The sequence below is a fragment of the Bubalus kerabau genome, chromosome 2 (genome assembly GCF_029407905.1).
Source record: "Bubalus kerabau isolate K-KA32 ecotype Philippines breed swamp buffalo chromosome 2, PCC_UOA_SB_1v2, whole genome shotgun sequence".
NCBI classification, from domain to species: Eukaryota; Metazoa; Chordata; class Mammalia; order Artiodactyla; family Bovidae; genus Bubalus; species Bubalus kerabau.
The window spans coordinates 123,411,189-123,483,277 of NC_073625.1; the positions used below are offsets into that span (position 1 = coordinate 123,411,189).

The 72,089-nt window shown below is 38.7% G+C and overlaps 1 protein-coding gene and 1 non-coding gene across 2 annotated transcripts; one reads left to right on the forward strand and one right to left on the reverse strand.

The window, feature by feature from the left end:
- Nucleotides 1-27,509: 27,509 nt before the first annotated feature.
- On the forward strand, nucleotides 27,510-43,173 carry CLDN1 (claudin 1). Its single transcript, XM_055568707.1, has 4 exons — nucleotides 27,510-27,943; nucleotides 37,797-37,961; nucleotides 40,751-40,835; nucleotides 42,543-43,173. Exons 1-4 carry the CDS (start codon nucleotides 27,721-27,723, stop codon nucleotides 42,703-42,705), a joined length of 636 nt encoding a protein of 211 aa, XP_055424682.1. The 5' UTR covers nucleotides 27,510-27,720; the 3' UTR covers nucleotides 42,706-43,173.
- TRNAG-CCC (transfer RNA glycine (anticodon CCC)) lies at nucleotides 30,121-30,193 on the reverse strand. Its single transcript has one exon. It is a non-coding gene; the product is annotated as a tRNA-Gly (tRNA).
- Nucleotides 43,174-72,089: the final 28,916 nt, after the last annotated feature.

Here is a 72,089-nt window from a genome sequence, read left to right on the forward strand (position 1 = left end):
GACATATCCAGACAGAAAATTAATAAGGAAATAGCAGTCTTAAATGAAAATAAAAGCACAACTTTCCAAAATCTATGGAATGCAGCAGAAACAATTCTAAGAGGGAAGTTAATGCAAAACAGGCCTGTCTCAAGAAATAAGAAAAACTTCAACAAAACCCTAACCTACCATCATTAAGAATTAGAAAAAGAACAAACACAGCCCAAAGAAGCAGAAATAAGAAAACAATAACGATTAGAGAGAAAAATAAATGAAATAGAGATTTTTTTTTAAAAAGCAATAAAAAGATCAGTGAAATCAAAATCTAGTGTTTTGAAAAGATAAGATAAATATACCTGTGGCATATTCATGTTGATATATGGCAAAACCAATACAATATTGTAAAGTTAAAAAATAAAATAAAATTTAAAAAATAAAAAAAAGAAAAGATAAGCAAAATTAATAAGCTTTTAGCCAGGTTCATCAGGAAATAAAGAGTAAGGGTGCAAATAAACAGAATAAGAAATGAAAGAGTAGAAATAAACACCAATATTAAAAAGATGTATAAAGTCATAAGAGACTAAGAAAAGCTACATGCTTATAAACTGGACAACTTGGAAGAAACAAATAAATTTTTAGAAATATACAATCTTCCAAGACTGAACCAGGAAGAAACAGACAATCAGAACAGACTGATAGCTAGTAGTGAAATTGAATTTAGAATAAAAAAACTTCTGGTAAATCAAAGGTCAGAACCCTATGGTTTCACAGGTGAATTATATGAAACATATAAAGAAAAGCTAATATGTCAAACTATTCCAAAAAATCAAAGAGGACAGAACACTCTAAAACTCATTCTATGAGGTCAACATTACCCTGATATGAAAACCAAAGACACTACAAAAGACCAAATTACAGACCAATATCTCCAATAAATATAGATGCAAAAATCCTTAACAAAAATTAGCAAATATAATTCAAATGTATATAAAAAAGATCATACATCAAGATCAAATGGGCTTTATTCCACAGACACAAGGATGGTTCAATATCAACAAATCAATCAATGCCATAAACCATGTCATCAAAAAGGATAAAACAGTACCATCTCAACAGATACAAACAAAATCATTTAATAAAACTCTGATCAAAATGGGTATAGACAGAATATATCTCAACATAATAAAGACCATTTATGAGAAATCCACAGCTAATAACATACTGCTAGTGAAAAGCTGCAGAGAAGGCAATGGCAACCCACTCCAGTATTCTTGCCTGGAAAATCCCATGGACAGAGGAGCCTGGTAGGCTGCAGTCCATGGGGTTGCTAAGAGTCGGACATGACTGAGTGACTTCACTTTCATTTTTCACTTTCATGCATTGGAGAAGGAAATGGCAACCCACTCCAGTGTTCTTGCCTGGAGAATCCCAGGGACCGGGGAGCCTGATGGGCTGCCATCTATGGGGTTGCAGAGTCGGACACGACTGAAGCAACTTAGCAGCAGCAAATGTCCTGGCCACAGCAATCAAACAAGAAAAAGAAATGAAAAGTATCCAAAATGGAAGGAAAGAAGTAAAACTGTCACTATTTATAGATAACACAATACTATATATAGAAAATCCTAAAGTTTCCACCAAAAAAACCTATTAAAACTAATAAATGAATTCAGTAAAGTTGTAGGATACAAAACTAATACACATAAATCTGTTGTTTTTCTATACACTAATAATGAACTATCAGAAAGAGAAGGAATAAAACTATTTTGCTTAAAATTACATCAAAAAGAATAAAATAACTATAAAGAAACTTAACCAAGGAGATGAAAGACTATATGCCCCAAACTATAAAACACTGATGAAGGAAATTAAAGATGATACAAATGGAAAAGTATCCTGTGCTTTTGGATTAGAAGAATTAATATTGGTAAAATGTCCATACTACCCCAAAACAAACAACATATTGAATGTGATTACTATCAAAATACTCATGACATTTTTCACAGAGCTAGAACAAACGATTTATATGGAACTGCAAAAGACCCCAAATTACCAAAGCTATCTTAAAAAAAAAAAAGCTGGAAATATCACACACCCTGAATTCAAAAAATAGTGCAAAGCTACAGTAATTGAATCATTATAAGGCTGGCACTAAAACAATCACATAGATCAATGGAACAGAACAGAGAGCCCAGAAACAAACACATGCAACCATGGTCAATTAATCTATGACAAAGGAGGCAAGAATACACAACGGGACAATCTCTTCAATAAGCAGTTCTGGGAAACCTGGACAAGTCCATGTAAAATAATTCAACTAGAATATTTTCTCACACCACATACAAAAGTAAAATCAAAATGGATTAAAGATCTAAGTGTAAGACTGCAAATCATAAAACTCCTAGAAGAAAACATAGGCAGAACACTGTGACAAAAATCATAGCAATATTTCTTTTGTATCTGTTTCTAGGGCAAAAGAAAGAAAAGGAAAAATAAACAAGTGGGACCTAATTAAACTTAACATTTTTGTGTAGCAAGGAAAATCATCAGCAAAATGAAAAAACAAAATACTAGGGAAAATATTTGCAAATGATATAACTGATTAAGGATTAGTATCCAAAATATATAAGGAGCTCATACAACTTAAAATGGAAAAAAAATTCAATTTTAAAATGGGGAAAGAAACCTGAATAGACAATGGAATATTACTTACCCTCACGAATTAATGAAATGTTTCCAGTTTCAACAACATGGATGGACCTGGAAGGTATTATGATTAATGAAATCAGTTAGCTAGAGAATGACATATACTGTATGTTATCATTTATATGTAAAATCTAAAAAAAAATAAAGCAAATGAATGAATATAAAAAAACAGAAAACGACTCACAGATATAGAAAACAATATAGTGGTTACCAATTGGAAGAGGGAATGAGGGAGGGGCAAGATAGGTGTAGCAGATTTCGAGGCACAAACCATCATGTATAAAATAAATAAGCTATAAAATATATTGCTCAGAACAGAGAATATAGCCAATATTTTATAATAACTTTAGATAGAGTATAATTTAAAAAATATTAGATCACCATGCTATATACTGAAACTAATATGACATTTAAATCAACTGTACTTCAATAAAAATATAAAATAAAATTGAAATTAAACACATGTACAGACGCCACGTTGTCAGAGGTGGGCTTGTGATGGTTAATTTTGTGTGTCAATTTGACTGGGCTAAGGGATGCCCAATATCTGTAAAACATTATTTATGGGTGTGTCTATGAGGGTACCTCTAAAGAAATTAGCATTCGAAACAGTAAACTGAGTAAAGAAGATGTTCCTCAACAATGCAGGTTGGCATCATCCAATATACTTAGGACCCAAATAGAATCCAAAGGTAAAGAAAGAGTTAATTTGCTTTCTGCCTGAGCTAAGATATCTATCTTCTTCTGCCCTCAAACACTGGTGCTCCCATTTTTCTGGGCTTTGGACTTTGACTGAATTATACCACCAAGTCTTCTGGGTCTCCAGCTTGCAGATGGCAGATTGTAGGACTTCTTGGCTTCCACAATCACACAGGCCAAATCCTATTATAAATACACACACACACACATATATATATATATATATAATTTCATTTATATTTGTAAATATAAATATATTTTGTATACTATTGGTTCTGTTTCACCAAAGAACACAAACTAATACACCATGTCCAGCAGCATTCCAGCAATTGCATTTTGAAAAATGTTCCCTGCTGCAGCTGGCATGCTCTTTCTCCAAAAATGTCAGTTGCCTGTTTGAAACTATTTTGTTGGGGCTTGCCACAGACTCCATGCACCTCTTATCTGCCAGAGACTCCATGCTCAAATAATGCATGCACCATTGTAAGATCTTCTGGGTCACATGACCCAAGTGGTATGACTACTCATACTATAGCCTCCACAGGTCCTGTCTTGCCCAGGGCCCCTACTGAAACCTGGCAGCTTTCCACATCACTTGCTCAATCATTCAGTAGAGTTCGCTGATGCACAGTTTGCACCAAACAGTGATGTTTGCTGCTCATTGCTTCTTATTTAAGGCTAGGACGCACAAGGTATACTAATTTCCCCTTTACCTTAGACTAGTGCCCCAGATTATTGGCTTGCTAAAAGAGTCACAGATGTGACAAGCCACCAGATTGTCATATAACATATCTTTCCTACTCTCTGAAGCACGTGTGTCTTATCATGGCATCCAGTCACCTAGGCTGTGTATTCCCTTTTCTCTGAAATTCTGCTTCTCTCACTATCAAGACATTTGCTTATTCACCAGTTCAGTATGCTCTCCAGCTACAGGTGACAAGGATCTCTTTAAAGGCTGCCAAGGAGGACCTTTCACTTTCACACTTATCTTTAAATAGATGATTAATTATTTTCTCTCCTTACTGTACCAGCAGACATTCACCAGTAGCCACCCAATTACATATTCCTTAATATTACTATTTTTCCTGTATGTTTTGAATGCCAATGACCCTGTAAAAGCTAGCACATCTCCATCATCTTAGCAACTGTACTGCTACAATATCCAAGGAACTATCAAGTCACCATTTATCATTAGGGACAGGGTCTTCATTGCCATCCAGCTGGTATATGATCCAGCTCCAAAATTACATCTTTAGAATTTGCTTGACAGGACCATTTCTGACATAAGTTATCTTAAAACGGGTTCCCTAGAATCAGAGTCTTAGGCAGAGAATCTTCAGCAAGTGATTTATTTAGAGTGCTCTCAAGGTCAACATTTAAAGAGGGGAGGGAAAGAGGATAGGGCAAGATAAGAAGCGAGACAAAGATGTGGCTTCAGGAGAAATTAATCCTCAACCTGAACTCATGAAGAGCTCTGTAGTCTCAACTGTTTACAGAGGTTTCACTGCTTATATCCAAGGGTGTTGAGCTGTTATACCCTTATATTAGTCAACCACTGATTACTGAACACTGCTAAAGTGGAGGGTTGCATAACTTTCTAGGCAGTGCTTACTAGCTAAAGGCTCTCCTTTCCTTGCTCATGCTCATATATGCATCCTCAGTAGTGGCTGACGCTTTGCAATCCCATGGACTGTAGCCCACCATGGTCCTCTTTCCATGAATTTTTCCAAATAATAGAGTGGGATGCCATTTCCTACTCTAGGAGATCTTCCTGACCAAGGGATCAAACCCACATCTCCTGCATTGGCAGGCAGATTCTTTACCACCGCACCACCTGGGAAGCCCAAAGGCCCTCCCCATTACAGCTAAAACATCGGTTGTCAGAAACCAACACCTGCAGCATCTGGGTGATGACTATGACTGTACCATTCTGACAAACAAGATGAGTTTGGGTACCAGCAAGAGCCGGCTCATTAGAGAGGATCCTGATGCTGGAAAGGATTGAAGGCAGGAGAAGGGGATGACAGAGGACAAGATGATAGGATGGCATCACTGACCCAATGGACATGAGTCTGAGCAAGCACTGGGCAATGGTGAAGGACAGGGAGGCCTGGCATGCTTCAGTCCATGGGAGATGCATCAATTCTTCAGCAATCAGCTATCTTCATAGTCCAACTCTCACATCCATACATGACTACTGGAAAATACGTAGCTTTGACTAGATGGACCTTTGTTGGCAAAGTAATGTCTCTGCTTTTTAATATGCTGTCTAGGTTGGTCCTAACTTTTCTTCCAAGTAGCAAGTGTCTTTTAATTTCATGGCTGTAGTAACCATCTGAGGTGATTTTGGAGCCTCCAAAAATAAAGTCTCACACTGTTTCCATTGCTTCCCCATCTATTTGCTATGAAGTGGTGGGACCAGATGCCATGATCACATGGACCACAGCCTTGTCTAACTCAATGAAACTATGAGCCATGCCATGTAGGGCCACTCAAGACGGACGGGTCATGGTGGAGAGTTCTGACAAAACGTGGTCCACTGGAGAAGGGAATGGCAAACCACTTCAGTATTCTTGCCTTGAGAACCTCATGGACAGTATGAAAAGGCAAAAAGATATGACACTGAAAGATGAACTCCCCAGGTCAGTAGGTGCCTAATATGTTACTGGAGATCAGTGGAGAAATAACTCCAGAAAGAATGAAGAGATGGAGCCAAAGCAACAACAATATCCAGTTGTGGTTGTGACTAGTAATGGAAGTAAAGTCCAATGCTGTAAAGAGTAATATTGCATAGGAACCTGGAATGTTAGGTCCATGAATCAAGGCAAATTGGAAGTGGTCAAACAGGAGATGGCAAGAGTGAACATTGACATTTTAGGAATCAGTGAACTAAAATGGACTGGAATGGGTGAGTTTAACTCAGATGACCATTATACCTACTACTATATATGGGCAAGAATCCCTTAGAAAAAATGGACTAGCCATTATAGTCAACAAAAGAGTCTGAAATGCAGTACTTGGATGCTATCTCAAAAATGACAGAATGATCTCTGTTCGTTTCCAAGGCAAACCATTCAATATCACAGTAATCCAAGTCTGTGCCCTGACCAGTAATGCTGAAGAAGCTGAAGTTGAACGGTTCTATGAAGACCTACAAGACCTTCTAGAACTAACACCCAAAAAAGATGTCCTGTTCATTATAGGGGACTGGAATGCAAAAATAGGGAGTCAAGAAATGCCTGGAGTAACAGGCAAACTTGGCCTTGGAGTACAGAATGAAGCAGCGCAAAGGCAAATAGAGTTTTGCCAAGAGAATGCACTGGTCATAGAAAACACCCTCTTTCAACACACAAGAGAGGATTCTACACATGGACATCACCAGATGGTCAACACCAAAATCAGATTTATTATATTCTTTGCAGCCAAAGATGGAGAGGCTCTATACAGTCAGCAAAAATAAGACCGGGAGCTGACTGCAGCTCAGATCATGAACTCCTTATCACCAAATTCAGACTTAAATAGAAGAAAGTAGGGAAAACCACTAGACCATTCAGATATGACCTAAATCAAATTCTTATGGTTATACAGTAGAAGTAACAAATAGATTCAAAGGATTAGATCTGATAGACAGAGTGCCTTAAGAACTATGGGCAGAGGTTCATGACATTGTACAGGAGGAAGTGATGAAGACCATCCCCAAGAAAAAGTAATGCAAAAAGGCAAAACAGTTGTCTGAGGATGCCTTACAAATAGCTGTGAAAAGAAGAGACACAAAAGGCAAAGGAGAAAAAGAGATAGACTTGGGATAGTTTTATCTGATAGGTTTCAATGCCGATCAGAGAACTTTCCCAATTTACAGTATATGTAATATCAACTATAGTTTTGGAGTAAGGATACATTTAAGTTAGAAGGCAGAAGAAGTAGAAGGTGACAGGATGAGATGGTTGGATGGCATTACTGATTCAATGGACATAAATTGGGGAAAACTCGAGGAGATGGTGAGGGACTGGGAGGCCTGGCGTGCTACAGTCCATGGGATGGCAAAAAGTCAGACACAACTTGGCCACGAAACATTTAAGTTAATGTGTTTAATGCCCTCAATACTGCTACTTTGTTAATATATTTAGAGTATTATTGGCACCAAGATTTCTCAGTATCTGATTAATCTCTAGAATAACAGCCTTTAGACACAATAGCTTTTAAACAGCTTGATCTGAAAGTTGTGGCTTTACAAATTCAAGGTTTATTTAATTCAAAAATCTTCTCTTACAGAAATAGCCTTTATGTTACTCTTTGGGGTCATCTTTCAGTGTGCTGCTGCATACCACATGTGTGAATGCTGCAGCACAGTCTCAGTTGTTTATGAACTTTGTTGAGAGCAAAGGTTTATTTGCATAAAGTCTAATAGCCTTTGACAAGATTGTAGCTCTTCTAATGGCAAAACAGTCATCTGTTTCTCTAAGCACCTGATTAAAATAAAGCAAGAAGATGAAAAGGTATTTAAACACGTTTCAGACTAATTAATAATGCCAGTCTAAAATAACCGGAAAGACAAGAGTGTTCTCTTGGTGTTCCTCCTTCTTATCTTGATCCTTAGTAAAGCAATGTGTATGCACCCGCAGTTCCCAGGCTCAGTTTGATTATTTTTATCCAATTTCTTTACCTCTTCAATCATTCTATATCTTATCAGAAACAAAAATAAAAACATGCTGTATTTCTATAATTAAATCACCTCTGTTTAGTTTTCCTGTACTTACTCTTTTATTTTGAAGTTACGTGGGGCAGTTCTGCATTGCTCAATATTGTCCATTTTTTTCCCCAATGTTATGACTTCTTCTACCTTAAAATATAAAGGAAAATTTTAAGAGTTGGAAAGAACCATAGGATAGATTTATCTGGTTTTCTACTTTTATCTGTGTCAACAATTTAAATCTACAGAAATTGCACAAATGAGTAGGTGACTATGCTAGGAAGAGAATTCTGTTTTCCTGATTAATATTCTCTGAGTCTCCATTTATCCCACGCTACTATTAAGACACTATTAATGTCTCTATTCACCCATCCTTTTATGAGTTCATATATGTAAGCTCTTAGAATCTTACTGCCTGCTGCACGTAATATTTATTAATGTTTTATTTTTCTTATAATTAACTATCATTTAATTATTTCATTATAGGTAATTAGAATTTTTGTTAAATCAGAACCACATGAATAATTGCCTATAATAGATTTACATTGCCCCTCCCTTCAAGGAGAATCACTGTACTTTATAAAAACTCATTAAAGTGGGTAGAATAAGAGCCCTTCCCAAAGATGTCTGAACCTTAATTCCTCAAACCTGAATATGTCATGCTGCTACTGCTGCTAAATCGCTTCAGTCGTGTCCGACTCTGTGCGACCCCATAGACAGCAGCCCACCAGGCTCCCCCATCCCTGGGATTCTCCTGCCAAGAATACTGGAGTGGGTTGTCATTTCCTTCTCCAATGCATGAAAGTGAAACGTGAAAGTGAAGTCGCTCAGTCGTGTCCGACTCTTAGTGACCTCATGGACTGCAGCCTACCAGGCTCCTCCATCCACAGGATTTTCCATGCAAGAGTACTGGAGTGGGATGCCATTGCCTTCTCCGAATATGTCATATTTCATGGCAAAGTGAGAAGAATTAAGGTTGTAGAGGGAATCAAGGTTGCTAATCAACTCACCTTGAGTTGAGGAGATTATTTTGGATTATCCCAATGAGACCAATGTTATCTCAAAGGTCTTTATAAGTGCAAGAGAGAGGCAAAAAAAAAAAAAAAAAAAAAGGGAGAAAAAGAGAGTTGGCAGTGAGAAAAGGACTAGCTCAGAGTTGCTCACTCTGAAGATGGAGGAAAAGAGCCAAAGCCGAGGAATGCAGGTTGCATGGAGAATCAGCAAAAAGGAACAGAGCCTCTAGAGTGGTAGGAAGCCCTGGAGACATTTTCATTTTAGCCCAGTGAGACCCATTGCAGTCTCCCGAACCATAGGACTGAAAGACAATAAACGTATGATTACATTAGTGGTAATTTGTTACAGTATCCATAGGAAATGAATATACTAATTTTTAAGAGAAATATAAAAAGAACATTCTTAAATGTAGAAGTTGCGCATTTGGTCAAATCAATTGTAGAAGAGTGACCAGCACTCTAGTACAGTGTTAAATGGTAGAAGAATCTGAGATAATGGGATATTCCACATTTGTACTGTCCAGTATGTAACCCTTCACTATACTGAGATCTTGAAACATACACCAGAGAAACAAAATTTTTAAATTTAATTTAAATTATAATTTAAATAGCCAGGTATGGCTAATAAATTGAACATTATGGTTAGTGTCTGGTTTATAATTAATGTTTCTCCTCTTTTCTGCCAAGGGACTCAAAGACAATTCTCACAAAATAATAAGGTAGCAAGTCAGAAACAAGTCTTTACCTGCTCTAAGTACGAAAGTCATGTTTAGTAGATTATGTACTCGGTAAATATTTAATGAAGTTCGTGGGAATGTGGTGGCAACCACCATTAAAATCAAGGAGGGTTAGTGTAGAGGAAGACAGTTACTACAGGGAAGATAACTTTTTCCAGCCAAATTCCAGCAGGCTTGGCCTTTGCCAACAACAAGGTCAAGGGTATCCAACCAGCAATCTGCACACATCCAGTGTGGCCTTGACCCCACACAGCTGTCTGATAGTACAGGGCAAAGTAACAGAAAATCAGTTAAAATTCACTCCCAACTGTCAGACTTTTGCAATGTCCTGTTCTTTGTCCTCTTTGTATTTCTCCTGTTTACTCACTGAGTTTGGTTCCACCTGGTTTAACCTCTACCCTGTGCAACTTTCATAGAATAAGTAGTCTTTTCTAAGGCTTTCACAGGTGAAAGGAAAAAAGGGATGGGAGGGGGGACTGAAACAGCAGCAGATTTTATTTTGAGAGTTAAGTTTTTAATTTGAAGGCAAAATTATATACACACATTTCTTTGGAATATTAATTTCAGTTAGTTTTGATTATTTTTCAGTGGGTTATAGAATTTCAAGTATGCACTTAAACTTCATTTCATAGCACAATAAGGCAGCTTCTTCCATTGCAGAATTTCTCACCTCCCCTCTCTATTCTCACTGTTTAGTGCTGATTCAGATTCCCACCATCTTCCTCTAATACCAACTATTATAAAAGAAAAGACTTATAAGCAGTCAATACGTGCCAGACCCTTTTCTAACACCCTTCTCTTTACTCAATGATGATGGCAATACTAATATTTGTATTTTGAAGATGAAGACATGAGGCATCCAAAGGATAATAGCTAACTTGCCTATGTTATACAGATAGCAACCAGCAAAGCCAGGACTGGAATGAAGGAAATCTGGAGATACAACCACTGCCCTCAGCCACTGTGGTCAAACTGACTTCAACCACTTCACAGGACACAGCATCAGTGAGCTGTGTTAGAAGACAAATCATAATTAGTGTGCTAGTATTATAAAATAGAGCAGTTAATCTAATAATTTAATAGCTAGTTAGTTTATACCTTGAAAAAACAGTGGATAATGAGATAATATTTTTTCAATAGAATGGAGATAATTCAAATTTACTCTTCTAAAAGCCCCAGGCAGGGACTTCCCTGGTGATCTAGTAGCTAAGATTTATCACTCCCAAGGCAGGGGGCCCTAGTTTAATCCCTAGTCAGGGAATAAGATCCCACATGCTGCAATTAAAGATACCACATGCCCCAACAAAAATTGAAGACCCACACAGTCAAATAAATTAATTAATTTTTTAAAAGTCTCAAGTAGAGGACACACACTTAGGACTCAGTAAATGTTAGGCATCTTATTTTTGAATTGGAAAATATGTACAGCTAGTGGATATGATTATGCACTATATTATATGTATATTATATATACATATATGTATATCATGTATCTGATATGTTGGTACATCTGATATGTTAGTGCAAAGACACAGAGTTTTGCCAAGAGAACACACTGGTCATAGAAAATGCCCTCTTAACACAAGAGAAGACTCTACACATGGACATCACCAGATGGCCAATACTGAAATCAGATTGATTATATTATTTGCAGCCAAAGATGGAGACGCTCTATACAGTCATCAAAAACAAGACTGGGAGCTGACTGCAGCTCAAATCATAAACTCCACATTGCAAAATTCAGACTTAGATTGCAGAAAGTAGTGAAAACCACTAGACCTAATTTAGGTATGACCTAAATCAAATTCCTTACGATTATACAGTGGAAGTGAGAAATAGATTCAAAGGATTAGATCTGATAGACAGAGTGCCTGAAGAACTATGGATGCAGGTTCGTGACATTGCACAGGAGAAAGTGATCAAGATCATCCCCAAGAAAAAGAAATCCAGAAAGGCAAAATGGTTGTCTAAGGAGGCCTTACAAATAGCTGAGCAAAGAATAGAAGCAAAAGGAAAAGGAGAAAAGGAAAGATATACCCATTTGAATGAAGAGTTCCAAAGAATAGCAAGGAGAGCTTCCTCAGTGATCAACGCAAAGAAACAGAGGAAAACAACAGAATGGGAAAGACTAGAGATATCTTCAAGAAAATTAGAGATACCAAGGGAACATTTCATGCAAAGATGGGCTCGATAAAGGACAGAAATGGTATGGACCTAACAGAAGCAGAAGATATTAAGAAGAGGTGGCAAGAATACACAGAAAAACTATAAAAAAAAAGATCTTCATGACCCAGATAGCCATGATGGTGTGATCACTCACCAAGAGCCAGACATCCCGGGATGCAAAGTCAAGTGGGCCTTAGGAAGTATCACTACGTAAAAAGCTAGTGGAGGTGATGGAATTCCAGCTGAGCTATTTAAAATCTAAAAGATGATTCTGTGAAAGTGCTGCACTCAATATATCAGCAAACTTGGAAAACTCAGTAATGGCCAAAGGATGGGAAAAGATCTGTTTACATTCCAATCCCAAAGAAAGGCAATGCCAAAGAATATTCAAACTACTGCACAGTTGCAATCATCTCACACACTAGCAAAGTAACGCTCAAAATTCTATAAGCCAGGCTTCAACAGTATGTGAACCGTGAACTATCAGATGTTCAAGCTGGATTTAGAAAAGGCGGAAGAACCAGAGATTAAATTGCCAATATCCGTTGGATTATTGAAAAAGCAAGAGAGTTCCAGAAAAGCATCTACTTCTGCTTTATTGACTATGCCAAAGCCTTTGTCTGTGTGGATGACAAGAAACTGTGGAAAATTCTTCAAGAAATGGGAATACCAGACCACCTGATCTGCCTCCTAAGAAATCTGTATGCAGGTCAAGAAACAACAGTTAGAACTGGACATGGAACAACAGACTGGTTCCAAATCGGGAAAGGGGTACGTCAAGGCTATATATTGTCACCCTACTTATTTAACTTATATGCAGAGTACATCATGAGAAATGCTGGGCTGGAGGAAGCACAAGCTGGAATCAAGACTGCCAAGAGAAATATCAATAACCTCAGATATGTAGATGACACCATCCTTATGGCAGAAAGCAAAGAAGAACTAAATAGCCTCCTGATGAAAGTGAAAGAGGAGAGTGAAAAAGTTGGCTTAAAGTTCAATATTCAGAAAATGAAGATCATGGCATCCGGTCCCATCACTTCATGGCAAACAGATGGAGAAACAATGGAAACAGTGAGAGACTTTATTTTTAGGGGCTCCAAAGTCACTGTAGATGGTGACTGCAGCCATGAAGTTAAAAGATGGTTGCTCCTTGGAAGAAAAGCTATGACCAACCTAGACAGCATATTAAAAAGCAGAGACATTACTCTGCCAACAAAGATCCAGCTAGTCAAAGCTATGGTTTTTCCAGTAGTCATATGTGGATGTGAGAGTTGGACTATAAAGAAACCTGAATGCCGAAGAACTGATGCTTTTGAACTGTGGTGTTGGAGAAGACTCGAGAGTCCCTTGGACTGCAAGGAGATCCACACAGTCAATCCTAAAAGAAGTCAGTCCTGAGTATTCATTGGAAGGACTGATGCTGAAGCTGAAACTCCAATACTTTGGTCACCTGATGTGAAGAACTGACATTTGAAAAGACCCTGATGCTGGAAAAGATTGAGGGCAGGAGGAGAAGGGGATGACAGAGTATGAGATGGTTAGTTGGCATCACATACTTGATGGACATGAGTTTGACCAAGTTCCAGGATTTGATGATGGACAGGGAAGCCTGGCATGCTGCAGTCCATGGAGTCACCAAGAGTCAGACAGGACTGAGCGGCTGAACTGAACTGAACTGAGTGCATATGATTAAGAGGGTGGCAGGGGGGAGTTGAAATTTCTTCACTACAATATTTCAATTTTTCCCTTAATTTGATAGCTAACTGGTGTAAGCATACCAATGAACTAATCCCATCATACTTTTTTCAACCAGTTATTCCCATTTAATTTGGATCCTCAAAGTCCTGGTCTCCAGCATTTACCCACATCACAGTCACATTCTTTGAACTGGAATGTACTGCAGTATCCTACCAGCAATTCCCCTCCATCATCCATCCCTTATTCTTCAGAGTAACATTGTTAAAAACATTATCAAACAAACTTGACCAGGTCTTGCTCCTACTTTAAACCTTGTCATGTCTTTCTATCATCCTCAAGAAAAAAACCCAAATAATCCCAAGTAAAATTAATCATTCACATCTATATATTCATTGGAAGTAATCATTAATACCCATTCTTCCTCATCAATTCTCCCTTTCCCAAATCCTATTCCTCTACAACAAGCAGAGTTGCAATTTACAGTTTACAGTCATGCATAATACAATTGTCCTTGACAATTTCTTAGGAAGGAGCCATAGTAAAGACTTATTCTGTGTCAATCCAAAATGTCCAGCTTCTCCTCCATCTTTGAAATGATTAAAACTTAGGAAATCAGAGTTCTGTTTCCCATTGAATGCAAGGACATATATAATATTTCTGTCCTGTGTTGATGGACAAAACCATCCAGCATTTTCAAAAATTATCACTCTTGGCTCAGCATAAACATTTTAAATCACATAAAGGCATACAAGATTCATTTCAACTCACACTGGCAGGTACACACTACTTTCTGCCTCCCAAGTTGCTGTTTTGACACTGACCAAACTCTCTCACCAACCTATTCTTGCACTATTTCCACAGCCTTTCATTAACTGATTTCTATCTCTGGCTCCTGCAGCCCAGAAAAATCTTTCTAAAATACAAATCTGCTCAAGTCCATGCTTAAAATTCTGTGACTGCTTCTGATTGCCTAGGATATGATAAACCCCACATTCCTTAGCATAACATACAGGTCCTGTCAATTCAGCTACTTACTACGTGTACTTCCTATGTGCACACTGGCATCAAGAGCCTACAGTATCCAGAGAAGTAACATAAATGAATGAAGAAAGAATAGCAGACATTGTGGAGAAATAGGAAACCAGAGAGCCTATCTAAAGCTATGCAGTATGGCCATCTCTTTTTGATCAGACTCTAGACTTTTTAAAGAGGAATCTTCTAATTTCTCAAAGGTAAAACAAGTTTAATTTTTGGAAAACTCCTGGGCACTTCAAACAAAAAATCTGAAACTTTTGTTTCAGGCCAAATCTGAAATGCTGCTCACCAGTCTGTAACTCTGCTCTACATTTTGGTATAAATTCTTGGGAATTTAGTTCAAATATTTAGTTCAGCCTGATAAAATCAGCCTAACACTCTCTATTCTTTGGCCTTGGGACGCTCACCAAGGTTCTTACGATATAGCTGTCATTGATTAAATGTTGTCCACGTTCTGGGTGCAGGGCTCAGCATACAATAGACACAATCTCAATCAATGTGTTTCCTTTCCACAACTCTCTGCTTTACCTCTATTTATTTTATTTTACATATGGCAAAGAATAAGCATGGAGAGACAAACTAACTTATCTAGTATTATGTCTAATGAAGAAAGAAAGCAATCTCACATCAATTTAGTCTTATCCCAAAGACCAAGGTATTAAAAATTACAATCTTTATCACATTGCAATTTCTTTTTGTTTTGATCTCCCACCAACACCACAAAAAATCTGGATCTCTTCGAGAGTCAAAACTGATTTTACTCACCATTGCATGGTAATGCTTCAGATCCCTAATCATCAAGATTACAGATCCTTCCTCCTTCAGTCTATTCATCTGTTCATTCATTTACTTAATTATCCAACACTTTCTGAGCTATTCACTCTGCTGAATACCTGCTATTCACTCTGATATGACTTTGACTTGGAGACTTGTTGAGGGCTCAGTCTGTGGATGTCCCTGTATGGGTGGTTGGAAGAGTCACAAAGGAGATAAATATAAACATGTGCTTCAGGTTAGAGCAGGCCACCGCCTAAGCCCTCTGCCTCAGAAGCCAGATCTATTGAGTTTGGATGCCAATTCTGCCCTTACAAGCTGTGTAACTTGGGGCAAACTATTAATACTTTGCTTATCTGGGCCTCAGTTTCCTTATCTGTTGTGACTAAAACTTAACTTACTGGCTTTTTTGAGTACTAAGTGAGTTCATACAAATAAAGCTCTTAGGATCCAAATAAATTAGTAAGTATTATTTAGTGTGATGATTAATCTTATGTCTCTACATGGCTAGGCTGTAGTAGCCAGTTGTTTGGTCAAGCACCAGTATAGATGTTGATGTTAAGGTATTTTTTTAAAGATGTGAAAGTCATTCAGTCATGTTCTGACTCTGAGAACCCATGGGCTGTAGCGTGCCAGGCTCCTCTGTCCATGGAATTCTCCAGGCCACAATATTGGAGTGGGTAGTCATTCCCATCTCCAGGGGATCTTCCCAACTCAGGGACTGAACCCAGGTCCCCACATTACAGGCAGATTCTTTACTGTCTGAGCCACCAGGGAAACCAAAGAATACTGGAGTGGGTAGCCTATCCCTTCTACAGGGGATCTTCCCAACCCAGGGATTGAACTGGGATCTCCTGCATTGCAGGCAGATTCTTTACCAGCTGAGCTACCAGGGGAGCTCCTTTTTAGAAACAACTGAGCGACTGAATTGAACTGAACATTTAAATCACTAAACTTCGAGTAAAGCAGATTGCTCTCCATAATGTGGGCAGGCCTCATCTAATCAGTTGAAGGCCTTCAGAACAGAACTGATGTTTCAGGGGATAAAAAAGGAATCCTCAAGACTGCAGAACTCAAGAATTCAACATCAACTTTTATCTGAGTCTGCAGTTTTCTGGCCTAACTCTACAAATTTTGGTCTTGGCAGCTTTCACAGTTTCATGAGTCAACTCTAAAATAAAGAATAATTAGAATGAATAAAGGATAAATAAATAATTATTTGAAATATATCTATCCTTCTCTCGCAAAGAGTCGGACACAACCGAGCGACTGATCTGATATGATCTGATCCTTCTCTCTATATATACATATAATATTATAATATATATAAGATATTATTAATATCTTGCTGCTTCCAAGTTAGAACAGTTGGTAAAGAATCCACCTGCCAATGCAGGAGACACAAGAGACACAGCTTCAATCCTTGGATCGGGAAGATCCATCCCCTGGAGAAGGAAAAGGCAACCCACTCCAGTATTCTTGCCTGAAAAATTCCATAGACACAAGAGCCTGATGGGCCATAGTCCATGGGGTCACAAAGAGTCAGATGCAAGTCAACACACACATGAGCATGTTATAACTTGTCAAACATTATGTTCAATATAAGGATGATCTATCTACCTATATCTATATTTCCTATTGATTCTGTTTCTCTGGAGAATGTTGCCTTATACAGTTTGTGTTACATTAAGGAGATTTAAAGTAAAATATCACAAATTGACCTTGATTATTGATGATCAAACTAGGGGGTTATTTCTAACATGCTTAATGTTTAAAAGGAAATCTTCCCCTAAACAGAACACAAACAAAATAAAGTAGTGAACAGTCCTTCACCAACTTGCTTCAAAGTAAGTTTTTATGATTCAAAGAGTCAATTTTATAGCAGAATTCCATCTTTTTTTCTCTCTCCCTCTTTTTTTCTCTGAGGAGATAGATCTTTGAGGCTGGGAGCTTATGCGGGGACCTAAGAAAGAAATTTAAGTCCGCATAACAAGACAAAGACTTGTTACAACTCACAAACTAAGGATTTTCCCACATAATGCTTGAAGAACTATGCTGATATGCAGTCATTTGGTACCATGACTCCATCCTCCCTCTGCTCCTGGCTCACCCCATTGTAGAAAAAACCCCTTGGCCTTTATTACTTGCCAAGGACACTTGCCAAGGACTCGGAGGTGAAAACTGTCCAGGGCCACGAGACGGAGCTTACACATCTCATCTAAAATCCCCACCCCTCTCATTGTTGCCTTTTCAACTTCTGAACATAAAATTATATCTGCCTGCTAGAAACAGTTCATATCCTGTCACCATGATTCAACTATGAATGACATTAAGTGAGATTCTAATAGAATGAAGGCAAGAAAAAGAGTCTTTCTGAACAAATGTATCATTTACAAGTGGCTAGGTTAATAAATATATCTGTTCTACTTGATATAATAGCCATCATTCCATGTGCATCAGTTCAGTTCAGTTCAGTCGCTCAGTCGTGTCCGACTCTTTGCAACCCCATGAAATTGCAGCACGCCAGGCGTCCCTATCTATCACCAACTCCCGGAGTTGACCTACTATGTACTAACTACTGTCAGAAGTAATGTACACATATTAGCTTACTTAACATCACAACACAATAAAGTTTTACTTCTTCATTTGAAAGAGGAAAAATCTAATGCTCAAACATGTTGCATAAATTTTCTGAAGTTATTCTGCTCCTAAGTGATAGAACTAGGATTCAAATGTTTGTGTTTTAAACCATACACCTTGCTACCTCCTCTAAAACCCCAAGGGGATTCAAAGGACTGTTTTAAGTAGTGGTTATGACAGGAAAGCACCAACGTTCTTAGTATTGGTAATCTTCATGTTCTAATACTAGAATGCATGTTAAACTTTCACACTTGTGCTCTGATTTTTCTCATGAGTGCTAAATAATTCTACAGTCAATTGTTTACTTAGAAATATGTTCATCCACTTTGCTTTTATGATCTGAGAAGCCCTGAAAAGTCAATAGTAACACACATTGTCCCTAAGTGAAACAATTACCTTGCAACAACTTTTGCATTTCTCATCATTCACCATTTCTGGGATGCTACCTCTTGGGATTGTGTTCCTTTGTCTCTTCCATCACCCATAGTCTCAGCTTTACTTTCATCTCTCTGTGTATGTCTTGTACTAATTCCTGTTCTCAGGATCATGGTCGAGCTCAAGTATTAGTCACATATGGAGTAAACCAGTGGACTACTGGCTGTTTCCACTCATATCTCCCTCCTTGACAGCAACACTCTACCCACATGCTTCCAGATCCCCAAAGTGTAGACTCTTAGTGGGCAGCAGCAGAGATTAAGAAGAGACAGGAAGAAGCAGGAAGTCAGTCATAGTGTGGAGAAAAAACACATGATAAGGATGCCTAATCCCTAAAACCCAAGGACCCTTATTTGATTTGATTCACAAGGGAACTCCTGTAGGACAGTGTTTAAAGGTGCGAGCTTTAGAGTCAAAGTGTACAGTCTGGAACCCCAGCATTTACTGAATCCAGTCCTGGGAAAGTGATCTGACATCCCTATGTCTCTGTCACCACACATCAGTTCAGTTCACTTGCTCAGTCGTGTCCAACTCTTTCTGACCCCATGAACTGTAGCACGCCAGGCCTCCCTGTCCATCACCAACTCCTGGACTCCACCCAAACCAATGTCCATCAAGTTGATGATGCCATCCAACCATCTCATCCTCTGTCGTCCCCTTCTCCTCCTGCCCTCAATCTTTCCCGGTATCAGGGTTTTTTCAAATGAGTCAGTTCTTCACATCAGGGAGCAGAGTATTGGAGTTTCAGCTTCAACATCAGTCCTTCCAATGAGCACCCAGGACTGATCTCCTTTAGGATGGACTGGTTGGATCTCCTTGCAGTCCAAGGGACTCTCAAGAGTATTCTCCAACACCATGATTCAAAAACATCAATTCTTCTGCACTCAGCTTTCTTTATAGCCCAACTCTCACATCCATACATGACCACTGGAAAAACCAGAGCCTTGACTAGACGGACCTTTGTTGGCAAAGTAATGTCTCTGCTTTATAATGTGCTGTCTAGGTTGGTCATAACTTTCCTTCCAAGGAGTAAGCGTCTTTTAATTACATGGCTGCAATCACAATCTGCAGTGATTTTGGAGCCCCCAAAAATAAAATCTGACACTGTTTCCACGGTTTCCCTATCTATTTCCCATGAAGTGATGGGACCAGATGCCATGATCTTCGTTTTCTGAATGTTGAACTTTAAGCCAACTTCTTCACTCTCCTCTTTCACTTTCATCAAGAGACTCTTTAGTTCTTCTTCACTTTCTGCCATAAGGGTGGTGTCATCTGCATATCTGAGGTTACTGATATTTCTCCCAGCAATCTTGATTCCAGCCTGTGCTTCCTCCAGCCCAGCATTTCTCATGATGTACTCTGCATATAAGTTAAATAAGCAGGGTGACAATATACAGCCTTGATGTACTCCTTTTCCTATTGGGAACCAGTCTGTTGTTCTATATCCAGTGCTAACTAAGGCTTCCTGACCTGCATATAGGTTTCTCAAGAGGCAGGTCAAGTGATCTGGTATTTCCATCTCTTTCAGAATTTTCCACAGTTCATTGTGAGCCACACAGTCAAAGGCTTTGGCATAGTCAATAGAGCAGAAATAGATCCTTTTCTGGAACTCTCTTGCTTTTTCGATGAACCCTCGAATGTTGGCAATTTGATCTCTGGTTCCTCTGCCTTTTCTAAAACCAGCTTCAACATCAGGGAGTTCACTGTTCACGTATTGCTGAAGCCTGACTTGGAGAATTTTGAGCTTTACTTTACTAGCGTGTGAGATGAGTGCAATTGTGCGGTAGTTTGATCCTTCTTTGGCATTGCCTTTCTTTGGGATTGGAATGAAAACTGACCTTTTCCAGTCCTGTGGCCACTGCTGAGTTTTCCAAATTTGCTGGCATATTGAGTGCAGCACTTTCACAGCATCATCTTTCAGGATTTGAAATAGCTCAACTGAAATTCCATCACCTCCACTAGCTTTGTTTGTAGTGATGCTTTCTAAGACCCACTTGACTTCACATTCCAGGATGTCTGGCTCTAGGTCAGTGATCACACCATCGTGATTATCTGGGTCGTGAAGATCTTTTTTGTACAGTTCTTCTGTGTATTACTGCCACCTCTTCTTAATATCTTCTGCTTCTGTTAGGTTCCTCCCATTTCTGTCCTTTATTGAGCCCATCTTTGCATGAAGTATTCCCTTGGTAGCTCTAATTTACCCAAGTAAGACAGTAGGTGTTGCAAGAGGGCATCAGAGTGCAGAAACAGTGAAACCATAATCACAGAAAACTAGTCAATATAATCACACTAGGACCACAGCCTTGTCTAACTCAATGAAACTAAGCCATGCCATGGGGCCACCCAAGATGGGAGAGTCATGGTGGAGAGGGCTGACAGAGTGTGGTCCACTGGAGAAGGGAATGGCAAACCTCTTCAGTATTCTTGCCTTGAGAACCCCATGAACAGTACGAAAAGGCAAAATAATAGGATACTAAAAGAGGAACTCCCCAGGTCAGTAGGTGCTACTGGAGATCAGTGGAGAAATAACTCCAGAAAGAATGAAGGGATGGAGCCAAAACAAAAACAATACCCAGCTGTGGATGTGACTGGTGATAAAAGCAAGGTCCAATGCTGTAAAGAGCAATATTGCATAGGAACCTGGAATGTCAGGTCCATGAATCAAGGCAAATTGGAAGTGGTCGAACAGGAGATGGCAAGAGTTAACGTTGACATTCTAGGAATCAGCGAACTAAAATGGACTGTAATGGGTGAATTTAACTCCGATGACCATTATATCTACTACTGCGGGCAGGAATCCCTCAGAAGAAAGGGAGTAGCCATCGTGGTCAACAAAAGAGTCCAAAATGCAGTAATTGGACGCGATCTAAAAAATGACAGAATGATCTCTGTTCGTTTCCAAGGCAAACCATTCAATATCACAGTAATCCAAGTCTATGCCTCAACCAGTAACACTGAAAAAGCTGAAGTTGAACGGTTCTATGAAGACCTACAAGACCTTTTAGAACTAACACCCAAAAAAGATGTCCTTTTCATTATAGGGGACTGGAATGCAAAAGTAGGAAGTCAAGAAAACACCTGGAATAACAGGCAAATTTGGCCTTGGAAGATGGAATGAAGCAGGGCACAGACTAATAGAGTTTTGCCAAGAAAATGCACTGGTCATAACAAACACCCTCTTCCAAAAACACAAGAGAAGACTCTACACATGGACATCACCAGATGGTCAACACTGAAATTAGATTGATTATATTCTTTGCAGCCAAAGATGGAGAAGCTCTATACAGTCTACAAAAACAAGACCAGGAGCTGACTGTGGCTCAGATCATGAACTCCTTATTGCCAAATCCAGAGTTAAATTGAAGAAAGTAGGGAAAACCACTAGACCATTCAGGTATGACCTAAATCAAATCCCTTATGAATATACAGTGGAAGTGAGAAATAGATTTAAGGGCCTAGATCTGATAGACAGAGTGCCTGATGAACTATGGATGGAGGTTTATGACATTGTATAGGAGATAGGGATCAAGACCATCCCCATGGAAAAGAAATGCAAAAAAGCAAAATGGCTGTCTGGGGAGGCCTTACAAATAGCTGTGAAAAGAAGAGAAGTGAAAAGCAAAGGAGAAAAGAAAAGATATAAGCATCTGAATGCAGAGTTCCAAAGAATAGCAAGGAGAGATAAGAAAGCCTTCTTCAGTGGTCAATGCAAAGAAATAGAGAAAAACAACAGAATGGGAAAGACTAGAGATCTCTTCAAGAAAATTAGAGATACCAAGGGAACATTTCATGCAAAGATGGGCTCAATAAAGGACAGAAATGGGAGGAACCTAACAGAAGCAGAAGATATTAAGAAGAGGTGGCAGTAATACACAGAAGAACTGTACAGAAAAGATCTTCACAACCCAGATAATCATGATGGTGTGATTACTCACCTAGAGCCAGATATCCTGGAATGCGAAGTCAAGTGGGCCTTAGAAAGCATCACTACAAACAAAGCTAGTGGAGGTGATGGAATTTCAGTTGAGCTATTTCAAATCCTGAAAGATGATGCTGTGAAAGTGCTGCACTCAATATGCCAGCAAATTTGGAAAACTCAGCAGTGGCCACAGGACTGGAAAAGGTCAGTTTTCATTCCAATCCCAAAGAAAGGGAATGCCAAAGAAGGATCAAACTACCGCACAATTGCACTTATCTCACACACTAGTAAAATAAATGCTCAAAATTCTCCAAGTCAGGCTTCAGCAATATGTGAACCGTGAACTTCCAGATGTTGAAGCTGGTTTTAGAAAAGGCAGAGGAACCCGAGATCAAATTGCCAACATTCGAGGGTTCATTGAAAAAGCAAGAGAGTTCCAGAAAAGGATCTATTTCTGCTTTATTGAGTATGCCAAAGCCTTTGACTGCATGGATCACAATAAACTGTGGAAAATTCTGAAAGAGATGGAAATATCAGACCACCTGACCTGCCTCTTGAGAAACCTATATGCAGGTCAGGAAGCAACAGTTAGAACTGGACATGGAACAGCAGACTGGTTCCCAATAGGAAAAGGAGTACATCAAGGCTGTATATTGTTACAAGGCCGTATATCTGTCACCATATGCAGAGTACATCATGAGAAAAGCTGGGCTGGAAGAAGCACAAGCTGGAATCAAGATTGGCAGGAGAAATATCAGTATCCTCAGATATGCAGATGACACCACCCTTATGGCAGAAAGTGAAGAGGAACTCAAAAGCCTCTTGATGAAAGTGAAAGAGGAGAGTGAAAAAGTTGGTTTAAAGCTCAACATTCAGAAAACGAAGATTATGGCATCTGGTCCCATCACTTCATGGGAAATAGATGGGGAAACAGTGGAAACAGGGTCAGACTTTATTTTGGGGGGCTCCAAAATCACTGCAGATGGTGACTGCAGCCATGAAATTAAAAGACACTCCTTGGAAGAAAAGTTATGACCAACCTAGACAGCATATTGAAAAGCAGAGACATTACTTTGCCAACAAAGGTCCGTCCAGTCAAGGCTATGGTTTTTCCAGTGGTTATGTATGGATGTGAGAGTTGGACTGTGAAGAAAGCTGAGCACCAAAGAATTGATGCTTTTGAACTGTGATGTTGGAGAAGACTCTTGAGAGTCCTTTGGACTGCAAGGAGATCCAACCAGTCCATTCTGAAGATCAGCCCTGGGATTTCTTTGGAAGGAATGATGCTAAAGCTGAAACTCCAGTACTTTGGCCACTTCATGAAGAGTTGACTCACTGGAAAAGACTCTGGTGCTGGGAGGGATTGGGTCAGGAGGAGAAGGGGATGAGATGGCTGGATGGCATCCCTGACTCGATGGATGTGAGTCTGAGTGAGCTCCGGGAGTTGGTGATGGACAGAGAGGCCTGGCGTGCTGCGATTCATGGGGTTGCAAAGAGTCGGACACGACTGAGTGACTAAACTGAACTGAAAGGTGAAAGTGAAAGTGAAGTCGTTCAGTCTTGTCAGACTCTTTGCAACCCCGTGGACTGTAGCCCACCAGGCTCCTTTGTCCATGGGATTCTCCAGGTTAGAATACTGGAGTGGGTTGCCATTTCCTTCTCCAGGGATCTTCCAGACCCAGGGATCAAACCCGGGTTTCCTGCATTGCAGGCAGAAGCTTTATCCTCTGAGTCACCAGGGAAACCTGAACTGAACTGATCTCTAATTTTCTTGAAGAGATCTCTAGTCTTTCCCATTCTATTGTTTTCCTCTATTTCTTTGCATTGATCCCTGAGAAAGGCTTTCTTATCTCTTCTTGCTATTCTTTGGAACTCTGTATTCAAATGGGTATATCTTTCCTTTTCTCCTTTGCTTTTCACCTCCCTTCTTTTCACAGCTATTTGTAAGGCCTCCTCAGACACTCATTTTGCTTTTTTGCATTTCTTTTTTGGGGATGGTCTTGCTCCCTGTCTCCTGTACAATGTCACGAATCTCCGTCCATAGTTCATCAGGCACTCTGTCTATCAGATCTAATTCCTTAAATCTATTTCTCACTTCTACTGTATAGTCATAAGCGATTTGATTTAGGTCATACCTGAATGGTCACCTCACATAGGAGATGGTATATATAAACCTCTGTTTATATTTAAAGACCAATGTCTGTAAGTTGTTTTTCCTCTTTAAGTTGATGGATTTCTGGTGAGCCATTATCTCATCTATCTGCTCTGAGGGAAGGACAAAAAACTAGACAGGATTAGATATGCCAGAGATGGCATGGATCTCAGTGGAGTAAACAGCATCAACCACAGCCTCACAAATATGCTGTGGGCAATGAAGTAATCAGTCTCACACAGACCTGGACTTAAAAAACAAAAAACATGGGGCCATACTGGCCACAGAGTTCATCCCTCTAATTCCTGACAACTGTTGGTTGATAAAAACAGGTCCTAATGTACATTAAAAGGCCTGTGCACAAATACATTCACTGAATTAAAATCATGTTTTTATTACTCTAATCTAAAAAACAAAGACAAAAATTTAATAATCTTAATTCTGAATTGACTGGAACAAAAAGATAAGACTATTTGATTCACATGATGGTGGTGTAGTCCTAAGCAAAGTCTGAGAACCTCCCCTGAGCTTAACAGTCCTTAACACATAAATAAATCAAATGTGATTGATATCTCTCACAGGACCCTACAAAACATTCATCTAGGTATAGAAAGAATTAATAACTGTGGGCCCAGACTCTGAGGACTTAGCCTGGATGTGGTCCTGCCCTACAGAGCAGCCTGAGAGCCTTTCCAGGGTCTGAGGAGGCTTTCAGATAAGAAAGGACACCACTTGCTTAATTCCTGCTTATCCCAAATTAAATCTCTTCATCTAGCTTATGTGTTACCCTTTTCATTGGTGGTGGCGGTGGTTTAGTTGCTAAGTTGTATCCAATTCTATTGAGACCCCATGGACTGTAGCCTACCAAGCTCCTCTGTCCATGTGACTTACCAGGCAAGAATACTGTAATGGGTTGCCATTTCCTTCTCCAGGGGATCTGCCTGACCCAGGGATCAAACCTGCATCTCCTACATTGCAAGAGGATTCTTTACTACTAAGCCACCAAGGAAGTCCACCCTCTTCATTGCTAGTCCTTAAATCTCCATGCAGACTTGTCCTTTGGATTTAAACCTTCCTAAGGTATCTGACGATAGCCAGGTGGAAATGAGGGTGGTGGTGCTTGGGATTTTTTGCTTTTTTATATATTTTTTAAAAGTGTAGTTTTAGTCTCACAGCAAAATTGAGCAGAAGGTGCAGAGATTCTCATATTCTGTCTCACCTCACACATGCATAGCGTGCACCACCAACATTCCCCCAAGTGGCAGAGTTCTCTTCACCCCTCTCATTCACACTATGAAAAAAATTTTTAACTCCCTCTTTACTATAAACTGGCAGTTGCCATAGGAAATATTGAAACATATCTTGTTTTCCCTTTTGCAAGTTTATTTCTGCCTGGGAGGTGCTTCTGTTTTTATTAAAACCATAAGGGCTTCTCCTCCCACCACACTGGCACCACACACACAAAGAGGTTCGGAAAACATTTTAATTATTCCAAACCACAGCATCTGAGGTACACTTCTGAGTAACTACAAAGAAGGAAGCTTTAGAGACCCACAGAGCAAAACTAAAGGCTGAATAAGCTAAAATCTGAGGTGTTGGCCACAGCCAGTCACACTGCAAAAGCCAGAACTTGGACTTCTAATCCCAGGACAGGTCTCTTTCTACTTGGGGGGACTTTTTAGATGCTGTCACCTCTGATGAATAACATCCGAGAAACACCCTTTGGAGGGGCAGCGGGTCTGGGTGGCCAGGTCCCTCTGAGAATGAATCACTGCTCTAAGACAAAGTGCTGTGAGAAAGAGGGTGATGATGATGTGCGTGTGTGTGTGTGTTCAAGTGTAGGAATGGTGGAAGGTAGGCTGGGTGTGGGTGTGTACAAGTGTAGGGGTAGGGGAGGGTAGGCTGTATTTCCATAAGGATGGGTGTGTGTGCTCAGTCAAGTCCTACTCACTGAGGTACTTCTTGAGACCCCATAGATTGTAACCGACTCAGCTCCTCTGTCCATACAACTTTCCAAGCAAGAATGCCAGAGTGAGTTGCCATTTCCTTCTCCAGGGGATCTTCCAGACCCAGGGACTGAACCCGTGCCTCTTGCCTTTACTGCATTGGCAGGTAGATTTTTTTTTTTTTTTTTTTTTACCGCTGTGCCACCAGGGAAGCTCAAAGGACATATATTTCGGTCAAGCTGAGATGTAGTTGGGCAGAGTGGGCTGAGAACCAGAGTACTGCATATGCTATCAACTTGCTGTATGGTCTTACGAAAACCACGTTTCCTTTCTGGGTCTCAGTTTCCTAATAAATAAGGTATCAACATTTCTTTTATGATTCTAAAAGAGATCTCAAAGGGACGAAAGGGCATTGGGAGGAAAGGAAAATGGGGAGGAGGCTGAACGGAAAGGGAGGAAAGTGTGTGAGGGAGGTTAGAGGGGTGGAGAGCCATAGAAATGTCTTTTAATCAGCGAGGGAAAAGTCGAAAATGAAACTGTGCGTCCCTTGAGGTCTTAATTTTTCATCTTGGCATCTTTTAGTGTTTAGACATACGTAGTCATTTTTGGATAAATGTGGATTGAATGAACGGAAAGCCTGGGAAGACTCACAGAGGAAAAGGGCAAGAGGAGAAAAGACAGGAAACGAGCAGCACCGGAACACTATGCGTACCTGATCCTCCTCGAGTTGTCCCGACTTGGCTGGCAGGACCCTCCCGCCAGAGTTCGGGCCCCATCGCGGGCTCCCGCGGTCCCTCTCGCTTTCCAGCAACCCGCCCGGAAACCGCCAGAGGGCGCTGCGCGGCGGCCGGGTCAGGCCGGGGGCGGAGCTGCTTTAAATCGCGGCGCCCAGCGGGTCTGCATTTCAGTCGCGGTCCGGGAGCAGCCTCAGCTTCTCGCCTCCGAACCGCAGCGCCGACCAAGACCCGGACCCCGTCCCAGAGCTTCTCCGACGTCAGCGCAGGGAGCAGGATTCCCTGCAAGAACTTCTTCCGCTAGGCTCCGTCACCCCCGGGAGTCCCGGGTGCGCACCTGCAAACTCCGCCTTGTGCACCTGCTGCCCCCGAGCCAGCGCGGGCGCCCGAGCGAGTCATGGCCAACGCGGGGTTGCAGCTGCTGGGCTTCATCCTGGCGTTTCTGGGCTGGATCGGCTCCATCGTCAGCACGGCGCTGCCCCAGTGGAAGGTTTACTCCTATGCTAGTGACAACATCGTGACGGCCCAGGCCATCTACGAGGGGCTATGGATGTCCTGCGTGTCTCAGAGCACCGGGCAGATCCAGTGCAAAGTCTTCGACTCCTTGCTGAATCTGAACAGTGAGTGCCTTCCCCACTCCCCAGTTGTAAATCAGGGTGGTATAATGTTAATCGTTCAGTCGTGTCCGACTCTTTGCAACCCCACAGACTGTAGCCCGCTAGGCTCCTCTGTCCATGGGCTTCTCCAGGCAAGAATACTGGATTGCGTCGCCATTTCCTCCTTCAGGGGATCTTCCCTACCCAGAGATCGAACCCGGGTCTCTTTCATTGCCCGCAGATTCCTTTCTGTCAGAGCTACAGGGACCCAACCCCAAATGGCTCCCTTTTGGAGTAGTAGCTATTAAACGGTTCTGTTGTGTGGTTACATGTCTGTCAACCTTCAGTGGATCAAGTCTGCTGATCATGTGCCCCACCATAAGGTAGCAGAGAGAACCCTGGTTTGGGGAAAGGGACAACCAGACCTAAGCTCTAATTTTTCCTCCAACTGCCTAGGTGACACTGTTCTCAAGGTGTGAGTTTCATCTTACATACCCATGAGTGGGGTGGCAACTGAGCGAGTGGGAGCCAAACTCGATTTTGAGCTCTTAGGCCTTTCCTGGACATTCTCAGATTCTGTGAAAATTGAAGAACTGTAGGGTTAGGACAAGAAAATGATGTGCCTTGAAAAGTTTGGAGCCTGAAAGCCTCTCCAGTTTGTAAAATTAAATAGATAATGCCAGTTATTAGATATAGCTTTTTTCTCTATCTTTACTATGAATTGTCATGAGAAGAAATCAGATTCCTACATAGACTGTCTCAACCTAGTGTCTTCTTACACTTGAGTTTGAATCATCTAATTCTTTTGACTTCTGAGATCCAGTTAGTGTGAAGGGGACTTCCCCAGTGGCTCAGTGGTAAAGAATCCGCCTGCAGTGCAGGAGACCTGGGTTCTATCCCTGGGTCAGGAAGATCCCCTGGAGAAGGAAATGGCAACCCACTCCAGTATTCTTGCCTGGAGAATCCCATGGACAGAGGAGCCTGGCAGGCTACAGTCCATGAGGCTACAGACTCTCAGATACGACTGAGGGACTAAACAAGTGTGAGGAAGTCTTTCCCTCCAAAGACTCCTTGAAGAAGTAAGTCTCTTAAGATTCCCCAGAAGGTTTAGCTCTCAGACCAGGAGTCTTCAGAGGAGGTGGATTGTATAGTCTTATTTTGGAAAGTGAAGGTGGGTGGCAGATAGAAAAAGGATGAGAAGAAAGAGACGTTCAAAATTATCTCCCTTCATTAGATAAAGGAGAAAATGAAGCCACTAGGGAGATACAGCTGATGAATGCAGAGGTCAGGAGAGAGAGGGCGGGTCTTCTCTGAGTTTCTGTCTCCCACAGAGGAATTTCTATGTAACGAATGCTGGCTTCTTTCTTTCATAAGTTTGGACAGGATTATGTAGAGAGAAATAGTCCTAGATATGGTGGAGGGAAGAGTGACTGGATGGATTTTTTCTTTTATTGTTTTTTAAAACAAAAACTTCTGAGTTTTGTCAGAAATTCATTAAATTCCTGCTTACTTAGGTAATAACAATTCATGGCCAGAGTAACTTCCTTGAGATATGACATTAGTTGTCCTGAACTTGTGTCTGTCATGCACTTGAACTAACTTGAATAAAAGCTTCCTTAGCCTTTGCCTAGACAAACAAGCATGCCCACCAGTCCCCTTTGTGTGCTGACAGTAAGCAGTGTTCAAGTCATTACTCAAGTTTATTCAGTTGCTTTGTCCACCTCCTGTGTGTGGTTTTGTCAAAAGCCATGCCCTTTAGAGTTGTTCACTCTGTTCCAAATCTGTTTAAAACTCTCGAGTACCTGTGGAATTTGTGAGTCAGTGTACACATGGCGGTTTTTAGTGTTGCCGTTTCAGCTTTTCAGAGTTCCCATATTAGGATTCTTTTATGCCAAATATAAGGAGTACATTAAGTATATGACTTTATATAATCATTGAATCTCTTCATGGATGGATAAATACATGTAAGGAATTGTATGGCATTTGGCATGTCAAATTGAAGCACTGCCAGATGGAGATGATTCTAAGGACAATTCCAAATAGATCTCTGATTCCTCTGATCAAAAGGATTCATTTTCTTATTTTTAAGTATCTTTCAAATTATATTTATTCAGCTTCCCTGGGTCTCAGTTGTGTTACTCAGGATCTTCGATCTTTTGGAGGGCATCTTGGATCTTTTACTTGTGGCATGTGGAATCTAGTTCCCTGACCAGGAATCGAACCTGGCTCCCCTGCACTGGGAGTGCAGAGTCTTGGCCACTGGACCACCAGGGAAGTACTAGTAGTTCATTTTCAACATGTGCAAATAGACTTTCTTTTACCTTCCTTAAACAGCCAAATGAAATCAGATCAATCCATGTTGTTAATACCGAAATAGGTTATCCCTACACATGATGATGTGTTAAAATGTTTTATTTTCATTTATACCTAGTTATCATAACTGTTATGATTTTTAAAGCTATGATGGAAGATATGAACACTACTTTCCTCTACCCGTTTTGGAGATTGCTTTCTGATGATTTCTTTTTTTTTAACTCCATGTCAGTTCCTATTTTCCTTTTGGTTAATGCCAGAGTTTATCAAAGGTGGGGCTGAGGCCTTTCTCTCAAAACTTACTCTCAGAAGAGAGAGCCTTGACTCACAGGTATACTTCCCAACCTGCCAGTGACTCACTAGATGCCTTTGGATGGAGCCCAGAGAACCTACCTGTCTCTGTTCTCCACCTGGACAGTTGTGCTCACACCCACCTGAAGTAGAGACCTGGGAGGTGATTCACTGGCTGTTTTTGGTTTAGTACTGTGATATCCAGAGGTGAACAGGCTTATCTGTACATATAACTAGTGTTCCTTGAAACAAGTCACACTTCACAAAGTGCTTTTAGGTGAAAAACTTAGAAGTTTCTTAAAATTGTAGCTTGTTCTCTGCCAGTGGAGCCCACTTGGCAATTTATGGCTCAGATTCTGGGATTTATAAAGGTTATAGCACTAGATGTGTTAAAATCCCTGGTTCCCCTTCTCTAACTAGTGTCAGCTGCAAAGAGCTCATGGCAGTGTCTAAAGGGATACAGCGTACTTAAGGCAATGTCAAAAGTGAGATACAGCAAGGCTTCTTTAGATGGTTCTTGCAAAGCAGTTTATGAAAATGTAACTGGGGAATTTCCTGGGTAAACAAATAATACATCATGGATTGTGGTTTTACCATGGCTAAGACAGTTTCACTTCCATCCAAGAATGGATGTTTATTGACACTGATGACTGATAGTTGGAATATGCAAAAGAGAGTGCCAGATAGAGTTGATTTTCTTGATTAAACTGTACGTCTTGCCTTGTTTTGATTCATTTTTCAAACTTTTGGCAAGCTAGTTCCTATTTCATGTGCTTAGTTAATTGCTTCTCCTCGCTTGACTTTAATAGCTAGAGCTGTCCAAAGATTGGGTTGCCCCAGGAGGTTGCATGGTGGGAGGTGTGCAGGCAGAGGAATAAATAAGTATTTTGAAGGAATGCTGTAGGGAAAATCCAAGTCCCAGACAAATGGGAGGTTAGGCTAGACTCTCTGTAAGTCTCATCTAAACTTAGGATTCTGTAATTTGTTTACAAGCTCCTCTGGCCTGTTCAACTTGCTTTACGTGAATCCACATGTGTGTAGGTGTGCTTTAATGAGTATTGGTTGTCGGTGAAGTTTCCCAGAACTCTCACCATGATGTCAGGCTCAATCAAATAATAAAAGCACTGACTTAGACGGTCTTTGATGTAGAGGCAGAGATGAGGGCACCTCCTAACACTTCTCTAGACTGCATTAGGCCTGCTGAACCACTGGTGTTTAAGGGGCCATTTGTGTTCAGATCTGTTTTTGAGAATTAGTTCTGATTTTTGGAATGATGAAAGTCAAAACCCAAATGCAAGCTTGAATACTCAGTTCTGACCCTGGTTCTACCCTAACTAGCCATGTTTATAATGGTGAGCCACTTGATCCCTCTGGACTGTAGTTTCCCTACTTGTAAAGTAGGGCAGAGTGGGCAGAACAGGGAGATGAATCCATGACTCATTTATCCATTCAACCAGCATGAGCCAGGCCCTATCCTTGTTCCTAAAAATGCAGCTAAGATGATGGATAATGTGCAAATGTTGATTCCTTTCAGTGCCAACAGTCTTTGTTACTAATTTCAGTGATACAAAGGACATAGGCAAGTGGCAGAGTTTAGGCTTCCTTGATTGGAGTGATGACTAAGTGGCACAGAATTAACAGAGAAGTGTACATTTAATCATGAGACAATTTCTCTTAAGAAACAAAGATAGCAAAAATGTTTGGAACATCCTGAAAAATGATTAAGTCCTGCCTTATCCCAGACCACAGTTATTGACTGTGCTGGAGTCTTGAGGTCACACCCAGTGGCCACCAGTTCATACATCAATCAAATGGAAATGCTAACAGTGAAGACTCTTGAGAAACTTTGAACTTGACTAAAAGTGAACAGTTTAATAAGTGAAGATGTCATGGGAGTATAGCTCTGTGACAGTCTGTGATGAGTTCATTTAATTGCAGAAGAAAAAAGAGGATTTTTGTTCTAGTCACCCAGTGGTCAGTTTATCTACTTAATACTTGTTAAGCAACTTGATACAAAGAGGGACTGCATGAAGATAGAGATATAATTAAAATCTTCTTTATTTATGATATATAATAGGGTAATAATATAGTAATATGGCTAGTAAATAGCATGAACAATGCCAGGTATTTAAAGAAGTTCTGCTGCTTGTGTAGTAAGACTTTAGAAATGCTTTAAAAAAAAAAAAATTCCACTGACTTGTCTCTGCTTGTCTTTCTACGCTTATGTTGATTAACCTCACTGTAGTAGATCAGTAACTTCTAACTCGTTTCTTGTCTCCTAAGTAGAGATCTTTGTAAGTATGTTTTCAAATTATACTTTCAGGTTGCAAGTGTTAAGAACTCCTTAGGGAGTCTTTAATCTCAAGATTATCAGTCTAGCTAAGTGTAATTAAAAGACCGCCTTCTCCATGTACTGCTGAATAATTATGAGGAACAATAAATAGTGTACCTTTTTGAATGTTTACTAACCATTTTCTCCAAAGACAGCTTTAATCGGTGGTAATAATATTGTAGAGGCAAATTTAATGGGCCAGAAAGAAACATACTTGCTTCAGATTGGAGCCACTCAGGTCAACTCAGAGTTAATAGTTCAAGACTTTATCTCTCTGGCCTAAAATATTTGGTGGCTTTCAAATATTTCTCAACTTCTCTGCCCTGCTGGTCATTGTTCCACCAGAAAAAAACTTCATCTTGGAAGCTCATTAGATGCATAATTTAGAAAATTTTTTAAAATTAGATTCGGTTAAACAAAAAGTATGATTTTTTTTCTCTGTAGGTGAATTTCTAGCTTTTAATAATCTAAACTAGATCTGGCTTTATGTAGCAAGATTTTAGTATCTTGAGGCTTTCTAAGAGGTGTTTCTTGGTGTTATTTCAAAAATTAAGCTTAACACAAAAGGTATTTTTACCTATTATATATGAATTTTTAAAAGATAAAGACATATTCAAATTTAAATTAATTGATCCCAGATTGAATAATCCATGAAGCTTGCCAGGTATTGTTAAGTGCTTTGAATAGAAATATGAATAAATATTTGGCCAAGTTATCAAGGAGCCCACAATTACATATTTTAGCTCTCTGACTTAAAAGGCTTCTATAAGACATTAATTTGAAGGATTCATCTGGTCCCAGCTTAAAACTGTGCAATTTAGATTCTATCTGCATGTAAAACCCTCATAACTTGTAACGCTTGCTTACTTTGACTTGTAATCCACCATTACATGTGCCCAACTAGTGAGTTTTGATGCTGTTATGATTCTCAGGCTTTTTTCCCTATGTTTACATTTCTCCCCACATATCACTATAGTTAAGAATTCATCCAAATATCTCCAGTGATGCAAGATGAGATTTTGTGTTTGATGCCCATCTAGTATTGTAAAATACAGACATTTCCTAAGCCAGTGGATGTCAGGATGTAAATGAAAAAATACTGCTTCACAAAATAACAGTATTGCTTTTTATCGGATTTTTTAAAATGAAATATGATCTTCTTGCAATATATGGTTTACATGATTCCTGAGTATAGGTTTCCCCCATTTTCTCCGTTATTTTTGTGCATTATGCATATAATTCTTTATACTATAAGACTTACTAGAGTTTGTAGCACACAGAACAAAATATCTGTTCCTTTCCCCTTAGAAATTTTGTAAAGTAGTGGAAAGAATAAAATGGGGTGTGAATTAAATGTGTTTTCTTTGAGAACTGAAAGGAGAACAGACTCAGAGATGAAGACTGTGAAAACGAGATAATCCCAGGCGAGTGCAGGTGCAGCCCTGAAGTGGTTGATCCATGTACGCTCTCTGCCTGGGTGGTTTTATACAGGCTTGACTCAGGAGCTTGAGGCCCAGCAGACTCCTCGTGAAGAGTACCTTGTGATCCAAGTGCTCAGACCTGCTGGGTTGGTGGCCTGCTGTTCATACATGAAGTAAAGATCAGAACGATTATAGAAGCTGGATCTGATTTGAAGCCCTACAATTCAAAGTAGAAAACTTAGACATCAGAGAAAGCAACCAAAGTGGTGAATAAAGGTTGGAAAATTGAGCTTAATAGACAGACAGAGCAAAAGGTAGTTGAGAGAAGTAAAATGCTATACATATTTTTTACCCTGTCAGAGGAAGACAGGGTAAAAAATCTTTTCATTCCTCCTTTAAGACCCTAAATGGCTTCTGCTCACATTTAGAATAAACTCCAAAACCCTTTCCCTAGCTTGCAAAATCGTACTTGATAAATGCCTTCTGCTTACCTTGCTAACCCTTTTCATTTTACTTTCCACATCCAAACATCCTCCAATAGTGGCTAGTTTTCCCAGTTTGCCCAGGATTGAAGACCTTCTCAGAAGGCAGGACTTGTAGTTTTAAAACCTAGAGAGTCAGCCAAAATGGATGAGTGGTCACCCTGTCCTCCACGTGAATCATCTCTGTGACTTTCAGCATCTCCTTTTCCAGTGTTCCTTTGACTGAAATGCTTTCTTTCTGAGTGGCACTTAGGACCAGATAAGAAATCTCTGTTTCTGTAGAAGAGGTTATTTATGTAGAAGAGGTTATTTATTTTATTTTTTATTTTCCTTCTGAGCATGATTGCCTTTGCAAAACTGTTGGCAAACCAGAAGGAAGGACACACCGTAATTATGGAGTCCTTGGTACTTTTCTCTTCATACCAGAGTATCGTTTGTGATTCCAAGGGAGGTTTCACAATAATCTTATAAGCAGCTATAGTTCCTGGACATGGAACAACAGACAGGTTTCAAATAGGGAAAGGAGTACACCAAGGCTGTATATTGTCACCCTGCTTATTTAACTTATAAGCAGAGTACATCATGAGAAGCGCTGGGCTGGAGGAAGCACAAGCTGGAATCAAGACTGCCAAGAGAAATATCAATCACCTCAGATATGCAGATGACACCACCCTTATGGCAGAAAGTGAAGAGGAACTAAAAAGCCTCTTGATGAAAGTGAAAGAGATGAGTAAAAAAGTTGGTTTAAAGCTCAACATTCAGAAAACGAAGATCATGGCATCTAGTCCCATCATTTCATGGGAAATAGATGGGGAAACAGTGGAAACAGTGTCAGCATTTATTTTTCTGAGCTCCAAAATCACTGCAGATGGTGATTGCAGCCATGAAATTAAAAGACGCTTACCTCCTTGGAAGGAAAGTTATGACCAACCTAGACAGCATATTAAAAAGCAGAGGCATTACTTTGCCAACAAAGGTCCATATAGTCAAGGCTATGATTTTCCAGTAGTCATGTATGGATGTGAGAGTTGGACTATAAAGAAAGCTGAGCACTGAAGAATTGATGGTTTTGAACTGTGGTGTTGGAGAAGACTCTTGAGAGTCCGTTGGACTGCAAGGAGATCCAACCAGTCCATCCTAAAGGAGATCAGTCCTGGGTGTTCTTTGGAAGGGCTGATGCTGAAGTTGAAACTCCAATACTTTGGCCCTCTGATGCGAAGAGCTAACTCATTTGAAAAGACCCTGATGCTGGGAAAGATTGACGGCAGGAGGAGAAGGGGACGACAGAGGATGAGATGGCTGGATGGCATCACTGACTCGATGGACATGAGTTTGGGTGGAGTCCAGGAGTTGGTGATGGACAGGGAGGCCTGGCATTCTGCGGTTCATGGGGTCACAAAGAGTCAGACACGACTGAGCGACTGAACTGAATTGAACTGATAGTTCCTGGTAACCCATGATCCATGAAACATGTTTTGATTCAGAAGTTCTTGTGCCAACCTTCAATCTTCAGATAAGTGTATAAGTTGGGTGCACACTTGCCCACATGCATTTATGGGGAAGTGAATCTATGAGGGGAGCATGAGAATGCCTTTGGTTTGCTTTGTAATTAAATCAAGTAAAAATTGATCTTGGCTTCCCAAATATCTCTCATATACAGTCAAAAAATGTCTTTAATACTTTCAGAAAGAGGTTACTATGATTTTATCATAGATTGCCTGATTATGGCAAGGATGGAAATATTAACAAATTTAAATAAATTGATGTTTTAGAAATCTTTACCGTTAATTATGATTTTTAGCCTAAATTCTCAACCCTAAAAATACTGACACTGAGCCTAAGTCTAAATTAGATACTGAGATATAAAACCTTTCTATCATGTCATCTAGTTTTGAGACCATTAGGAAGTCAATTGTTCCAACTTCTTGGTTACAGATATCATCATTCATACTTTACATAATAAAAACATGGTCCCAAAGAATAGTAACTGGCTTACCCATAAAATAGCACACTTTGTTATTATAATGTAAATAATTTTTATATTTGCATAAAGACTTGTCATATGTTAACACTGTCAAAGAGATAATGATCTTTATTTGATGACGGAAATAAATCTAAAGTTAAACTCATCTAACCAGTGTAGTTACAACTCACTTTTCTTTGAGAATCTGTGCCTCAGATTTTTTTGAGAATTTCTTTGAGAATTTATGCCATAGGGATGGCATCACGCTTTTACTCTTTAATATATTTACTGGCATATCTCAAACCTAACCCTATATATTTGATCATGACTTAGTATACCAATGACAAGAACAAGAAATTAGAAAATTAGTGGAATCCTAAGAAGTGCTACATTGAATTGTCAGCCATTTTACAACATAGTAATTTAAATAGTTTTAAACACCAGTGATATTTCTGAATATAAACCTACTGTGTTCCAAAATAACATCTCAAAGGCTATTATGTTTTGTTCTGAGAAAGTGGTTTTCAGATCTCCCACCCCACCCCCATCACTGGATTTATGTGTTGCTTATCCAGCCAAGACAATCTATGATAAATTCATTTCTTGTCTTCCAAATTCACCCACCCAGATTTTTTCCAGCTTGATGACTGGAGTGTAAAGCTGTTGACTATTACCAAGATATATTGTAAACCATTTAAAGTATAAATGGTTTAACATTAAGGATAATGTATGATTGTTATTTCAGAATTAAAATTCTCCAGTAGTAAGAATTAACAATGTGTTATAAGCCTATTCAACCAAATCATTAATTATTTTTCAGAGGATTTTGAATTTAATGTTAAAAACATAAACTGTTAGAGCTGGAGGAATTCTTATTCATCATTCAGCCAGATATTTGTTTTTCTGGAGGAGAAACTGTGTGGGTTTCCTGCAAAGGCATCACTAGAACTGGGGTCTCCTGACTCCTGGTTGTTTTCTGTCTTCCATACAACATTGAAATATACATGGTCTTCTACAACTCTTCTCTTGTTGGTCTAGGCATGATTGTTACATGTTCTAAAATGTTTTTTGTCAGGCACTCTGCAAGCAACCCGTGCCTTGATGGTGATTGGCATCCTGCTGGGACTAATAGCCATCTTTGTGGCCACCGTTGGCATGAAGTGTATGAAGTGCATGGAAGACGATGAGGCACAGAAGATGCGGATGGCTGTCTTTGGGGGCGTGATCTTTCTTATTTCAGGTAAGAGAGGCCCTGTCCTTCTTAGACCTTATTAAACTCTTTCTGATGTTTTTTAAGGTCTAGTTTTTGGCTTCCTTAGATCATGTTGGCTTTATTGCTCTTGAATCAATTGAATTCAGTTCCTTTAAAATATGAAGACGTAGAAACTTTAAACCCAGTTGACTTTCACTTTCTCAAATGGGAACTGCATTAAAATCTGAGATCTATGTTCACAGCGGACAGGTCTATTCCCTGAGGTTTCAGGTGCCAACTGATTCATTAGAAACAGTCTCCTTAAGTGAAGGGAGAGATTTTTTCTATCTAGCAAATACTGAGGACCAATTCTGTGTAATTCAGAAAATTTCTGTGGTGTCTCTACTGATACTACATGGGAAAGATGGGGAATGGTGAGAGAGAACATGAAGAAGGTGTAATCATACAGGTATAAATGAATGGAATGAATAGGGCTGGGATTATTGGAGGAAGTGGAGGACATTATTCCATGTAAGCAGTACTGATTCTGGAATGAACAGGTTTTACCCATAGATCAATAAAGAGAAAGGGCATTTGGAATTCAGGTAGAATGTTGGAATGGTAGGAAATAAGAAAAAATGAGTTAAAAAAAGAAAATAATGCAGAAAAGTCTTGGAATAAAAACCTTGATAAAAGAGTGAGGTTACATTCTCCATAGAAAATAAATATGTATTTATTGCTTTATTCAAATCTTATTATGTGACCTTTGAGAAAATGAGAGCCAGAACAGGACATGGACAGTTCATTTGTAAAGTCTTATAATAAAGTTAATATTAAATAAGATAATGTGTGCATATAAAATTGTGTATGTATATAAAATCATAGACTATTATATGTCATATATAGTAGGTGTCTATTGTTTTGAAATAGACTATTACATATGCTTTCCTGATGGCTCAACTATAAAGAATCTGCTTGCCAATGCAGGAGATATAGATTTGATCCCTGGGATGGGACGATTGCCTGGAGAAGGAAATGGAAACCCACTCCAGTATTCTTGCCTGGGAAATCCCATGGACAGGGGAGCTTGGCAAAGCTATAGTCCATTGGGTCTCTAAGTCCATGACTTAGAGACTAAACAACAACAATAAGACTATTACATAAACTATATATGGTAGTCTATTGTTTTTGGAAATGACAGTAGTAGTATAATCTACCACTAGGAAAAACTAGAATTAGATTTTTTCCTCATTTTCTCTTTAAGAAAAGTATATGGGTTTCATGAACAATGAAGGAAGAATGCCTGTGGCTTTACTAAACATTTGGTTACAGATTATTCAAATTACTACTGCAGAGCATTTTATTCCCAACACTTAGGTTTTACACCAAAGGCTAAGAATACACTTACTGAGTAGAATTGTCCTCTGCTAATCTTCTAGTAACTCCCATCCATCACTCCTACAGTCTCACGGACTTCCTAGGAGTGAGGGTTGCAAGTTCCAGAGTATTCATATTTTCTACTCGAGCAGCCAAAAGCCACAGTGTTTTCTTTCAAGTATTAGAGGCAGTTAGGTTGGACCACTTTTTTTTTTGTAGGAGGAAGAGGGCAATGGGTGTAGCATAGAAATATTAATCTGTCTAAAGTGATGAATTTTTAGACTGTGTGCTAGGTCACTTCAGTCGTGTCTGACTCTATGCAACCCTATATACTATAACTTGCCAGGCTCCTCTGTCCATGGGATTCTCCAGGCAAGAATACTGGAGTGGGTTGCCATGCCCTCCTCCAGGGGTTCTTCCTGACCCAGGGATCGAAATCTGTGTCTCTTACATCTCCTGTATTGGCAGGCATTTTCCTTAACACTAGTGCCCCCTAAGCCCAGACTATAAAAAGAAATTATTTAAGTTCTTTGGATAAAAATATTGAGGTACTATATACTTATTTTAATAAATGATAGAGTAGATTATTTTGACTAAGTGGTTTCTGTGGGGTTGCCCATGTGTCTCAATGGTAGAGAATCCACCTGCTAATATAGGAAATGCAGGTTCAACTACTGGGTCTAGAAGATCTCCTAGAGGAGGAAATGGCAACCCATGCCAGTATTCTTGCCTGGAAAATCCCATGGATAGAGGAACCTGGCAGGCTGCAGTCCAGACAAAGACTGAGCACGCACACATGCACTGAAATGCGAGAGGAATGAGAAATTGAGAGTGCGCTGCGTACATTGATCTGATGTGGCGCCTCACTGAATCCCATGGCAAGACCTGGAACATCTGGCCAATAGGGGTGTAGGGATTTAGGTGATTGGTGTGCTCTGAGCCAGGTCCAATGTGTTCCTGCTATCTAGCTATTTACATTCATTTTGATCCTTCAGAAATGGGAATTTTGCATTTTGGCCAAGAAGAATGTAGAAGAGTTTTCATCTTCCCTTTTGCAAGCTTTACTAATAAGGACTTTGGTTTTATCAAAAGTAGTCTAGCACACTAATTTATAACAATCTATTTTAAAGAGATCTTAAATGACATGAATCTCCTGAATGTTTCCAAAAGAATGTTATTTGTGCCAGGGACCTTAAACTGTAAGTGAATAAGATGAACAGTCATGTGCCTAACTCCAACCTAGTATTTTTGTCTGTCTTAAGAGAACACTTATACAAAATCATGTTTGAACCTCTGTTCATCCTAAATTAATGTCGTCTGAATTAAAATGGACTAAATTTAAAATGTCAGCATTATTGATGAAATTTTATTCTTGTAAAATACTTATAAATTTAATGAGCCATGCATTTATGCTCTGTGTTCCATGGTGATTAACAGTCTTTTGTTTTGAATTTCCATAGGTCTGGCTATTTTAGTTGCCACAGCATGGTATGGCAATAGAATTGTTCAAGAATTCTATGACCCCATGACCCCGGTCAATGCCAGGTAATGATAGTCACATATAAAATTGTTTGTTCTCTGAGAAAATACCCTTTTATGTTCTGCAAAGTCCAGTTACTATAGTGACTTCCCAGACTTGCTATTCAGCATTTTATGGAATTTTTGCCAAAATTGAAAATAACTTGAATGGCCTGTGACATGTTAAAAATAGTTTGATAATTACTTTAATAGCATGTATTGATGACAGAATAAACCTCAAAGTAGAAAAGGTGTATACTTTCCAAATGTATGCTGGACCTTTTTTCATATTTTTTAATTTTTTTAATATTAATAAAGACACCAATAGATTTGAAATTTCACTTTTGAAGTATATTCTGATACAACACTTAATTGTGATTATTTGTAACTAAACACAGTTTATGACTGATCAAAAAAAACAGTTCTATTGTAGAGGTTAATAACCTTTAACATAAACTTCATTCCTAACAATTTTATTTATGGAAAAAACAATTTTATTTATGAAAAGGATGAGTTACCACTATGAAATTTTGTGTTTCATCACATCCATAAAATAATTTTAGAAAGACCATCCTTCTTAATATTGCAAGTTTGGGAAGTTAAAGAGCTGACACTTGGCTCTCACGTAATGAACACCCTTTGATCAGAGACAAGGCTCTTTGTGTCACTGTGTTCACTTCTTTAAAGCCTAATAACTATATTCAGAGTTGGGATGTTAAGATGTAATTATTGTTTGTTGAGTGCTAAGATGAATGGATGAAAAATGCTAGTGGTGGAGAGATAAGGTGTGCTTCTTTGTTTATAGTCACCCATGTATAAGAAAACAGATACTGCCAGGATGTTGTTGGAACCTATCCCATAAGACTACAAAGTAGGGACAGAAACTGCTGGAGGTCAATAGGCTAAAAGTTTACCAGTAATGGATATGAAAGCACTTTATAAATTGCCAGGCACTGTATGCTTACTTACACTGTCTCACATGATCCTAAAAGCAGTACAGTGAGGAAGATGGGATCATTGGGCTTTAAGAGAAGCAGCCTCTGAGGTTGACACATAGAGTTCATGACCCACAATTCAGCCGCTGAGAGTTTGCATCAGGATTCAAACTCAGGCCTTATCATTCTAGATCCGACCCTTCTCTTTCCTTATTGTCGACCGTCGGTCACAGATCTTCTCCCAGAAGTATGGCTTAATACATCCACCTGGATCAACTTAATCTAGAACAATCTATGGGTTGTTTAGGAGTTTTTTCCGCAAAATCATAGATCAGATTTTAGTGTTTATCAGGGGTTAACTGTTGAAAAGTCTAATAGTCTCCAAAACACTCTGGCAGTTTTTTTTATTTTTTATAGAATACTGTTGTTACTTGGTGATAGCATGACTTGTTGTTTTAGCCTAGGAACCATATTCCAAACCTGACTTTTAAGGTATGTAGCATACTTTAAAAGTCTCCTGCACATGGAAAAGTCTTTGGAAATATTTGCATAATTAACCCGGTGTTACATGCCACATTGCCTGATCTACTGTTGCAAATTGTCAACAACTGCAATGTGAACGTTCTCGTGTGTGTGTCCACAAACCTTAAAGTACTTCATAAAACTTAAAGGGATCACAGGGGATTTTTTTCCAGTGGAAAACAATCTGAGTGTGATATTGATTTCATTCTTTAATTACATTAGAGAAGTTTCCAATGGTTCATTGATTAAGCAAATGAATCACCTTTTTTTTTTTTAGGTATGAATTTGGTCAGGCTCTCTTCATTGGCTGGGCTGCTGCTTCTCTCTGCCTTCTGGGAGGCGCCCTGCTGTGCTGCTCCTGTCCGAGGAAAACAACATCTTACCCAACACCCAGGCCCTATCCCAAGCCAGCACCTTCCAGTGGGAAAGACTATGTGTGACATAGAAGCGAAAGCGGACAATCCTGTTGGAACCAACAAGAAATGGACATTGAAATACTGGCATTGACATTAAGATCTTAGCTTTTGACTCTTGTAGTCTGAACTGTGGTATTACAACAAAAAACATATTTTTTTAAAATATCCATTGCTAAAAATGACTTAGCCTTGTCTCCTTTCCTCAACACAGAAGGGAAGACTTTTCCATTTGTATTACTGCTTCCCACTGAGTAATCATCTCAAATGAGGGGAGAGAGCATTCCTTAAATATATATAGATATGTACATAAACATGTTTTTTCTATAAAAAAAATAGTAAGAATTCTTATTCTCATTGTATTGGTACCAGCATTCTTAAAATATATCTAAAAAGTGAAAAAAATTATTTAATTCTTGATTAAGTCATTTTATTTGCTATTTTTCAAATTCTTCTTTCTTTATGTATACATACATAATAGGTCAAATATCATTTACCCTCCTTCATCAGCTTTTACTGTCTTTCACAGAAGACCTGACCTGCTTTACCAAGTATGAATTATTTCAGTTCTTCACATGTGCCCTCTTTAAATGTTTGTATCATATTTTTTTATTACCATGACCTTTTAGCACTTGCTTTTTCAGCATTCAGTCATTCTTCATGCCTTTGTTTTTTGTGAGGTTGAGCTTAACTCTTGAATCTGATAACATATTTTATATGCCTATAGTTTAATTCCTGAAGTCAATAAGAGTCTCTTGCAGACCGGAACTTTGGGAGCAAGTCTTTCTGTGTATGACTAGATGATATGTTCCTGTTGACCTTCCCATACGCCTCCTGTACCCTGACCTCTAACACGCTTATTTGCTTTGAAAATATTTGTCCCATTGAGGAGCTGTGTGCTGCTTTTCCAAGTATCGTAACGCAGTTCTATTGATTAAATTTTTTGAGCTACTTAGTCAGTTATATGCCCTCCCAAACTACCTTATTCTTGTCCCCTTCCTTAACTGTATTGTTTTCTTGTATAGCTTACCTCTTCCCAGAGAGGAACAGACTGTTTGAATGAAGTACTCGAATTTCTATAGTGATACTCTGATGACAAATATTCTCTCTGTAGCTTATAGGCAAGTCACTTAATCTTTCTCCTCTTTTCCCATCTGTCAAATTGAGATAATGATACTTAACCAGCTGGTAGAGTGGTGTAAGTATTAATTAGTTGATATTATGCTCATTCTTTGAACATGAAATATGCCTAAGTAGTGTTTCTGTTTGCTAAATTGGCTGTTAAGAAGTCGTTGAACCAAACCTACACACAGGCCTTCTCGTGGTTAGGCACCTTCCTCTCTCCTCAGGCCTGTACCTTCCTTTCAGCTGTGGCCACCATTTTGTTGGCACTCTGTTCCATTTTAACAATTGCTCTTAGTTTTCCAGTTTGTGGTAAATAACTCCTTCACTTCAGCAAGATGTTGTAATGGAAAGGGTGTTGACTTCCGTGTCTGGAGACTTGATGAGTCTTGGTGCTATCAATTACAGTGTGAGTTTGGGCAAGGCACAGGTTGCCCTAGATTTATTGCTTCATTTCTAAAGAGAGGATTGTAATGCCTGACCTGCCTACCTCACAGGGCTATTGAGGGGATCCAGTGAGACAGGATACATGTAAATGTGATTTTGTAAGATGAAAAGTATTGTACTGGGGAAAGAATTAAAGAATTTAAGCACATAGATTTTAGACTATTTTTCAAATGACTGAAAAGAGAAATTTTGAGAAATTGATTTCCTGTCTTAACCAACCTCATAAGTGAGGAGACAAATGAATTTCAGCTTGCTAAGTGAAAAAAACTTAAAGGAAGTCTTAGTTTTCTTTGATCAAGGTGGCCTGATGCTTTTTGTGTGGCTAAGATTTTCTCCTTTCTGGAATGCAGACTTGGCCTAGAACAAGTTTGCAGATGTAATGGGTAAAACGGAAGTGTAAGTGTTGACCAAAGAATGGAAGATTTTTGAGTTTTAATAACTTGTAAGGGTATACAAGATAGATATTGGTTAAGTGATGTCATCAGAGGTATTGCTACTAGCTGGCAGCTAACATGGCTAGGATAGGTAGTTTAGAAATATAACTCATAGTGAAACCACCTAGGGGAAGTTATCCAAAGGATTGAATCATAGTACTTGAACCTAGTAAATTTTAGTGTGTCTTCCAAACCTGAAAGTCTGTGCTCCTAGAATGTGTAATTCAAAGAATCTCGGCTACCTTCATAGATCCTACTGATGGGCAAATATTAATACATGTGATTACTAGTTGGTAAACTCTGAAAAGATATCCATAGTACAAAATGGGCAACAGAATTGTGACACCAGAATCTGTCTGACTTTGATATTTTTGTACTCTGCTACCCTACTTGGAAACGGATAGATATTTCAGGGGTTTGTAATGGGAATGTGTATAAAGCATTACTCTGTTTCAATAAATTGTTTTTTTTTAATATAAATCTTTAGTCAGTTTATTATTTTTTTTAATCATTTATTTCAAGATTGCCTTGCATGGAAGACAAGATGGCTCAGGATAGGATCCAACTTACCATGTATTCCTGGGAAATAGCCATGGTGCCTCTGGGCCAGTTGTCAAGGATTTGAGTAACTCCGCCCACTGGGATGCCCTATTGCTCTCCACTGTGCTTCTTCCTCATCGAGGGTGATGATAGAAGAGAATGTCAGGAGAGATAACTTCATTTCTCTCATCCATAGAAAGGAGACAGACTACAATAAATGACTAAGTGATAAAGTAGTCAACTGTAAAGCACTGTGAAAACCTAAGTTGTCGTGTTTCCTACAAGTTGGCAGAGTGAAAGCTAGAAATCCATTATTGTTTTTGTAATAATTACCAAGTGGTACAATGGTAAAGAATCTGCCTGCCGATGAAGGAAATGCAGAAGATGTAGGTTCAATCTCTGGGCTAGGTAGATCCCTTGGAGGTGAAAATAGCAACCCACTCCAGTATACTTGCCTGGGAAATCCCATGGACAGAGAAGTCTGTCGGACTACAGACCATGGGGCTGCAAAGAGTTGGGTAGGATTGAGCACATGACCACACACGCATTACCAAAACTACTTTTTAGGAAAACAAGTGATGAAACTTATTCACTTATTATCTAAAAATATCAATGATTGATACAGCCTTAGTTGTAACCACTTCTTAAGCAATTTACATAGTACAGACACAGGCTAGTAAACATAAGATTGAGCTCTCTGTGGAGCTCTATGGGGACGTTAGCCTTAAGGGTGAGAGATAAAGATTATTGTCAGTCTCTTTAAATTACTCAGATGTGTCAGATCTCCACTCTTTCTACAGAATTGAAATCCTCCTGGATGGGTCCAGGCCCATGAAATTTGAGAGGAAATAAAATCCCTAAGTGCTGATAAGAACTCTGAAGAGAAAAGCTGGGTTGTCAATCATACCAAGTAGACACCACCCCTGTGTAGGCTCTTTCTGGATGCCACTGTCCTGCAAACCAAGCTGTCTCTCCTCCTCATCAACTAGTACTTTCTATGTGGATCTGTGTCTAAGTCCAGGAAAAACTCCATGCCATCCCCATATTCCCACATTTGAAAGCCTGCTGTTGGTCCTAGTAAAATCTGGTAATGGATTTTTTATTTTTTTCCTTCTTTTTGAGTGTGGCTCAGGTGTTAAGATTTCTGTAGTCTCCTTTCCAACCCCAGATATACCCTTAGGTATGGATGGAGGAGCCTGGTAGGCTGCAGTCCGTGGGGTCGCTAAGAGTCAGACAGGACTGGGTGACTTCACTTTCACTTTTCACTTTCATGCATTGGAGGAGGAAATGGCAACCCACTCCAGTGTTCTTGCCTGGAGAATCCCAGGGACGGTGGGGCCTGGTGGGCTGCCATCTATGGGGTCACACAGAGTCGGACACGACTGAAGCGACTTAGCAGCAGCAGCAGCATCCCCAACCTGCCCTAAAATCTCTACAATTAGCTGGTACCATGGAAACTGGCAGAAGTCACTGCAGTTTCCAGGGTTATGTAAGGACAGCTTGTTGGATTTAAAAACACAATGAGAAACATTCTCAATGCTCTGAAACTGTGGGGAACTCATGGTATTTTGAATATTCATCTTCCACTGACAGGTTTTTCCCATATGGCTAATATCAACAATTAGCAAGAGATATGGATTTATTCAACTAACATTTATTAAACACCTACCATAGACTAGTGCAATTAAATGCAGACAAGGCTAAAAGGTATCGGAAATAAATAAGACTCTTTCCTAGGCCCCAGCAGGGTAAAAAGTGTTAAGTGGGAAGAAAAGTGAACTTGAAATCTAGCACTGGTTCTGCCAGTGATCAGCCTCAGTGAGCATAGAGCTCTCTATTCACTATTCATTTGTAAAAGGAAGAGATTGGCCCCACTCAGTGGTTCTTACCATAACAACGTGGAAGCTTTTGACCATTGGAGGTTTCTGAAACCTCTGACTTCCAAGGACTTAAACCCAGATTAAGGGAATCAGAATTTCTGAGAAATGTGTATTAGGTATGAGTTTCCCAGGGTATTCTAATGCACATTCTGAATTGCAAACCACTGGGCTATGTCATCTCTCAAGGCCAAGTGTGCTCAAAAAATTTTCTGTGTAAACACACATGTAGACGACAATGTTGTACATTTACCTTTTCTCTCAGGTCATGTTTCTATTTCATGATTCTAGGTGTTTTTTGTTTGTTCTGGTGAGAGTATTAGTGCAAGTTCAGTAAGGCCAAACAAGCTGAAACATCAGAGTTTGGAGCAGAGAATGTTTTATTGTAGGGCCATGCAAGGGTGACTCCTGTCCTAAAAACCCCGAGTTCCCTGAAGGGTTTCAGCAAAGCACTTTTAAAAGCCAGATGAGGGAATAGGGGTCACAGGGTATGTGATTAGCTTGTACACAATTCTCTGATTGGCTGATGGTGAGGTAACAGGGTGGTGTAATAGAGGTTAATATTGACAGTCTCTAGGCTTCAGGAGGCCTTGGGTTATGTCCTCTTGGTCATCGAGTAATTAACATTTTCTATTCGGTGAGGGATTTTCTCATCTGCAAAACAACTCTGGAAATCACATCAAAAACTAGGTACTTCAGAGTGGAGCTAAAGCAGAGGGTATGGGGAAGGACCTGTACCTGTCCCCAAGACCCCAAGAGGTTCTTCTCACTTAAGAAGGGAAGGAGTTAAAAGGAGGTAGTCTTCAGAAGCTATTGTCATATTTCTTTGGTAAATAACCTTCTTTCTTGTCATTTTCTATTATTTTTAAATCACTCACCATAATAATCATTCAGTTCATTTGCTCAGTCATGTTCGACTCTTTGTGACCCCATGAATCACAGCACGCCAGGCCTCCCTGTCCATCACCAACTCCCAGAGTTCACTCAAACTCATGTAATAGTCATTAATGCAAAGCAAATTCTCATTTAAAGAAAGCCTTCTGCTTAACAAATAATATTAGTTCAAGGAGGTAAGTGTTTATTGTATTATAATCACTGAGTTATTTTCCTTTGTTATATGAAAATTTTAGAAAAGTCCTTAGCCAAAGCATAATCTTGCTACATTTATTTTTAATTGTATAACATTTCTGTGGTTTCATTTATGTCATAATTTCTTTAACTTATTGTTCTGATTGTCTGTTTCCCCCAAAAGAAAAAAGTAAACACACACACAAACCAATTGCAGAAAGAAACTTTGAAAACTGCACAAATATTTCTTAAATGAGATGACCTGAACTAGAGTACTTTCTTCTCCCAAAGGGGCATTTTCTTCTTTTAATCATTTTGTCTATTAAGTTTCCTGTTTCCATTAATGTTGTGGTTTCCTCAGGTAGCTACTGATGCTGCTTAATTAAAAAAAAAAATCCAATAACCTAAGAGAGATCTGAAACAAGGGTCAGGGGTAGCAGAGAACATTTCCTTCTAGATGAGAATGGAATACAAGTAGAAAAATGACCTCTAATAGAGCGAGGACAAAGGAATTTATTTTTGAGGATTATTTTCACTACAATATTTATTTTTCTTGATAATAAAATTAAAACTAATACAAATTAAAACTAATACTAATAATAAAGTAGAAAAATATAGAAAGGTAGAAATAATTATCTTAAATATTGTAATAGCCATACTGTGCTGTGCTACTCAAAAGCAAAATTATTAATAATTTAATGCAATCTTCTCTAATCATATTTTCTTTCCCAAAGATAAGCTTTGGAGGTTGTTATCGTTTCACTGTTTTCATAGTATCACAAAATAAAAATAATTTTGGTTTCTTTTTCTTCTTCCATTCAAGTGTGTGGTAATATACTGTTACCATTCAGAATTCATAAACATTCATTCACTCATTCTGATAATATTTTTAAGAAGCCAAGTATTTTCTGCCACAAAAGAAACAGTGCACCTGGATTTGTACAAAGTAACCAACCATGAATAAAATAGACAAAAAAACCTTCACTTCTAGAACATACATTCTATATGGGGAATACAGACAATAAGATAAACATGATAAACATATGGCATAAGAAATGGTAATAAACTATATAGATAAGAACTAAAGTAGGCAAGAACTGGGAGGCTTGGACAAGAGTTACAAATATTCAGAGGGCTCATGCAGCTTAATATCAGAAAAACAAACAACCCAATGAATAAATGGACAAGAAGACCTTAATAGAAATTTCTCCAAAGAAGACATACAGATGGCCAACAAACACAAGAAAAGATGCTCAACATCACTAATTATTAGAGAAATGCAAATCAAAACTACAGTGAGGTATCACCTCACACTGGTCAGAATGACTGTGATCAAAAAGTCTAGAAATAATAAATGCTGAAGAGGGTGTGGAAGGAAGGGGAACACTCCTATCCTGTTGGTGGGAATGTAAATCGGAACTGCCTTTGTGGAGAACAGTGGAGAACAGTATGGAGGTTCCTAAAAAAACTAAAACTAGAACTATCATATAGCCCAGCAATCCCACTCTGGGCATATACCCAGAGAAAACCATAATTCTAAAGGACACATGCACCCCAGTGTTCCCTGCAGCACTAGTTACAATAGCCAGAACATGGAAGTAACCTAAAAATCTCATCAGAAGAGGAATGGATAAAGAAGATGTGATACATACATACAGTGGAATATCACTCAGTTATTAGAAGGAACAAAACAGTGCCATTTTCAGAGACATGGATAGACCTAGAGACTGCCATGCAGAGTGAAATAAGTCAGAAAGAGAAAAACAAATACTGTGTAAAATCACTTATATGTGGAATTTGTAAAAATGATACAGATTAACTTATTTGCAAAACTGAAATAGAAACACAGATGTAGAGAACAAATTTATGGACACCAAGGAAGGAAGAGGAAGTGGGATGAATTGGAAGATTGGGATTGACATATATACACAGTGCTAAGTCCCTGCAGTTGTGTCCGACTCTTTGCAACCCTATGGACTGTAGCCCATCCGGCTCCTCTGTCCATAGGATTCTCCAGGCAAGAATACTGGAGTGGGTTGCCATGCTACTCACTACTAGTATGTACACTATTATGTGTAAAATAGATAACTAATGGGAGCCTACTGTATAGCACAAGGAGCTCTATTCAATGCTCTGTGGTGACCTAAATGGGAAGGAAATCTACAAGAGGGGACATATGTATATGTATAGATGATTCACTTTTCTATAGAGCAGAAGCACAACATTGTAAAGCAACTATACTCCAATAAATCCTTTTGAAATAAAATAATTAAAGTCATGGAAGTCCTCAATGAAAAGGTTATTTTTAAGAAACAATATATAGGAGAATAAGAAAAAAATCAACTATATAGGGGAAAGATCTTTCCATTTGAATGCTCTAAAGTGGTGCTGTTCTTACTCACCCAGTTGTTTCCAACTCTTTGTGACCCCATGGACTGCAGCTGGCCAGGCTCCTCTGTCCATGGGGATTCTCCAGGCAAGAATACTGGGGTGGGTTGCCATGCCCTCCTCAAAGGGATCTTCCCAACCCAGGGATTGAACCCAGGCCTCCCTCATTACAGGCAAATTCTTTACCAGTTGAGCTACCAGGGATGAAAGAGTAAGGACACCAGTGTAGTTTGAATGCTTCAAGCTAGGAAGAGACTGATAGGAGACGAAGGCTTGAAGGGAAGGGGAATTTAAACTATAGGGCATGGTGGACTTCTGTAAGGACTTCATCTGTCATTAAATAAAAGGAAAGGATAATGTTAGGTTTTGAGCAGAGAAGACATGAAATCTAAAATAAGATGTATCTTTTTTTCTATTGTGTTGAGAATAGACTATATGAGGGTAAGGAGAAAAGCATGAGTTCAGATAGAAAGTTATTACCAATAATCCTGCAAGATAGGGCTTGGTGATAGCCATGTAGTAAGAAGTGATTATAATCTGGATAATATTTGAAAGTAGAGCCAGCTGGTTTTGCTAATTGACTGAATGTGAGATGGCAAGTTAAAATAAGAGTTAAAAATGACTCCAAGATTTTTGGCCCAGGCAGTTGATAGGATGGAGCCGCTAAAAATCAGAGATGGGAGGCTGCAGGAAAGTAGATTTGGAAGAGAATATCAGAAGTTTTATTTTGGACATGTTAAGTTTATGATGCCTATTGCGCATTCAAGTAGAGATGATCAGGAGGCAGTGGGAGAAGGCAGGGGTGTGGAACTCTAAAATGAAGAAAGGACTTTAAAAAGAAGAGTGTAATCAATCATTATTTTCATATGACTTCACAAGTTGAAAATATGCCCCAAACTGTCGACACTTAAGTTGATACCTATAATCACTAGGTTAAAAAGTCAATAAAAGTAGAAATCACATCTATTTTACCTATTATTGAATCTGTTATTACCTTCCAAATATTTCATTCTAGTATTCTCAAAAGTATCCTCATGGAAGTCTGGTGTATTAGAATCATAGGACTGCCCTGGATTTTGGTCCCAATTCTGCCCTTTACTAATCTTTTTAATGGTTACATTTTAATAATTTCATATAGTAGCAAAGGCTAATTGTTTCAGTGTAAGTATTCTGGGGAGCAAGATGTCAAGATGGAGTTAGTATTGCAAGAGATGGAATGTTAATTCCTGTTGGAAAGGGTAAAGAAAGCAGGAAAAGACAGGAAAGCCTTTACAGGGGCAGGCAATCCAGATAGTAAATATTTTAGGCTTTATGGGATACATATAGTCTCTGTCACATATTCTTCCTTATTTTTTCTTTTTTTAACTGTCTACAATGCAAAAACTATTCTTTGCTTATAGACCATAGAAATTAAAAAAAAAAAAAAAAGGCTGTGGTCCAAATTTGGTCCATGGACCATAACTAGTTGACACAGCCTGGTCTAACACCTGCAAAAGAGTAGATTAAGGGGAAATTCTGTAGGAAAAGCCTCAACCTGCTGTGTAGCTTTGAGAAAGCCTTGGAGCCAGCCCATGGAGAGCTGTGGTTTAAAGGAAGCCCATAGAAGAGTCCTGAACTGGGCAGAAATGGCCAGGCTCTAGTACCCCTGCTGCACTCAGTCTTCATCTGAGAGCTGTCCAGCAAGAGTGTGGCTTCAACTGGAAGGATGCAGCAGATCCCAATGGCACTGCAGCTGAAAGCTGTTTGCAAACTGTTTCCACTATGGCAAATTCCTATTTGAAGAGAAATATAAATAGTGCACCTCCTGGATTTCACATAAAAATACAGAGAGTTAACCAAATAGAGTTTTGTTCATCTCATGTAACAAGTCATCCAGAAGTAGATAATCCATGGATGGCATGAGGAATATGTAATATAGCCAAATAACCATGCATATTCTGTCTTCTTTATCATTCTTAGCACGCAGCTTCCATTCTCATAGCTACTTTATGGCTTCAAGGATGCCTCTCTTCTTTCATCCTTATTACCTTATTCAACATACACAGATGAAGAAGAAAAAGAGGAAGAAAGCAGAAACAATAGCAAACATATTAGAAAACCAAAACTTTCTCAGAAATCCCCACTACAAGGAGCAACTGACTAGTGGGATAGGAATAATGGGATTAATAGTTCAATACAGTCCAAGCATATAAAAAACTGAACTGTGATATAAGACATGGAGGTATAGCAGATCAGTGAAGAAATGAGAGATTCTTCAATAATATGTTGTAGGGAAATGCTATCCACATGGGGGTGAATTACAGCAATTTTTCTTATTAGATAAAACACAAACAAACCATATTTTTTAAAAAGGATGTATATAACTACTTTAAAATGAAGAACATCTGTTCATCAAAGACATAATAAAAATATGAAAAGACAATCTATAACCAGGAGGAGATAACCAGGATAAGCAAGGATTTAATATAAAGAATATAAAAAGAACTCCAATAAATCAATCAAAAACTACAACCTAATAGAAAAATAAGCAAAACTCATGCAAAGTCATTTCAAAAAGATAAATATTACAATGTCATTAAAAGTATGAAAATATGCTTAATCTTATTAATGATCTTAATAATAAAAGATTGTTAATAAAATTAATAAAAATGTAAATTTAGACCCAACCATATTTCCTAGATTGGCAACATTTAAGAAGTCTGATAAGAGAAGGCAATGGCACCCCACTCCAGTACTCTTGCCTGGAAAATCCATGGACGGAGGAGCCTGGTAGGCTGCAGTCCACGGGGTCGCTAAGAGTCGGACACGACTGAGTGACTTCACTTTCATTTTTCACTTTTATGCATTGGAGAAGGAAATGGCAACCCACTCCAGTGTTCTTGCCTGGAGAATCCCAGGGACGGGGGAGTCTGGTGGGCTGCCGTCTATGGGGTCGCACAGAGTCGGACATGACTGAACCGACTTAGCAGCAGTAGCAGCAGCAAGAAGTCTGATAATACCAGTGTTGAAGGGAATGGGTATCAATGGTGATGGGTTTCTTTCAATTTCTCCAACAAATTTTGAAATAATGCATTATCCTGTAAACATCCAAATTCATATAAAAATTCACTACTGGAGAAACTCTTACACACATACAAGGAAAACAACTGAGAACAATGGAATCATCTCAAATGTCTGTTGGTGGGGGAATGGTAAATAATCTGGTGTATTCAAATGCTGGAATATCTTATAACTGTAAAATTAATAGAATATAGTTACACGTAAAATGAATGTTTTAAAAATGATTTTGAGTGAAAGTCTCAGAAAAACACATTAAGCATAACATTATTTTTATAAAAATTAAAGCTAGAAAAACTAAATAATATATTGTTAAGGCATTATATCTAAGAAGAAAACTATGGAAAAAGAAAACCAGAAGTGATAAACACAAAATTCAATATAATGTTACTTCTGGAAGAAGACAAGCAGTGGGATGGATGAAGAACTTAAAGGTAATTGGAGGTTGTTGGTTATACTCTAATCTTTGAATTACATAGTAAGTGGTTTCATTACATAATCATTATTCTTTAAAACTTACATATATTGCATATATATTCTTTGGATTGTAGCAAATAGTGCATTAGAAAAGATAATAAAGAAATATGCTGTAAAACAAATAAATCCAATTTCCATTTTTATGTCTCACTGGATAAAGTGATGTTTCTATGGTCACATCCAGCAACAAGTGAAGTCAGGATATTTATTTTCACAGATAGGCACACTGTTGCCCATGAAAATCAGATTTTGCATGCCTCATTAACTACATCACCCTGACCAAGTTGCTAACATCTCTTCAGTTCAGTCCAGTTCAGTCACTCAGTCGTATCTGACTCTTTGCAACCCCATGAACCGCAGCACACCAGGCCTCCCTGCCCATCACCAACTCCCAGAGTCCACGCAAACTCATGTCCATTGAGTAGGTGGTGCCATCCAACAATCTCATCCTCTGTTGTCCCCTTCTCCTCCTGCCCCCAATCCCTCCCAGCATCAGGGTCTTTTCAAATGAATCAGCTCTTCACATCAGGTGGCCAAAGTATTGGAGTTTCAGCTTCAACATCAGTCCTTCCAATGAACACCCAGGACTGATCTCCTTTAGGATGGACTGGTTGGATCTCCTTGCAGTCCAAGGGACTGCCAAGAGTCTTCTCCAACACCATAGTTTAAAAGCATCAATTCTTTGGCGCTCAGCTTTCTTTACAGTCCAACTCTCACATCCATACATGACCACTGGAAAAACCATAGCCTTGACTAGATGGACCTTTGTTGGCAAAGTGATGTCTCTGCTTTTTAATATGCTGTCTAGGCTGGTCATAACTTTCCTTCCAAGGAGTAAGCATCTTTAACATCTCTTAGGCTCAGTAATATGAGTCCCCCTTAACCTTTTTCATTTTAGCATATCCAATACACTAAACTTGGATTAGATACACTATCCAATTAGATACACTATCCATAAATATACATGAATGTTCTTTGTAAACTAAAAATACAAAAAAAAATGTAAAAGACTATGATTCTCAAGCATAATTCTTCTGGGAAAATGAAAATCTTAATCTTGACAATTTCAAGTACACAGTTGATTGGGTAGAGTCTCTGATTTCATATATGTACCTATCTCAGTGTTTGTCTTCCAGAATAATATACAGACTCAGCATTGAGAGCTCCATATTATAGAATTAAGAAGGCAGGTTATTATAATGCATCATACATGTGTGCATGGTAAGTCTCTTCATTTATGTCTGACTGTGCAACTTTATGGACTGTAGCCTGTCAGGCTACTCTGTCCATGGGATTCTTCAGGCAAGAATACTGGAATGGGTTGCCCTGACCTCCTCCAGGGGATCTTCCCACCAAGGGATCAAACCCCTCTGCCTCCTGCAATGGCAGGTGGGTTCTTTACCGCTAGCGTGACCTGGAAAGCTCAACACATCATACAGACAAGCACATCTTCTGATAATGTGCTTTAAAAATAAATAAATAAAACAGAAAAAATAGATACAATAAAAATAATGTCTAGATGTAGTCACATTACTACATATTTTGTTGGAAGCGAAGTAATTTTGCCCAAATGTTCAGTGAAACTATTCTGTATTCAATTCAACATTTATTTAGCGCCTGCTGCTGCTGCTGCTAAGTCACTTCAGTCATGTCCGACTCTGTGTGACCTCATAGACAGCAGCCCACCAGGCTCCCCCATCCCTGGGATTCTCCAGGCAAGAACACTGGAGTGGGTTGCCATTTCCTTCTCCAATGCATGAAAGTGAAAACTGAAAGTGAAAGTCGCTCAGTCATGTCTGACTCTTAGTGACCCCATGGACTGCAGCCTACCAGGCTCCTCCGTCTATGGGATTTTCCAGGCAAGAGTACTGGAGTGGGGTGCCATTTAGTGCCTAGTATATGCCAAATCCTGACCTAAACAGAACTGGTATAGAGAGATAAGTAAAACACTGTCTTTGCTCAGGGCCAACTTTTTGCAGAAACCTGAACTGTAACCATGGTAGTTTACATGAATGATGCCTCCTGTAGGCAGTGCCTACACACAGGGACCTTAAAAACAGAAATAATGGGAAAAAAATAAAGAAAGAAAGAAACATAAGTCAAATAGGATACAAATCAGGTTTGTCAGAAAACCTTGAATGACCACTCAAGGGGAAAATCATTCGTTTCATATTCTTTGGATTGGAAAAAGTCTTAAAATCTACATGCCAAGATTTGGCTTGGATATGAACAAAGGGGTTCTCACCCTCATTTAAAAGAGTAAATTGCTAAATCACTTTAAAGAACCAATTTTAAAATATCTAGTAAAAGCTGATCCTTCCACTGTGATTCAGCAATGTCAACCTGAGATCTATATCCTTGAGAAACTAATGCACGTGGATAATATGACCATGTAGAATAGAGGTGAGACGATTGATATTGAAGTGCTAAGGGGAGCCCAGAGGAGGGAGGAGCTGTAGAGAGGCTGAGAAAGTTGACAGAGCGGGAAACATTAAGGAATCCAGAATCTACCAAGTGGACAAAAGAAGCACTGGCATTCCCAGTAGAGACAAGGGTGTCAGAGGTGTTGGGATAAAACAATGCAGGGAACAAAATGTCTAAGTTATAGAAAGTGACTCAGTTTACTTGAAGCAAAAGTGGAAGAGAAAGTGTAATAGAGATGAGGCACATGCAAGGATTCAAATTTCAGATTCAGAAATTTGAGGAAATGCTTCACTATCAATAAAAATTAAAACAACTTTTTTCTGAGAATTAATGGAAAGATATGGTATAAGCCCTAGAGTTTAAGAAAAGTTTACACTAAACATCTTTTATACTAGAAATCTTCTGTGATTTCTGTGTGTGTCCAACATTTGCTCTCCCTTAGTATCAGCATGATGTCTAGTTTCAGAGAATAACCTACATGACTCTAAGTAGGTGTGGTTCAAATCGTCTGCCCTACTACCCACTCCCAGTGGGGGAGAGAAACAACAATATATTCCACATCCGTAACAGAGTTGTAAATATCATTATGAATGTTATCATAGAATATAGAAAAATATTCAAGAAGCACTTAAAGAAGTATATCCAATCTCATACCTACATTACATGCCAAGGAAGATGAGCAAGTCTGATGAATAATATTCATGATTCTTGGTCTCCCAATTAAAGGAAGATTTTTTTAAATCCATCGGTGAACCCTGTTACCTTCAAAATTCATCCTGAATCTTACCATTTCTTTCCACCTGCTACTGTAGCTTAAATCACAATCATCTTCTACCAAAACTAGTAAGTCCCTACATTCCAGTCCTGTGTACCAGAGTTTATTCTCAAATAGTAACAGGAGCGATCCTTTAAAGATATAAGTTGGGTAATTCTCTTGTGTCTCTACTGTTATCAGTCTTCCAGAATGTCTAACTAAGAATAAAACCTGGCAATACCTTCCTATCCTCATACTGCCACTTTCCTCCTAAATCATCCTGCTCCAACCACCCTAGTCCCCTTGCTATTCCCAGGGCACAGTAAGTTTCTTGATTCGTTTTCTCCCAGCATCACTTTTTTCCCAGAAGAATCACAAATATCACCATATCAGAAAAGACCTGTCTGATCACTATATGCAAAATAGACCCTATCACTCTCTTTCCTTGTCCTGCTTTGTCCCACTCTATTTATGGAGGCAGGGTATTTATATAGTTATATATTTTAAGTTTGTTCACATTTTATCACAGATATCTAAAGCCCCATAGTAACTGTCTCATTTTAAAGTTCAAATAATAAATGAGTAATCAACTTAATTAAACCAATAAATTGTGGTCCATTTAAGGCAGAGCACACAAACCAAGTGGACTAAAGAGACTCCATTCTTTTACTGTAATTATTATTAGGAAAGGAAAAACTCTTTCTTTAGAAGTTGCTAGATTAAAAGAGAAAAGTCTAGAGCCAAAAATAAACAAACAGAAAAGTCAACTCTATGAAGTAGGCTGGGGGCAGTAAGTAGAAAAACAGCCGGACAGCATAATTCCAGCCCCTAGATCTAGCCAGACCTAGACCTAGCTGTAACTCTGGACTTTTCAGTTAAGTGCACTGATAATTGTCTTATTTTCTTTATGCACTTTGACTTGAATTTCTGACATTTGCTTCTAAAAGAGTCGTGATCGATATAATAATCAATCTCCTCAGATAAACATAGGTAAATTGAGATCTGGAAAAAGGAAGAATTTTGACCAAACTCACAAATTATGTTCAAGCCAAGACAACTTTGGATCTTCTGAGCCCAAGTCCTGGTCTTTTCCCACTTTATTAACTGCTGAAAAATAGCTTTAAATCCTCCCATGATCTCAGGTTGTTGTATATTTACAAAACTGCTTAGTGTTCAGGCCAGGAATCCTAGGAAATTAAGTAGGTTGAGATGAAGTTTCTGAGTTATTTAATCTTTTTAAATTTAAACTGCCACCTCACCGTGGGGGAGTCCAGCTCAGAAAAAAAAAGGAAAAAAAAAGAAAAAAAACATTCCTTAAGGAAAATATCAGGGTTAATCCTCTAAATCTAACTTAAGCTATACGTTGGCTAGAGAAAGAAAAATTGCCTTTATAAAGACTTAGTTTTCATAAAACTTGTAACATTCATACTTTTTCTCCCACAGTTTATTGCAAGTCACAAATCTTTTAATTCCCTGTAACCACTTTAATGTAACCCAATCATTGTTTTTGTGCACTACTGTGGATCTGACAAAACCCACAAGCTCAATTGTGAGACTGTCAGATAATTATAAGAAAATGTTTAGCTCAGTACCTGGAACACAGTAGATATTTGATATCTTCTATTCTTTACATACAAACATACATGTGTCCTGTGTAGAATACTGTAAAAATGTGCAGGATAGTTTGCTTAATTCTTACAATCCTTAAGATCTGAGACAATCACCTCTATCAGAAAAAGCATCCTAGACAAGTGGTCATCTCTCCTACCTCTGAAGACAAAAGTAAAAGTGAAAGTTGTTCAGTCATGTCTGACTCTTTGTGACCCCATGGATGATATACGGTCCATGGAATTCTCCAGGCCAGAATACTGGAGTGGGTAGCCTTTCCCTTCTCCAGGGGATCTTCCCAAGCCAGGGATGGAACCCAGGTCTTCTGAAGACAAGATACCAAGATACTTACTGAAATACAGGGTCACAAATAGCATAAGTCAGATTCTCCCAAATAATCGCCATTCTCTGGAGTATTTTTCAGAGGTTATCTTCCATTTATCGCTAGAGACTTTTCCTTATAAAGTACCCCCAAAGAACTAACTTCCAGATCCTCTTTCAGTCTGGATCATAATCCAGTGTAAAATCTGTTGTAACTTTTAAGCTCAGTATCAGGTACTGCTTCCTCTGCCAGCCTCAAGGCCTTTAGGCAATATTGTCAGACATTCTGTAACTGTGACTCAGCTCACAGATCACAGCAAGAAACACTAAGAACCTTCCAAGAGAAGCTCTTTTGTCATGAACCTATACCAAGGGTAGATTATGTGAGAGTCTTGTCAGTGCTCATGAATAGTCAAACCACTTACAGTTCCAAGAATGAGGAGCCCTACTTTGACATGAGATTCTTGACTAACAAGTCAGGAATTCACAACGACACTTAAATAGCTTCACGATTATGTTCTCTTCCACTTACTACCTCTGTTTACCTTAGTGAGGGCCTTAATCCTTTCTAAGACTCAATTTTATCAGCTTTACTTGAGAGTAATAACTACCTAATTCATGGGTTGTTGTTAGTATTCAATAAATAATTATATTTTTTAGTTCTAGTAGTCACTGACATTACCCACTATCAGTTATTCTTTGTGCAGCTTCTCGGGTAGCACAGCGGTAAAGAATCTGCCTGCCAGATGCAGGAGACACAAGAAACATTGGTTCAATCCCTGGGTCTGGAAGATTCCCCTAGAGTAGGAAATGGTAATCCACTTCAGTACTCTTGCCTGGAAAATTCCATGGACAGAGGAGCTTGGCGGGCTACAGTCTATGGGATTGCATAACGGTTATTATTTATCCAAAGTTCTCACTTAGAAGTAAAAGTAACTGAAAGGTAAGACTTCTCATAGTATACAATTTTGAATTATTAATAATTTAAATAGAATTTTTATAAAATATTTTTCAAATGTATTATTCTTGTAAAAGGTAATCAGGTACTTGAAGACATTCCACTTAATAAGAATAAAACAAAATCTAGACAATTTGATAACTTTGATATTAATATAAACATTTGCCCTTCTGGTAACACTGGTTATCTCAGATGTGAGATTGAATTTTTGGACAAATGGGTTGTGTCTTGTCAATGTTATAAAAGGAATCACACAGTTAGTCTTTTATGGTTCTGCAGTACAATCACCCAAATTTAGAGGTATCAAAGTTAGATGCTCAATCTTCTAAGGAAGCCTAACACTTACTCAGGAGTTTTCTGAAGTAAAAACTATTTTTATAATACTCCTCCAATTTCATGTGCCATTTCCACTGAAGGTGCAAACACACTGGCTGGTGAAACTTCTGGTATCTAAAAATGAATTAAGGCTATGATATCAAAATGCATTTGTAGTCTTTATATTTTTCTCTGCCACATATTAACTCAAAAAGTAAGATATTCCATTTTATGTGTATACCACATGTTCTTTATCCATCCACTGATGGATGTTTTGCTTGTTTCTATATCTTGAGTATAATGAGTAATGTTACCACAAACATGGAAGTTCAGCTATCTCTTTGAGATCTTGATTTCTATTTCTTGGATAACTACTGAACTGTGGGATTGCTTGATGAGACTCAATATTTGGTCAATTTGCCCCTCATATATTTTCTATAAAGTTATTTGCATCCTGCTTTTCTGAACAACAACAACTTCAGGGTCCCAGCTCTGGCTGATCTGATTGTTTCCTAAGTGGTATTTAATTATTTTCCTATGTAGAACACTTGGTTCTTTTTTCCTACACTGTTATTTTATTACTCATTCCATTATTTTCTTATTTCTGGTACAAGAATATATCTCCTAATAGTTTACTTATCAGTTTTCAGAGACTGTATACAGGTCAAGATGACATTTAGGGACTTCTTTGTATATTGTCACCCTGCTTATTTAACTTATATGCAGAGTACATCATGAGAAATGCTGGACTGGAGGAAGCACAAGCTGGAATCAAGATTGCCAGGAGAAATATCAATAACCTCAGATATGCAGATGACACCACCCTTATGGCAGAAAGTGAAGAAGAACTAAAGAGCCTCTTGATGAAAGTGAAAGAGGAGAGTGAAAAGGTTGGCTTAAAGATCAACATTCAGAAAACTAAGATCATGGCATCTGGTCCCATCACTTCAAGGCAAATAGATGGGGAAACAGTGGAAACAGTGGCTGACTTTATTTTTTTGGGCCCCAAAATCACTGCAGATGGTGACTGCAGCCATGAAATTAGAAGACGCTTATTCCTGGTAGGCTGCAGTCTGTGGGTTGCTAAGAGTTGGACACGACAAAGCAACTTCACTTTCACTTTTCACTATCCTGCATTGGAGAAGGAAATGGCAACCCACTCCAGGGTTCCTGCTTGGAGAATCCCAGGGATAGCAGAGTCTGGTGGGCTGCCGTCTATGCCATCTATGGGCTGTGATCTATGGGCACAGAGTTGGACATGACTGAAGCGACTTAGCAGCAGCAGCAGCCTTGGAAGGAAAGTTATGACCAACCTAGACAGCATATTAAAAAGCAGAGACATTACTTTGTCAACAAAGGTCTGCCTAGTCAAGGCTATGGTTTTTCCAGTGGTCATGTATGGATGTGAGAGTTGGACTATAAAGAAAGCTGAGTGCCGAAGAATTGATGCTTTTGAACTGTGGTGTTGGAGAAGACTCTTGACAGTCCCTTGGACTGCAAGGAGATCCAACCAGTCCATCCTAAAGGAGATCAGTCCTGGGTGTTCATTGGAAGGACTGATGTTGAAGCTGAAACTCCAATACTTTGGCCACCTGATGTGAAGAGTTGACTCATTTGAAAAGACCCTGATGCTGGCAAAGATTGAGGGCAGGAGGAGAAGGGGATGACAGAGGATGAGACGGTTGGATGGCATCACTGACTTGATGGACATGGGTTTGGGTAGACTCCAAGAGTTGGTGATGGACAGGGAGGCCTGGAGTGCTGCGATTCATGGGGTCACAAAGAGTCAGACACAACTGAGCGACTGAACTGAACTGAACTGGTACAAACTGTTTAGTAACTCTGTTGCTGTTGTTCAGTCACTTAGTTGTGTCTGACTCTTTGCCACCTAATGGGTTGCAACACAACAGGCTTCCCTGTCCATCACCAACTACTGGAGCTTGCTCAAACTCATGTCAACCGAGTCAGTGATGCCATCCAACCATCTCATGCTCTGTCGTCTCCTTCTCCTCCTGCCTACATTCTTTCCTAACATCAGGGTCTTTTCCAATGAGTCAGCTCTTTCCAACAGGCAGCCAAAATATTGGAGTTTCAGAATCATTCCTTCCAATGTATATTCAGGGTTGATTGCCTTTAGGATTGACTGGTTTGATCTCCTAGCTGTCCAATGGACTCTCAAGAGTCTTCTCCAGCACCACAGTTTGAAAGCATCATTTCTTCTGCCCTCAGCTTTCTTTATAGTCCAACTCTCACATCCATACTTAACTACTGGAAAAACCATAGCTTTGACTAGATGGATCTTTGTAGGCAAAGTGATGTCTCCACTTTTTAATACTCTGTCTAGGTTTGTCATAGCTTTTTTTCCTCAAGGAGCATCATTTAATTTCATGGGTACAGTCACCATTTGCTGTTATTTTGGAGCCCAAGAAGATAAAGTCTGTCACTATTTCCATTGTTTTCCCATCTATTTGCCATGAAGTGATGAGACTGGATGCCATCTATTTGCCATGAAGTGATGAGACTGGATGCCATCTATTTGCCATGAAGTGATGAGACTGGATCTCAGTTTTTTGAATGTTGAGTTTTAAGCCAGCTTTTGCCATCTTCTATGGAGAAGGCAATGGCACCCCACTCCAGTACTCTTGCCTGGAAAATCCCATGGATGGAGGAGCCTGGTATGCTGCAGTCCATGGGGTCGCTAAGAGTCAGACACGACTGTTTGACTTCATTTTCTCTTTTCACTTTCATGCAAAGGAGAAGGAAATGGCAACCCACTCCAGTGTTCTTGCCTGGAGAATCCCAGGGACGGGGAAGCCTGGTGGGCTGCTGTCTAGGGGTCACACAGAGTCGGACACGACTGAAGTGACTTAGCATAGCATAGCATAGCTCTCACTTTCATCAAGAGGCTCTTCAGTTCCTCTTTACTTTCTGCCATTAGGGTGATGTCATCTACATATCTGACGTTATTGGTATTTCTCCCAGCAATCTTTTTCAAGTGTGATCCTCATCCGACCTTGCATTTTGCATGATGTACTCTGAATATAAGTTAAATAAACAGGATGACAATATACACCTGTGACATACTCCTTTCCCAATTTTGAACCAGTTTGTTTTTCCATGTCCAGTTGTAACTGTTGCTTCTTTTTTATAATTTATTTATTTTTTATTGAAGGATAATTGCTTTACAGAACTGTGCTGTTTTCTGTCAAACCTTAACATGAATCAGCTATATATATATATATATATATATATATATATCGCCTTCCCTTTTAAAACTCCCTCCCACCCTCTCTCCCCATCCCACCCCTCTAGGTTGATGCAGAGCCCCTGTTTGAGTTTCCTGAGCCATAGGGCAAATTCCTGTTGCGTATCTACTTTACATATAGTAAGTTTCCATGTTACTCTTTCCATACATCTTGACCTGCATGCATAACTCTGTAGTCTATATCAAACTTTCATTCCATTTTAGTTTGATAATGTTCACTTTATAATTATCTATTCAGATCCTGGGATGTATATATTTATATATTAACCTTTTATGGTTCTTGATATGGACATTTCCCCCATGAATTTAGAGGTTTTTGTATATGTAAAATGTCAGTATGTACCAGGAAAGTGAATTTGCTTGGAATTCAGCATTACTGGATCTAATTAATTGTGCTACTAAAATTAAAAATGAAAGGATCCTGTGATTGTGCTACAACATGCCCTATATTTCTCTGTAGTCTTTTCAAGAACTAGCACAAAGCCTTACATATGGTAAAGTGAAGTGAAGTGAAGTCGCTCAGTTGTGTCCGACTCTTTGCGACCCGTGGACTGTAGCCCACCAGGCTCCTCCGTCCATGGGACTCTCCAGGCAAGAGAAACTATGGTAAACACTTAAGTAATTCTTCTTCATCGGGCCAAAGAGATACTTTATCGTTATGGAATTGGATTATTATTAATGACATTGATCTCTTTTTCTTTTTCTTACATTATTACTAAAGTTAAAATTTTATAAACTAATGGTAACCGAGGCATTTGATGTCAAGCTTCTAGCTCTTTGCTGATGGTTTACAGCAATAGCTGCCAAGGGCAGGCCTAGTGACTACGGGTCCCTCATGTCCCCTGTTAAATGCAGTGGCAACTGCATGAGATGAGTCTGTGGTCATCATGTCTTGGCTCATGAATTCCTCTATACCACATCATAGCCTCCACATTTGTTCTGATACACCACATCTTAGTCTCCATCTTTGTTCTAATAGTTCAGATTTAAAATCCTGTATTTGGACTGGCTAATTGGCTTATTGTAGAAATTCTCAAAGTATTTTTCACATATTGTACATCCACATCTGGCAATTATTACCAGAACTGCTTCCTATAGTAGCCTTCTCATTTCTCCAGAGAGTTGGTCTTTGTAATTCAATATTGTAAAACAATACTTCTTTTCAGCCTCAAATGATATCCAGAGGCTGTATTATCCTGTAAATCCTCTGTTCCTTGGTTATATAACTTTCTGTTCTCTCCTGTGCCTCCTGATGACAATAACCAACAACAATAACCATGGCAACCCACGGCATCAGCCAATCTCCTTCCTTCTCTGTCGTCTGACTTCTAGCCAACTGCTGACGACTCTTTCTTACTTATTAATAACTGGAGGAACAGTTTGATTAAACATACAGGGATTATTTTAAGTGGCAGACTTACCGTTCTGCAGAAATTATAAAACTAACCCAAACTATGAAAATGGTTGAAATTGTTCACAGCACTTTCTTTTCCCTTAATTCTCAAACCTAATCTGTCACTAAGTCATGCTAAGTTTTATTTCTTTTTAATCTAAATATACCTCAAATCATTCTATTTTCTCTGCCGCTACTTTGATCTAAGCCATTCCAAACCTCTCCTTTTCCGTCTATTTCTACTTCCTTTGCCAATTCTGGGTTTGTTATCCTCTGATCAGTCCCTCACTCTTCCCATAGGCTGTTTGACATTGAAACGAGGCTAACCTTTGCAGACTGTAATAACCAGGTTACGTGTCTGCTGGCTTTTTGCTAATGGGAGATAGTGACAGGAGATGGAAGAATGAAGCCAGCTATTTCCCTCTTCCTTCCTTACCCTGTAAACCATCTCTGGCTCTGTCTGCATCTCTTCCTTGATCTCGCTCCCTTCCCTCATGATTCCAGCTTCTGCTAGGAGACCCTGAACCCCAGGCACCAGTTTATCACCTTCTTCCTTGGCCCCTCCAGCCTAGGTGCATTAGAGAACCCCAGCTGTTTTTAACTCTGGGTTACCTTGCTGTTATCTGTTGACTTTTTCAGTCCACTTCATCCGCTGTTAACTGTCAGCTGACTCTTCCCAGACTGGAAATTGCCAGGGAGAAAAATTATGCCACTATAATCAAAGAATTTTAGGGCCCAGCACTGCTCTCCTACTTAAGACCAAGACCCATTCCAGGGGCACAAAAGAACAAAGCTATTATTATACATTTGCTGCTTAATGTTTTTTGGCAAGAGCTAAGAAGACAAGCATACCACTGAAACTGAATAAGGCGTGTTTCGAAGGAAAATCAGCAATATACACCAAAAACAAACAAATAAAAACTCTGACTATGAATGTTCCTTACCCACATAGACCACTAATGATTGTTTATCATGTGGATTCTCTCTGGCTGTTTAACTCTTTCTTTTTGAATATGTTGATGGGTGGGAACATCTGCACTGGCTAGACAGATGATGTAAGCGTAGGTGCAGATGCAGCAAATGCTGTTAAGATGAAAGTCTCTTGGGAGAGGACTCCTTTCCTGTTCTGTGATTGTGCAATCACCGAGCAATGGGTCTCAGTATGTGCTTCATCTTTAATTGCCAGATTTCTCTGCAGTACACACAATTCCCTTTCTGCAGTCTTAGCAATTTCTCAACAATGCTGGTGGTCAAAAATCTACGTACAGTTCAAACACTTTGAACCACAGCATAATTTTAAAATATACAGGTTTTTATATTATATCCTGTGGAAACCATACTTTGGGTCTGGCTAGGTCTCCTTTCCTTATAGATTTAATTTGCTGTACGCTCATTACAACTAAATTGGAAAGAAGCAAAAAGGCCCTGAACTGTATTCAATTAGATTTACCATAATGTTTATAATTTGATACTTAAAAGGGGAAAACAGTTTTTTTTTAACTTGGGCTCTGATTCTACTATACTAACTACCTTCATTTGAAGCTGAGTTTTTCAGAGAAAGAAATGTTTTTTCCAAGAAGTATTTTCAACATAACTTTTCTAGGTAAAAGTAAATTCATCTCAGTGTTGCCTCTGGTGAGGTAATGCCAGAAAGTGAGTGGTTAGAGCCTCACTTCTAAGCTTGAGAGCCCTAGGTAAATTGAATTCCCAGTACCTCAGTTTCTTCCTCTCTACAGTAGGAATAGAATAGAATTATTATGAGAATTAATGACATATTTGTGTGAAAACCTTACTACAATGTTTGACACTTGAGTTTGATAGATGCTAGCTATACTAATATTATTATTTTTATTCATAATATGTCTACTTATATTGTATGACTTTTATTAAAAAATGTCTCCCCCTCAACATCAAATATATTCCTCCTTCAACCACCAGACAAAATATTAAAATCAAAATTTCTGTAACAATTAACTGAACATTTTTATGTAATTATTTCATTAAGGTCATATATAAAGAATTAAATAAAGAATTTATTTGTAGAATCTCTTCTACAAATACAGAAACCAAGTTTTCAGGAAGATACATTGTTCAAGCCAATATTCTGTGACTCCAAAATTCAGGTTCTTTCAATTCCCTTTTTAGATTTGGTATGCGTGAGAGAAGCCAGAAAACAGCTAAGGCTGAACTCTTCTTTCTCACTCTCTCTCCTTCACACCAGGCAAACTCCATCCTCCTTTCAACCAGCCAGCATGTTTTTTTCAAAGCTTTTCTTCTTCATCATCTCCCATTTTCTCAATTCTTACTTCCTAAAATATCAATAACCTCAGATATGCAGATGACACCACCCTTATGGCAGAAAGTGAAGAGGAACTCAAAAGCCTCTTGATGAAAGTGAAAGTGGAGAGTGAAAAAGTTGGCTTAAAGCTCAACATTCAGAAAACTAAGATCATGGCATCCAGTCCCACCACTTCATGGGAAATAGATGGGGAAACAGTGGAAACAGTGTCAGACTTTATTTTTCTGGGCTCCAAAATCACTACAGATAATGACTGCAGCCATGAAATTAAAAGACGCTTACTCCTTGGAAGGAAAGTTATGACCAACCTAGATAGCATATTCAAAAGCAGAGACATTACTTTTCCAACAAAGGTTCGTCTAGTCAAGGCTATGGTTTTTCCTGTGGTCATGTATGGATGTGAGAGTTGGACTGTGAAGAAGGCTGAGTGCCGAAGAATTGATGCTTTTGAACTGTGGTGTTGGAGAAGACTCTTGAGAGTCCCTTGGACTGCAAGGAGATCCAATCAGTCCATTCTGAAGGAGATCTGCCCTGGGATTTCTTTGGAAGGAATGATGCTAAAGCTGAAACTCCAGTACTTTGGCCACCTCATGCGAAGAGTTGACTCATTGGAAAAGACTCTGATGCTGGGAGGGATTGGGGGCAGGAGGAGAAGGGGACGACAGAGGATGAGATGGCTGGATGGCATCACTGACTCGATGGACGTGAGTCTGAGTGAACTCCGGGAGTTGGTGATGGACAGGGAGGCCTGGTGTGCTGCGATTCCTGGGGTCGAAAGGAGTCGGACACGACTGAGCGACTGATCTGATCTGAACAGTGTTTATTTTACTATTGTATTTTTGTCTTTCCATCTCTTTAACTGCCCAGTTTCAGAGTCTAGAATATTTGGACATAAAACACAACAACACTCAAAATTCAAGCATAAGATCTATCCAATTCCTTTACGTAAAATACAAATATTTGGGGATAGATGTACAGGTATTTGGGTTATTAATTAAAGATTTTAGAAATCATTGTTTCTTTAAATTCCTTGGGCACAAAAGTAAATATATTCATACTAGTGTGTTTTCGTATTTGCTTGATTTCATTACAAACTACAAGACATATGAGAATAAATAACTCAAATCACCTTCTCCTGCCTATTATAAACAGATAAATTCAAGTGTTTTGGTTCAATTCACTTGACAGAGAGTTAAGGAATTTTTGTCCATCTTTCTATAGAACTTCAAGGAGGAAAAGAGGCTATGATTTGCATTGTGTTAGTACATTAGTTGTTATTATTCAGTTGCTCAGTCGTGTCTGACTCTTTTTCACCCCATGGACTGCAGCACGCCAGGCTTCCCTGTCCATCACCAACTCTGAGAACTTGCTCAAACTCATGTCCACTGAATCAGCGATGGCATCCAATCATCTCATCCTCTGTTCCCTTCTCTGTCTGCTTTCATTCTTTTCCAGCATCAGGGTCTTTTCCAAAGAGTTAGTTCTTCACATCAGGTGCCCAAAGTATTAGAGCTTCAGCTTCACCATTAGTCCTTTCAATGAATATTCATGACTGATTTCCTTTAGTATTGACTGGTTTGATCTCCTTGCAGTCCAAGGGACTCTCAGGAGTCTTCTCCAACACCACAGTTCAAAAGCATCAGTTCTCCAATGCTCAACTTTCTTTATGGTTCAACTCTAACATCCATACATGACGACTGGAAAAACCATGGCTTTGACTATATGGATCTTTGTTGGCAAAGTAATGTGTCTGCTTTAATACACTATCTAGGTTGGTCATAACCTTTCTTCCAAGGAGCAAGCATCTTCTTATTTCATGGCTGCAGTCACCATCTGCAGTGATTTTGGATCTCAAGAAAATTAGAAGAAGATAAAATACCTATTTTCTTATCAGCAATTGTGAGTTTTATAAGTAGTCTCAAAGGAAAAATCCAGCTGGTATAGTAAATCCCTGTGGAAAAAAAGTAGATCATTTCTAAACCACTCCTTTGCAAAGTGCAAACACTTGCTAAGCCACACTTGCAGAGATGCTGCCCATGGTAAAAATTTCTTTTCTTCACTCTACCCATATTTCATCATTACAATCATTAAAGTAAAACAAGTCTATTTTCCTTCTTGCTTTTTTGTTTCCTTGTTAATTGCAGCAAGGATTAACAATTTTATTAGCCTCTTCCAACAATAAACATTTGACTATTTTGGGGTCCTTTGTACAGTAGATTTATTTCATTGGTATCCATATTTTCTATGTTTTTCATTCTATTTTATTTGAAATTAACTTGCTGTTATTAAATAAAACTTTTTGAGACAGATGAGCTAAAATTCATTTATTTTTCTATCTCATTTGTTTTCTCTTACATGAATTTAAAGATAAAAATTTCCCTCTAAGAACAGCTTTCTCTGTATTCCATAGATTTTGAAATGTCATGCTTGTGTTAGCGTTCAGTTAAACATATGTTTTAACTTCCATGTTTATTTTATTGGTCAATGGATCATTTTAAAACACATTTCTTAATTTAAAAAAGTGAAGATTTTTGTTCTAACTATCTTTTTTTAAATCTTTGGTTTCTGTTTTAATTGTATTTTGGTTAAAAGACACACACTTCATGTCAGTCCATTGAAATTTACTAAGATTTGCCTGATGATATAGAACTGATAAGTTATTGTAAATGCTCCTTCGCATTCAGTCACTTAGATGTGTCCGACTCTGTGACCCTTTGGACTGTAGCCTGCCAGGTTCCTCTGTCTGTGGGATTTACCAGGCAAGAATACTGGAATGGGTTACCATTTCCTCCCCTAAGGGATTTTCCCAACCCAGTGTTCAAACCCGCATATCCTGTGTCTCCTGCATTGCAAGCAGATAAATTCTTTTTATTTATTTATTTTAGTTGGAGGCTAGTTACTTTACAATATTGTAGTGGTTTTTACCATACATTGATCGATTCTTTATCTGCTGTTCTTCAGCAACTGAAAAAACCATATATTCTAAAGTTTATAGTATAGTATTTTATATGTCAATTAGATCGTTTTCATTTATATTTTTCAAATATTCATTGAGAACTTGGCTTTTATTGTTTTATTAAATGACTTTTATTTTATCTTAATTTGAGTCTGTGTTATTAGCTAAATCTGCATTACTATTTGTATAAAAATTAAAATTATATCTTCTTCAAAAATTAAATCTTTAATCATTTTGAGATGACCCTTTTCCTAGAAATTCTTTTGTTAAAGATCTTGTCTGATGTTACAATAGCTACACTGATTGTCTTTTGGCTAGTATTTGCACGGTATATTTGTTTCTATCCATTTACTCTCATTCTTTCTATACGCTTATGTTGTAAATGTGTTTCTTGTAACAGTACAAAACTTTTTGAGCTGTAGCCTTTGCTAGGTTTTTTAAGGAAGTGACTGGAACAAGGCCAGCCTGATTCCGCAGGTCTGGACAGGAGCTAGCCTAGACTTTTCTGAAAGGACAGTAATAGGTGGCAAGTTTTACTAAGCTATATAAAGGAGTCCATAATTCCATGCCTTATAATTTCCATGGATCAGCTATTCACACAACTATTTTCTAAAAGTGGAGGTGGAGAAAACCCTCCATGATAAATATCAGCTAACTTCAGCACTATGCTATGTTGAATGTATAAATAAGTCAACATTCCAGTTGGAATACTTTCAAATATTGAATGCCTCTTTCTTTATAATTTAGTGCTATTTTTAAAATCCAACTTCTCAGAGACAACTAGTCAGATAATAGGAGAGTGAAATCTTAGCTATGAAAAGCATGGCAAAGCTGGAAAATTTCAATGCATCCTGTCACTTTTTCTGAGTGCTTAGTCCCTGTAGTTTTAATATAATAGTACTTCCTAAAAGATCCTTGAGGAAATGCTAATAGGTGTTATTATGAAAAGAATAACAAAAGAAATATTTCCTTTCATAATTTAATTATAACATTATCCTAAGAGATATTTATTATTTAAAATGCAATGACATTTATTTTGAATAACTTAGTTATGAAAAAACAGATTCTGTGGCTAAAAGAGAAAATAAAACAAAATCTTGAGGTTCTTTAATTATAACTGAGTGAAATAAGCAGAGTTAGATTTCCTCAAAGTAAATTAAACAACCTCAGCCTTGATTTTTAAAAAAGTGATAATCTTTCCAAGATGTAAGCATTAAGGATGTTTGGAATACTTTAATTCAAGACTATCAACATATTACTGGGTGGTTCATCTTCTTCTCTTTATTACAACGGGTATATATAAAATACGATTTTCCTGTCAAATGGTGCTCAAAATAAAATATAAAATAACTTGAATTCTCTATTTTCATTGGTTATAAAGTTGAAAACAACTCATCAGAAATACAAATTTTTATCATTGCTAGAAACAATTCAGTTGTGAAATCATTTTTAGCTACTTACTGTATTCAAAATGTTTATTATAGTTTATAATTGTTTGATGAGTTTCTATCAACATATTATAATCTTACAAGTATTCCTGTGATTTGATAAGGTAAGAAAATATCTAAAATATTGGGAGACATTTATAAATAGGAAAGAAAAAATTATGCATATACTTTGGAATCAGAACTAGATATAAATGTTAGTTCTGCATAGTAGCTATATGCCCTTGGGTCAAGGCCCTTGGTCCACATCCAAGAACCTTTAT

Bases quoted from the DNA above. Each gene is read 5' to 3' on its own strand.
- CLDN1 (XM_055568707.1), top strand. From the start codon at position 27,721: ATGGCCAACGCGGGGTTGCAGCTGCTGGGCTTCATCCTGGCGTTTCTG. The intron at 37,962-40,750 runs GTAAGAGAGGCC...GAATTTCCATAG, and splicing joins CGTGATCTTTCTTATTTCAG to GTCTGGCTATTTTAGTTGCC. The intron at 40,836-42,542 runs GTAATGATAGTC...TTTTTTTTTTAG, and splicing joins ATGACCCCGGTCAATGCCAG to GTATGAATTTGGTCAGGCTC.